This window comes from Nicotiana tabacum, chromosome 4 (assembly GCF_000715075.1).
Source record: "Nicotiana tabacum cultivar K326 chromosome 4, ASM71507v2, whole genome shotgun sequence".
NCBI lineage: Eukaryota > Viridiplantae > Streptophyta > Magnoliopsida > Solanales > Solanaceae > Nicotiana > Nicotiana tabacum.
The window spans coordinates 29,843,993-29,916,081 of NC_134083.1; the positions used below are offsets into that span (position 1 = coordinate 29,843,993).

Below are 72,089 nucleotides of genomic sequence, written 5' to 3' on the forward strand. Positions count from 1 at the left end.
GAGGGGACAATCGTTCTTCTACATGAACGCGAGCACAGGCTCAGGAACGCGGATGCCGGGGGGACAGCCTTCGCGAGCGCGAAGGGGAACTCGCAAACGCAAAAGCCATTTGGGCTGCTGCACATCGCGAACGCGGTTGGCCCTTCGCGAACGCGAAGAAGGCCTGACGCCCAGACCTTAAAACATTTCAAAAACGGGATTTTACCCATTTTTCATAAACTCTCCATTAGAGCTCGGTCTAGGTGCGATTTTGAAGGGAAAACTCAACACCAATTCATAGGTTTGTACTATTTAACTCATTTTTTTCCATTTCTATCATCACCCATTAAATTCCTAGCCCTAATCTTTGTTCTTTCATGGTAGAAAACTAGGGATTTAGGAAGAATTGGGGGTTTTTGCAAATTGGGGATTTAGACCTCAATTTGGGGTCGAATTCCGAAACTAATTATATAATCGGGCTCGGGGGTGAACGGGTAAATGGATTTTGGTCCGAACCTCGGGTTTTGACCAAGCAAGCCTGTGGTCGATTTTTGACTTTTGGGGGGAACGTTTGGGGAATCTAAATTTATGCATTGTAATTTATTACTTTTGCAATATTTCATATTATTGAGTCGTTTGTGGATAGATACGAGTGGTTTGGAGGTGGATTCTAGAGGAAAGCAGTAACTGAGCATTTAGTGGCCTTTGGAGCGAGATAAGTATTGTGGTTAACCTTGAATTGAGGGAATAGGACTTGTTTGTCTATTTTCTATATGTTTAAATGTTGGGGGACAACGTATATGTGAGGTGACGAGTACTTATGCGTTATAGTCGGGTTAAAGCATGCGGGTGGGTCTTGGTTTCTTGCAATTATAGCTTTCTTTGTTCATGTTATCCGTGTTTAGACTAGTATTGTTAAATTGATCGTTCTTATCATGTTTACGGATCTTCTGGTGATAACTGAGTACTGATTCCGAAGTTGAGGTTGATATTGTGGAACCAAATGTTGAAGTAAGGCTTGTACTTGTTATTCTATCTCCCTGTTGTTATTTGTTCATTGCATTATGGTAAGGGAGAGTGTTAATGCACGAAGGGTGATGCCGTGCCAGATTGTGAGTGTTAATGCACGAAGGGTGATGTCGTGCCATATTGTGAGTATTAATGAACGAAGGGTGATGTCGTGCCATGTTATGAGAGTTAATGCACGAAGGGTGATGTCGTGCAGTTTCTATTGATTTTATGGTGAGGTTGAGAGTAAAAGCATGAAGGGTGATGCTGTGTATTTTTCCTTTACTGTGTTTACTTGTTCTTATTGGTTCTTAGTATGTTAGTTGTTCAAGTTACCATTATGTTGTAGTTCTCTATCTCGTATTCCCCTCAGCATGTTCCCCCCTCCCGATATTTCTTGTCAAGTTTTTCCTTGCTGTTATTTGTACATATACTGTTAAATTGCACAGGTTTGTTATGTACGTGTCTTGTCATAGCCTCGTCACTACTTCGTCGACCTCTATATTAGAGTAAGTGAGTGGGTTGTGAATAATGCATGGTACTTGTGAGTCAAATCTTGAGGTGAAGATGTTACACTATTGTGCTTAGTCTATTTTAGATATTCTTGGTTTGATGAGTTAGGAGAGTTGCTTAGTAAGGTTGTGTCTATACAAAGTGTGGTTTGATTACTCGAGGACGAGCAATGGTTTAAGTATGGGGTGTTGATGGTAGGCTATAATCTCATGTTTTAGTCGATTATTACATTCCAATTTACTGCACTTTAGTTGAGTTTGAGCTTTAATCGCTAGTGTTTTGCACTAATTGTGTCTTTTATGCCTTGTAGGAGTGATTCCGAGCTATGTAGATGTTATGGAATGAATTCAAGTGATTTGCAGCTTTGACGTCATAGTAAAATCCCAAGGAATTAAGCCGGGATCATGTTCGGGGATCAAAGGATGATAGTGGAACGAAACAAAGAATCGAACACGCATATTGCAGAGTGTCTAGTAAAATGCACATAACGTTTCGCTCGGAACATCGTTCGGGCTCCACAATATATTTTTGGAAGCTAATTTAAAGGGCTACAATGTTCATCTTTTACGTTGTTTCCAATTCCAAACGGAAAAGGGTTAAAGGTGCGCGGCAAGTGCGCGTTCGTGCACTGACCGCGCATACGGGGCAGAAAAGTGTGAAAAGTGCGCGGCCAAGTGCGCAGGCACACTTCCAGGTGTGCGGCCACGCACGTCCAACTCTGGAAAAGTATCCTTTTTCGCGTAGGAGAAGGTGTATTTGTTTGGGCCTGCCCCTACTTGGTATATATGCATAGAAAAACGGTATTTTGAGGACTTTTGATATAATTTAGACCTAAGGAAGCTAAGGAGAAGAGGGAGAAGCAAGAGCACAAGGATTTTACCATTCATCCTCACTCAAGACAAGGGTTTGAATGTTTTATATTATCCTTTGACTTAAACTTTATTGTGATGAATTTTTCCATATCCATGAAGTAATGCTTCCTTAGGGATTGATGGATTTGGTATTTTGAGAATTGTTTGTGGATATTAACTCTAGTTTTATGTATTGAAGCGTTTTGTGTGTTGTTATTGTTGCATATATATTCACTTGTTAATGTAATCGAAAAGGGCATAATTTGTGATGTTTTGCATTATCTTATTGGTTGAATTCATTGATTCTTGTTAGTAATCGAAAGAGGCTAGTTAAATTAATGTTTAGACCTAGTTAGGAGGATAATCGAAAGAGGTTCTCCTAAGTATCAATCCACTATGAATTCTTGCATATCTTCACCGAGCTTAACTTACTTCATATTGTAAGGTTGAGACTTAATCGAGAGAGGAGTTTCTACTGAATGTTTGAACATAATAGAGTGAATTCAAGAGACTCACTTGAACCATAGAAGTGAAGTAAGTAGAGTTAATTCCCCAAACAAGTATCTTACACATATCCAATCTACTCCTATTTTTTCCCTTTGATATTTTCTTGCTTACGCTTGTTGCGATTGGCATTAGCCAATAGTTTAGACTTTTAGTAAATTTTAGTTTTAAATCACACAACTCTAAATTGTTGATCATCTTGGATAGCAATTAAAACTAGAAGCTACGAAAATATTATTTAAATCCAATCCTTGTGGATACGATATTTTCTCTACTATATTTGACTAGCGAGCATAATTTTGTGTTGTGTTTTTAGCCCGTCAAATTTTGGCGTCGTTGCCGGGGATTGGCAATCAACAGTGTTTGAAATAGTTTGTAGTGCTAATTCAGGAATTAGGTTTTAGTTTTTCTTTTCTATTTTATTTTCTTTATTAGTTAACTTCTTTTCAAGATTTGTTTTGTAGTACCTAAAAAGTTGGAGAAGATACAATATTGAACTCTAAATGCTGTGAAGATGGAGTACAATCAGCCTAAGAAAACGGTTGAAGAGTTAGCAGTTATTATCAGTGGTTTGCTATGTGTTTTAAATACGGTGGAAATGATATACGGGTTGAATGTCAAGCAGGTATGTATTCCTCCTATGGTTCGTATTTTGAATAGTCTCACTCTGTTTCTAGTCCGTACAAGTATGAGGATTGATATGGGCACAATCTTGACTCTGGTTGGGATGAATACCATTATTATAATTGGAATGGAAGCGAAGTGAGACAACCACCTCAAGGGGAGAATGATAGTTTGGAAGAGCTTATGTATAAGTTCATAAATAAGCTGGTAGAGAAATTTACACAAGATGATGAAGCCATTAACACCCTAACAATGCAAGTGAGTCAATTGGTAAGTACATTATCAAGAAGCTCATTGCATTGTGATGGTAAATATATGGAGGAGATATCCTGTGAGAATGAGCCTACCCAAGAGGATGAGCATCCACAGAGAGAGCTTTTCACTGTTCAAGATGACTCTGATTCAACCTAGATGATCAAAAATAAGGTTGTGGTTGAATGTGAAGCAACGAAAGAAGAGTTCAAACCCTCATCCACCTTTCCACATCTGCAACATGTAGTAAAAGACAATGAGAAACAAATGGTCTTGGACATACCAGAGGAATATTCACTTGACCTTTCATCCTTGTTTTCTTATTCTAACCTTGATCATGTAAATTTTATTTTTGGGGATTTACAGGAATATGTATTGATTGATCCTGTGAAAGAATGCAGGAACAAGTTGAGGATAATCATGAACGAGTAATTCACCGCTCAAGATGAGGATAAGAAAGAAATAAAGAAAAGAGCGGGTCTTGTAGGTATCCTTAGAAGAATTGGGCTTAATGAGCTCCATAAAGAATCCCAAGGAGCGAAAATGAGGAATGAATTCAGAATTAGAGGTAGAGTTCATAAGTTCTCGGAAAAGAAGAAAATTCAGGGAAGTCTTCTTTACCGTATATTTTTTAATTATGTGTTATGGGGACATGCCACAACGTAAAGTGTGGGGTGTGGGATATGTTGTATGTATGTATATATGTATGTATGTATGTATGTATGTATGTATGTATGTATGTATGTATGTATATTAGTTTTAGTTTTCTTTTGTTAGTTTGAGTAGTAGAGATAGAAAAAAATTGAAAAAAAAAACATAAAATTTTAAAATCCACGACTTTTTCCGACGATGGATATCATTCGACATGTTTCTTGAGGGATTAAAGTCGAAAGAAAAATGCAAAAAGATTTTCTTTTGTAGTTAGTGTAATAATTCCTCCTTGGTTTTTCTTTGTGCACGGTTCTTTTCCAAGGATTTTGTTTGAACCAAGTGTAGTTAGATTTTTGTTTTAGAAGTAGAGAACTTTGTGCTATGATTTGAAATGAAAGCAATATCTCTTGACTTTGTTATGCCTTGAGAATAGTGAGTTCTTTAGTTGTGACGCTTAGGCTCAATTTTTAACTCTTGTATGAGTGCCTTAAATTGTGTGATCTTAACTTTGCTTAACTGCTTTGACTAGAGTGTCTTGATGAATCCAATCTTGAGTGAACTATGTGCCATGTGTGTGAGGTTTGTGTATTCTGTGCATTGCATTTGATGACTATAACTTGCGTCGTGTGTTTGCAAAGCGAAATAGTAGCTTTGTTCAGTCTTGAAAGTGATTTAGGCGTTTCTTTGTTGAGCCAGTTATATTCTATTACCTACCTAATTGTTATGTATCGTAGTTAACCCCTTTGAGCCTGTAATCCTATTTTCTTTGGCAATCACATTACAAGCCTTACCCAATTATTTGAATTGACAATCTATTTGAACCTTGTACCTCTCGTGAGCACTTGAAATTGTTATGAACTTTGTAAAAGATGAAGTATTGGGTGGTTGGTTTGGATTTTGAGTGGAACTATTGAAATAAGTAGGAAGGTGCATTATTTTGAAAAAGTAAGCGCCACTTGAATTGAAAGAGAAAGAAAAATATGTTATATTGTTGTGAAAAATATTCTTTGATAGTGGTGACTCTTGATGTAAATGTACTTAAATAATTCGGGAGTTAATGTGTGTTGATGTGAAGGTGGAGTATGGTTTGACATAAGTGTGGGGTTTTGAATGTTAAAGTGTATGTATTAAAGTGCTTAGGGAGGTGTAGTCACTCTTATATCTAAATGTATCATACTCGTCCCGTAGCCTATATTATAACCAGTTAAAAGTCCTACTTGATCCTTGAATGAATGAGTTTAATTAGTAGAGTAGTACACTACGGAAAAGCCTATGGTTCATTTTTTGTGGCATATGAATGTTATTTCTAAGAGTGAACGAATTCTTTCTATCTTAAATTCTTAATTATTATTAAATTCTATGGTGTGAGGAAATACTCTCTATTGTGTGTGAGGGCACTTAATTAATGAAGGAAAGGTAATATCGTTGACCTCTATGTTAGAGTAAGTAAGCGAGTTGTGAATAATGCATGGTACTTGTGAGTCAAATCTTGAGGTGAAGATATTACATTATTTTGCTTAGTCTATTTTAAATATTCTTGGTGTGATGAGTTAGGAGAGTTGTTTAGTAAGGTTGTGTCTATATAAAATATGGTTTGATTGCTCGAGGACGAGCAATGGTTTAAGTGTGGGGTGTTGATGGTAGGCTATAATCTCATGTTTTAGTCGATTATTACATTCCAATTTACTGCACTTTAATTGAGCTTGAGCTTTAATCGCTAGTATTTTGCACTAATTATGTATTTTATGTCTTGTAGGAGTGATTCTGAGCTATGTAGATGTTATGGAATGAATTCAAGTGATTTGGAGATTTGAGGTCATAGTAAAATCCCAAGGAATTAAGCCGGGATCGTGTTCGGGGATCAACGGATGATAGTGGAACGAAACGAAGAATCGAGCAGGCATATTGCGTAGTGTCTAGTAAAATGCACATAACATTTCGCTCGGAACTTTGTTCGGGTCCACAATATATTATTGGAAAGCTAATTCAAAGGGCTATAACATTCATGTTTTACATGTTTTCCAATTCCCAACATAACAGGGTGAAAAGCGTGCAGTCGCGCATTGACCGCGCATATGGGGCAGAACAGTGTGAAAAGTGTGCAACCAAGTGCGCGGGCACACTTCCAAGTGCGTGGCCGCGCACGTCCAACTCTGGAAAAGTGTCCTTTTTCGCGTAGAAGAATGTGTATTTGTTTGGGCCCGACCCTACTTGGTATATATACATAGAAAAATGGTATTTTAAGGATTTTTGACATAATTTAGGCCTAAGGAAGCTAAGGAGAAGAGGGAGAAGCAAGAGCACAAGGATTTCACCATTCATCCTCACTCAAGACAAGGGTTTGGATATTTTATGTTTTTCTTTGACTTAAACAATTGTGATGAATTTCTACATATCCATGAAGTAATTCTTCCTTAGGGATTTATGAATTTGGTGTTTTGAGAATTGTTTATGAATATTAACTCTAGTTTTATATATTGAAGTGTTTTGGGTTTTTTTATTGTTGTATATATATATATTCACTCGTTTATGTAATCGAAAGAGGCATAATTTGTGATGTTTTGCATTATCTTATTGGTTGAATTTATTGATTCTTGTTACTAATCGAAAGAGGCTAGTTGAATTAATGTTTAGACCTAGCTAGGAGGATAATCGAGAGAGATTCTCCTAAGGATCAATCCACTACTAATTCTTACATATCTTCCCCGAGCTTAACTTAGTTCATATCGTAAGGTTGAGATTTAATCGAGAGAGGAGTTTCTACTAAATGTTTGAACATAATAGAGTGAATTCGAGAGATTCACTTGAACCATAGAAGTGAAGTAACTAGAGTTAATTCCCAAACAAGTATCTTACACCTATCCAATCAACTCCTATTTTCTCCCTTTGATATCTTCTTGCTTACTCTTGTTGCGATTGCCAGTAGCCAATAGTTTAGAGTTTTAGTAAATTTTATTTTTAAATCACACAACTCTAAATTGTTGATCATCTTGGATAGCAATTAAAATTAGAAGCTACGAAAATACTGTTTAAATCCAATCCCCGTGGATACAATATTTTCTATACTATATTCGATTAACGAGCATAATTTTGTGTTGTGTTTTTAGCTCGTCAGTGAGCCCTAATTCTTTGTCAATAGAGAATGTAATGGGGTATGTGGGGTTTTAGTTTGGTGGGGTCAAGTGACTTGACAGCTGACATGGAAAAAATTTGAGGGGGTCAACTGCCACGGTGTAGCTCCTTTGGGGTTAGGGGTAATTTTTAAAAGTTGATTAATGGTAGGGGCTAGATTGGACGGATAGTATAATGGGGGACAGAAGTAAATATTATAGTATAATAGAGGGGCAATTTTAGACCTTTTCCCAATTTTTAAATATACAAACTAGAAAAACTTAAAGGATTAATAAATGTCAAATATTCAAAAAAAAGATATTTATGTTTTGATTTTTATATACTAAACTCCTTACTCTATGTGGGTGGTAACTATTACAAATGTCCAACTTATCCTACTGCCAGTGCATTTGTGCAGTTAGAGTAGCAAATCTTGCCAGCTGCAATATTTTGATTTTATTGGATTGAAGTGAAAGGATAAGTTTATAGAACTAGCAAAAAGAAATCCCCAATTATGGTTCATTCAAACATACATTTATTCTGTTGAAATAATGCTTGTTGGGTTAAAGTAATTTTCTTTACGCCACCCACATGATGGATATATCCTTGTGAACTTCCCTTTTTTTTAGGTATATAATTTCCTGCCAAGACTTATTTAGTTCGTTTCAAAGAATGTTATTTTGATGGAATTTGATGCAAATGTCAAGGCTCAGACCTAATCGTTAGCTATAACGATGAAACTCTCACTACCCGAAAATAGGAAAATCGAAAAAAGAAAATAGTGTTTACTCAAGTACTATTGCAGTTGGTCTAAATGCAAGTTTCGCTAAGGATGTTCTAGCTTTAATATATATATATATAAAGTAATTTTTGATTTATATATGCAGTATAATTTTGTATATATACAATATAATTTTTGAATGAAGAGTGTTCAACTTACCACCCTACCTTGTATATGGCTATGCCACTGCACAATACAGTTTTTCAGCGTAAACATAATATCAGATATAATTGTCCTAGTGCTTCTTGATCAAAATACAGAAAAAAATTGATTATCTATTAGTGTACACTCATTAAATCTTCTTTATTCAAACAAACGGGCTTAAAATAGGAGCACCGTTGTAAATGACTATTTTCTTGATTTGAATATAATGTTAAAGTATACATGATTATTTGGAGTAATAATATATCTTGCAGATGTGTAGAATCTTCTCTATCTTTGTCAAGTTTCCATATTTTATTCATTTAGATGGCCGTGCCTATCAGGTTAAGAAAACTAAAAAGAATTATTGCTTAACTACATGTAGAAATGTTTTACCATTGACGTTGAACTTTCAACTTCTTCCGCTAGATTGGTTTACTACGGAACAGTAATTGAAACTATAGTTTGTGGAAATGTTTAATGTTTGGTTAATTCAAAGAAGATATATCTCTAGTCTATTGATAATATCAATTTTCAGAGAAAACTTTATGGTCAACTTTGCAAAAAGGCAAGAGTCTCCAAGTCATTCTTATTTTAATTTTTAATTAGTTGCAGGATTTAAAAATGAATGAATTAGGCGTTTGGGCACACATTATATATGTTATTTGCAAATATTAATTTGGTGCAAATCAAGGTTGAAAAACTTGTTTTAGGAGCATTTTTAGTGAAATCGGGGATTTTTCATTATTTCACTAAAAAATTATTATTTTTTAAAGTGAAATTCATGTTCAAACAAAAAACATAATCAAATTCATATTATTTTTTTCAACTTCAATCAAATTTTGCTCAAATAAATATATTTTAATGATATCTCTTGGTATCTCACATATAATGCATGTGCGTTCAACTCTCACTATCAATAATCTATCTTCCTTCAACTTCACTAATCCCTCGATGTAATAGAAATATTTTTTTGAATAGGAATGTTTTTCTTTAGTTATGTATTATGTACGTTACTACGTACAATCGCAAAATACCCCCTCTTGCCCAAAAGCTATAAATAAGAACAAACACACGAGACATCTTTAATTTGTAACCCTCGCGTAAGGCTGAATTTGCCTTCAATTCTTGCATTACTTGACCGAGAAATGCAACGTTACTGGTCTGTCTGAGCTTTCAGCCAGCAGACAAAACAACCTCCCCCACCCCCCCCCCCCCAAAAAAAAAAAAAAAAAAAAGACCAATGGCGTCTATCCTTGTTACAGCAAACACTTTCAAAACCCAAACAGCATGAGAAGTATCAAGTGTGTATACTTCCAATAACTCTGGCTCCTACTTCATGCTTTTCTTCCCTATTCAACTCACTCCCCCTTTTAATTAGTATCGAAAATTCAAAATCATGTTTGTTTGTACGTCCTTATCTCAACCTCCTCTTTAACTCATCAGATCAGACTCTCTATGCTCACGGATTCTGTATGAAAGTTGTAATCTTTTGATAACCAAATCTTGAGTAATTGGGAATTAAGAAGTGAACATTGGTTTCTGGAATTTGGGTGTTTGATAAATTAAAAAAAAAAAGACTATGGTAATGGAAATTGTGGTCTCCGTAGTGTTGCTGTTAGTGGGAATAGCTGTTTTGGTATTCATTCATGTTTGTATTGTTGGAAGAGCATTTAGGAGCAGAAATGGTATAAATGGTGTCATTTTTAATCCAAGAAATGTGAACAAAAGCATGTCAAAGGAAGATATAAAGAAGCTGCCCTGTTTTGATTACAGTGTGGAAATAAAAGGAAGTAGTAGCCCTGTGGATTGTGCTGTGTGTTTGGAGAATTTTAAGGCTGGTGAAAAGTGCAGGCTTTTACCAAAGTGTAACCATAATTTTCATGCTCAATGCATTGATTCATGGCTACAGAAAACAGCTGCTTGTCCAATTTGCAGAGCCAGTGCTAAATCGCCATTGAAAACAGAGCAAGAAAACAACAATTCTAGTGAAGTTGGACTTGAAATGACTTAAAGGTAACAATTGTTTATTCTGATCTTTTTTTTTTCTTGGGAGTGGGTAGTAGTTTGAAATTTGATTCCTTGCTTCTGTTGGAGGAGAGAGCTAAATACGTGGCTGACTTACGTTATAAATTGTGGGGAAAAAGAAAAGGATGAGTAGTTTATTTCATATATTTATTGCGCTTGATTCCTTTCCATAGCCATGTATTCTTTTTCTTTTTTTTAATTTCTTTCAGCAATTGTAAGCTTTGTTTTATTGAAATTAATGCTATAATGCTGTCAAATATACAATTGCTCGTGTTCTTCTCCTTCTATCTTTTAAATTTGAATTTATGGAGAAGGAAATAAAAAGAGAGGGCCCGGAGAAAGCGATCTTGCCAAGGAAAATACTAATCGGTTAGCCCAATAAATAAGCGATATGTGTCTTTTTGATATATACTTTATTACTAATAATATTTAATTAATGTATTTACCCTAAATTTCTCACTTAAACATTATAATGGACACAGTTTGATCAGATCCCTAGTCCAATTAGTTTTGTTAAAGATGAGATCGAATAAAATATTGGGACTAATACGCCAAGTTATTATCAGATTTGTAGGTGGTTGGGTGGGGAGCTTAATATCTATCGTCTAATCATAGTTTTTGTTGATCTTACAACGGGGCCTCAATTATCATAACTTTCGGTTTAAGTGTGTCTAGCAGACTAACAGTAGACAATAATTATTACTTGGATTAATAAATACTTAATTTCAGATCAGTTTTTTATGTATTTACACTGCGCGTGTTTTCTTTTAGGACAAATGTCCAAATATGTCCTAGTACTATACGAAATTGAGCACATTTGTCATTCGTTAATACTTTAGCTCAAATATGCCATTACGGTTACATAGTTGATTCATATATGCCCTTAGAGTTACACGGTTGGCCCATATATATCCTTTTCGAACGGAATTCACCCAAACTAATTAGCTCTTTCGTTAATTGTATTAAAGTGTATTACAAACACTATTTTCTTTTTATTAATACTTTGTTTTCTTTACCTTTCTCTTTTCTTTCTTCTTTTTTCTTTTCTTCTCTTTTTTTTTTCCTTTTTCTTTATCCCTTATCCGATTTCCTTCATTACTGATGTCTTCTCCATTTTTGTCACCAATTTCACTTGATAAAACTCATGAATTCCAATTATTAAGAAAATTCTCTCATAAGATAATCAAGTTCCAATTTCACTGGCCCTCTAAATAAACGAAATTAAATTGTTCTAAAAATTATAGTTTGAACTTTAAAATAATAAAAACATCTCAACCTTTAACAATATTCAAAAGACCAAAATATTTAAATTATTTTCAGAAAGATACTTTAATAATTAAAAGTCTAGAGTTCAAGTTGTAGTGTTATAAATTTGAGTTGTTAGTGTCACACCTCCTTTTTCCCCCACAAAAGATATATGTGTTATGGATTATTGTGGGTTAAAGAGTTTTTCCAATTAAAGTGACAAATTTGAGTAGGGATTATTTTATTTACAGAGTCGTCACTTGGAATTGATTTTTTGGGTGTTCCAAGTCACCATTTATTTGAATCCCTAGTCAAAGAAAGATTTGACTCTATTATTATTGATCTGCGAAAACAAAGTGTGGGTAAGGAATTCTGTTGACCGGGGATAAGGTGTAAGGCATTCCCCGAGTCCCGCGGTTCTAGCACGGTCACTTTATTGACTACATTTGACTTATATTATTTTTGGATAACCTGTATTTTATTGGTTCTCATATTTTACCTATGTCCGCTTTTATTGCTTGATTAGATTTATGAAAACTATCTTGAAATAAGTCACGCGTACGTGTACTCATTTTTGTTTGGCATCGAGAATCATGTCATGCGTACGTGTACACAATCAAACACATTTATTATTATTCGAAGTTGATTGGTCAAGTCATGTGAACGCGCACTTGTATTATTTTTCTAAACTAATTTGAAATTATTGTAAGACCAAGAGTTTATGGATAGAAAATTATTTGAAAGTCGGGAAATATATTAGTTATTTAAAGTATTGAAAAGTCATCCACACTTAGAAATATTTACAACTTATTACTCTATCTTTGAAATTAGGAGACATTTATCCATTATGGAAGAATGAACTAATTATTAGTCTAGTGACAAAATTATTGGGCCTGACAGATTTATACTCAATCTAACCCATGTCTAATTCTTTCTTTCCTATTAAATGTGGTAACTCATTTCTGGTTCACTTACTTGAACTCCAACGCATGGCCCATTAATATGGCAAGATCTTCATTCTTAATTCTAAATAGCAAATCTCATTAAGATGAAATCCTATTCAAATAATCTGTTGATAAATCACTTGAAACATGTAAAAAAAAAAACTACAACATGATAATGTGTATAAATAAAACAATACAAAAAATTATCACATGAACCTCTATAAGAACATCACACAAAACAATGAAATAATTAACAAAGGGAGGATAAACAATGAACCTTTAAGCAAAAACTTTCCTTCAGAACTTGATTTATGCAAAAACAATTACGAGTCGAGCAAATACACCAAACCAAGGGTAAATCGGCAGATGAACAGAAAATTTAACGACGAACCTTCTAAATTTCGAGCCCGGATCGAAACTCGACTATACCTCGTGAGGCTGCTGGTTTTTGGCGTGAGAAAAGTGACTATCAATGAAGCTTCACAAGGTATTTTTAGGCTTGAATTTGAGGCATTTTTGGGTCTTAAACAGGGTGATGAATTGCTTAAATTTTCGAAAGAAATATTGAAACGAGTAGAAATTCACTTAGCGCAGAAGAAGAATTTTTTTTCTCTCAATTCTCTCCTATATTTTTCCTTCCTTCTCTTTTTCTCCTCACATTTCTCTTCTATTTATAGGAAAAAAATTCGGAATTGTTTCAGATTTATTTTTTTTATTTTATTATTTTTAATTAAAAAAAAATTTCACTTCCCATTTTTCTTATTTTTTTAAAAAAAAATAATTTCCCACTTTCCTTTACTTTTATTTTTTAATTTTTCACTTTTTTTACTTTACTTTTTTTTATTTTTCACTTATTTTACTTTTCTTTTTTAAATTTTCACTTATTTTACTTTTCTTTTTTAAATTTTCACTTTCTTTTACTTTTTTTAAAAAAAATTCAGCTACTTTTACTTTTATTTTTTAATTTCATCTTTCTTTTACTTTTTATTTTTTTAAATTTTCACATTCTTTTACTTTTATTTTTTTAATTTTCCACTTTCTTTTACTTTTTAAAAAAAACTAATTTCCACATACTTTTACTTTTAATTTTTTATTTCATACTTTTAATTTTTCTATTATTTTATTCCCAGCCGAAAATTAAAAAAAAATTAATTTGTCGGTTTTTTTTAATTTATTTTATTTTAAAATAAAGATAAAAAATAAAAATAATACTAATAGTAATAATTTGACCTTTTAATTTATTTTTAATTCTTACCCTATATTAAAAAAATATAACAAAGCTAAAAATATATATATTAAATTTCTAAAAATATTCTCATCCCTGGTAAAAATTCAAATATAGTCAAAAATTAGGTGCTCAAAGTTGCCCCTCTTTGCTTGGAAACATGAAGAGTTTTCACGCAAATACTAGGTGAGCCATGTGACTAATTTTTGACCAAACCATTATTCAAAAGGAAAAGAAATAAAAGATAGGGTGCAACCGAGTCCTGCTTTTGGACAGCCTACATATCCCGGGTTATAGGGGAATCAGGTCACGCGTAGTTCAAGGAGAATGGTGGAATGATGAGTTGAGGAGTCGAGTGAGGTTCCGTCGAGGCTCCGATCTGCGGTCCTGCTATTATAAAAAAGAAACTAAACGAGCCTATCAGCTATGAGTTACAAGATTCCTATCTATGAGTCTTCTGAAACTTGATCTTGAGTCTTGACTGGTTCTTCATGCAGACTCTGATTTAAACCTTGATGCTTGCTAGTTGTAGCTTGTAGGTGCTAGTTTCATTTCTATAACTTCTTCTAATCAAAACAGGACCCCAATGCTCGCGGCTTCAGTCATGTCTTGAGCATTCCACATCTTTTCAACTGCTTTTGCATTTTGGATTCACCTATTTTTTCTTTTCTTTTATTCTATATTGAGACTTCTTCTTTTGGTCATCTCGAACCCTGTGCCTCAAGGTAAAACCTACTCAGATACCAAAACAAACAAACAAACGAAATTTTTCTGCCATAATTTATACTAGGAAAATTTCGTGAGTTATTGTAACAAAATTCTAAACTACTTCTTTATTGAAAGTAATAAAAGGCCGAAAATAGTGTACCCCAAAAAACAAAATAGAGACTAGGGAATTGAGACCCTATATCTAAAATGAAAGAAACTAAGGAGTGGAGACCCTATATTAAAAAAGCAACTAGGGATTGGTGTACCCTGATACTGGTAAGGAAATGTAACCAGGGGTTGGTGCCCTATATTACGAAAAAAGAATGTAATCAGGGATTGGTACCCTGTATTACTAAAAAGAATGTAGTCATGGGATGGCGTCATGTATTACTGAAAGGAAATGTAATCATGGGATGGCACCCTGTATTACGGAAAAAAAATATAACCAGGGGTTGGTGCCATGTATTATTGAAATGAAAATGAATCTCCTAGGCAAAAAGTTATACCTAGGTTAAACTGTGAAAAGCGAGTCTGGGCGAAGAGTACTTCTACCCGGAATATGAGCTGGATCCCCCTAGGCAAAAAGGTTCTACCTGGAAAAAGCTATGTAAAACATCCTGAGTGAAGAGTACTTCTACCCGAAACTATGAGCTGGATCCCCCTAGGCGAAACGGTTCTACCTGGGTTAGGCTACGAAAAATAGCTTGGGCGAAGAGTACTTCTACTCGGAACTATGAGCTGGATCCCCCTAGGCGAAAGGTTCTACTTGGGTTAAGTTACGAAAAATAGCCTGAGCGAAAAGTACTTCTACCCGAAACTATGAGCTGGATCCCCCTAGGCGAAAAGGTTCTACCTGGGTTAAGCTACGAAAAACAGCTTGGGCGAAGGGTACTTTTACCCGAAATTATGGGCTGGATCCCCCTAGGCGAAAAGGTTCTACCTGGGTTAAGTTACAAAAAATAGCATAGGCAAAGAGTACTTCTACCCAGAACAATTAGCTGGATCCCCCTGGGCAAAAAGGTTCTACCTGGATTGAGCTATGAAAAACAGCCTGGGCGAAGAGTACTTTTACCAGGAACTATAGGCTGGATCCCCCTAGGCGAAAAGGTTCTACCTGGGTTAAGCTACGAAAAACAGCCTGGGCGAAGAGTACTTCTACCCGGAACTATGAGATGGATCCCCATAGGCGAAAAGGTTCTACCTGGGTTAAGCTACGAAAAACAGTCTGGGCGAAGAGTACTATTACCCGGAACTATGAGTTGGATCCCCTAAGCAAAAATACATGGATATGTATGCTTCAAATAAGTATTTAAGTTACATATGCCAATATTGTAAGGCTTTTTTACACCATCAATTAAATTTAATCGGTAATAGCAGGTCATTACGTCATTTTAATGTTACAATATTAAGCTTATTATAATTTTTTTTAGGTATTCTGTAGATTAATTTAATCTAACGGTGTGAAAAAATTGCGCTAAACTCATTAAATAATTAATCTGTACATCTCAAGTAATTACGTATCAAAAGTGAATAATTAGCTTTTCTTTGGTCGTTAGAAAGGATATTAGGATAAGGAGATCACGATTTTTTCCTGCTCGAATTAGGAATTCCCAGATTTCCAACGATCTGTCAATACCTTTTCTAAATAATCAGATCAATATTTTGCCAAAAATTTACATACAAGGCCTGCTTTATTTTGTTGACTCTATGTCTTGTGGGAGTTTGATAATTTCTGCAGTGTTTGACAAGGCGGGATATATATATATATATATATATATATATATATATATATATATATATATATATATATATATATATATATATATATATAAAATTTTAAAAGCTTTGAACATTTATGTGAAGTTGCGGCTGTTGCCACAAATATAATTATTTTTAGCTGACCGACCAAATGTGTAACTTGCCCCCCCAAAAAAAAGAAAAACTGCAATAAGGCCGTTGCAGAAAAATATATACTTTTAGTATATTAAGGCATAATATATGTATAATATACATATTTCTTGTATATTTGGCTAGCGATATAATTATTTTTGGTTGACTAGCCAAATGTGTAACTTGAAAATAATAATAATAATAATAATAATAATAATAATAATAATAATAATAATAATAATAATAAAAAAAAAAAAAAAAAACCCGGGAAAGCTGCTACAAATAGCCCACAAGAGTTTTGGACCTTGTATTCAGCCCATTCTAGGCCCTTCAGAGACATTAGCCAACCTCAAAGTTCCTATGCAGAAAACTGACCATTTATACAAATAGCTGTCAAAATTAAATATTTACTTTTGATAGCCAGTATACACTGATTATACATAATTATACATATATTATAAATAAATTATATATATATTATACAGATTCCGGCTATTTTAATTTAAATAATTAGATGAGCGGTTATTTGAGTTAATTCTTGAAAGAGTAAATCAGATAAACTGAAAATGAAACCGGCCCAACAAAAATAAGGGGGTAGCTCCGTTTGTCAATAGATGGAGGTCATTAGCGCTCCATAGAATCATGCTACCAAGGACCAAGTATGGATAAAATAACCAAAGTGTTTTTACGGAGGCTTAATTAAGTGGCGAAGTTAGGAATTTCTCCAAGGGTGTTCAAATTTAAAAGAAGTGAAAAATATTTCCGACAAAGAGTGTTCAATATGTGTTATATACATCTAAAACGTAATATTTTATCTATGTACACAGTGTAATTTTTCGATGAAGGGTGGTCAGTTGACCACCCTTATGACCATGTGGCTTCGCCACTGTTTATTACATACCCATGGTTTAGGAAATAAGGAATATGTATTTTTCACTTCAAATGTAGCATCTAATCATTGTAAAGTAATGTGATTTGATGTAAACATCGAAGGTTAAAAATTATATTTCCAAGCTCTACAGTAGAGTCTTTCTTCCTATATCTTAAGTGTGCTGCTGTTTTAGTCATCACTTCTCTCTCCTGAGTTTAAAATACAATTGTTAAGAATTCTTATATACTCAAATAACATTGCAATGAGTCAGAGAGAAATACCACATAGGCCCTTAACTAGTCAAATTCTGGCAACTCCATTAACAAAATTTTGTGGCAATAGCTTCTACGCATACTATTTAATACGAATAACTACTCCTACTAATTGCTCTTTGAGTCTAGCCGTCTAGGGGAGTAGACCATATGACCTGCACATAGTAAGGACCATAGATATTAAGTCAATAAACATGGTTGAGAAGCTACATAATCACAATTTTACTCTCTGTTAAAACATGAAATATATATTTTTGCCTTGGATTAAAATGTCTTCTAGGCATATGGTTGCATAACAGGACATATTAAATACGTGGTCTAAGAGATGTCCTGTCACAAGACTGAGATGGACTTTCTAATTAAAGATGTATCAATTGATTTGCAGACTATCATTTTCTGAAGAAACTAGTAATATTGACGTAAGACAAAGATAGATTTTTTAAAATTAAAATTTCTTTAATAATTAATCTGTGGCCCGATTTTTCTCTGACTTTGAACGTTATTTGGATTTTTTCCCTTTTGGGGTTAGACAAGGGAAGGGCCGAAGGGGCAACCACAACTATTACTCTTTCTTGACTGCAATAATTGAATTTTTGGCTATTTTCATACCGATTAAAAAATTCAATTTTTAACATTAATTAACAATGAAACTGATATATTTACTATCTATTCACATAAACACTCCTAGAACATACTCTAACACTATTTACTCCAAGAACAATGTAGAAAATTAATTCATTCTTGAAATCTGAAAAAATCACTTATTTTTTATCACAAAAAAAAGCCAAAAAATCACTTATTGTGGACCAAAGGGAGTATGCTTTAGAGAAGTCTATTTCTACTATTCGAAAGTACTTTAATTCATCTTTTGGTCTTTTTTATGATTTACAATATTTAATTTTTTCAGATATCAATAAGGAATTAATTTCTTTTTTTCCAAAATTACCCTTAGAGTGAAAAGAGTCTATGTCAGTATTTGTTATATTTTCAATGAACAAATTAAAGTTAATATTGTTAATTTAATTATTAATTAATGCTAAAAGGTGAATTTCTTAATATGCGTGAAAACAATCCAAAAATTAATTAAACTGGATCGGACGGAGTATTATGTAACAAGATCTTGACTTTGGGATTAGCGTCATAAGTTTGACTATTCATCGCTTAGAATAAAGACCATCCTTATTTCTTTTTACTATTTTTATTCAGTATTTACTCGAGGTAAAATGGACCTTCTAAAATTTCTAGACCTCATGGCTTGTGATGTGAAGTGCAACGAAAAAAGAGAAAGGTGTCTTCTATTAAAACTTACTTCTCGTGATGAAACGCTACTTGATTATACAAATTTAGCAGAGGTCATTCTCAATTAATTTTAAATAGATCGACATTGTGATTGCTTAGGGCCCGTTTGGCCACAAAAAAAATTCACTTTTTATTTTTTTTATTTTTTTCGAAATCAGTGTTTGGTCATATGTATACGGTCAAAATCGAGTTTGCCCTTCGTATGACTAATCGAGACTAGAACATGATAGACCAAGGTTCAACCTCGTGTAAAATCAAGTCATGATGCGAAGTTAGGTAGCCGAGCTCATGACCCAGAGACCGATCAAGATCAAGATCGGCCAAGATCGAGATCGAGCAAAATAGAGACCGATCAAGATCGAGATCAGCCAAAATAGAGACCGATAAAGATCGAGATCGGCCAAGATCGAGACCGACCAAAATAGAGATCGAGCGAGACCGAGGAAAGCTTATCCAGCCAAAAAATAGAAAAGCCAGAATATCCGCAATTGGGCGAGAATCTCGGCGAAAATTCCGACGCATATCAAGGAAAGGCCAATTAATTAATCTATCATGGGATTCCTTACTGTATTTAGGATTATATTGAGAGTAAGATTTCCCTACTATATAAAGGGGGTCTCATCATTTGTAGAAGAGAGATCCTTTTCATGCAATACAAAGCAATACATTGTCTTCTTTCAGCTACATTATTTTGTTACCCTGTTCATATACTAGCGGAATCTTCATTTGGTTCGAGGGCGATCGAACTTGAGGGTCAAGGCTAATTGATTCATTTGTTGATTTCAATATTAATATATATATTTTCTCAATTTGTGCCAAGTTATACCACGTATCCTTAGAGCCGCATATAAATTCAATTGTTATCTATTTTTCGGGTAAACAGTTTAGCGCTCACCGTGGGGATAAGGATGATAGTGGTTATTTGATACAAATCTCTATAAAACACACAATTTTACACTTGCTCTTTGAAGTGTCTTTGATTTTAGGCTAAAGATGACAAACTCTTAATTACTGCCCCTGCATATCGACAACGGATCTGGCCATCAAGGTGAGAATAAAAACGTGGTGCCCGGTGATGTAAGACCACCCGCTGACCCCGTTGGGACTCGGGCCTTGGATCCGATTGACGTTAATTCACATGTGGCCATCGACGCGAACCAGCATACTGGTCCCAAAAATAGCGTCCATGGTGGAACCCGATCTGCAGCTCGAAATACCCAAAATATCGGAGAAGACGGGATCAGCCTACGTATGATTTTCGAAATGATGCAAGCTTAACAGGTGGCGATAGCTCAGTTGCAGAACCAAACTCAGACACCAAGCAGGGCTGAGCCCGGTCCATCCCAAGAAGTCACCCACAGAACGGGGCAAGCCGTGGTAAGGTCAAACGAACAAAAATCGGGGACTAACCCCGAAATTATAAAAATGCTCGAGGAACTGGCGAAGCAGATAGAGTCAGGGGAAAAGAAGATCGAAGCAAACGACAAGAAGGTAGAAACTTATAACTCCAGGGTTGATCCAGGAGGCCTCACTAATATTGAAGGGTTTGGATTCCAAAAAGTTCGTACAAAAGCCTTCTCCCCCCCCCCGAGCGCGTCTCCCAAACCGATCCCCAAGAAGTTTTGCATGCCCGAGATTCCTAAGTATAATAGAATGACCGACCCCACAACGAGCATGTCACCTATTACATATGTGGGATTAAAGGAAATGATCGAGAGGACGACGAGATCGAATCCGTGTTGCTAAAGAAATTCCGGAAAACCCTGTCGAATGGAGCAATGATATAGTACCATAATTTACCACCTAACTCTATTAATTCTTTTGCCATGCTTGCATATTCTTTTGTAAAAGCACATGCCGGGGCCGTAAAGGTCGAGAATAGGAAGTCGGACCTTTTCAAGGTAAAGCAGAAAGATAACGAGATTCTCAGAGAGTTTATGTGTCGGTTCAAAATGGAACAGATGGATCTGCCACCGGTCGCCAATGATTGGGTCGTTCAAGCTTTCACTCAGGGACTAAATGAACGAAACTTAGTGGCTTCACAATAGTTGAAGCAGAACTTGATTGAGTACCCTGCTGTTACCTGGGCCGATGTACATAATCGATATCAATCGAAGATTAAAGTCGAAGACGACCAGGTGGGGGCTCCTTCCGGGTCCGTTTATCCTATCAGGCCCGTTAACAGAACCAAAAGGGACACTGATCAAGAACCAAGGATGAATAGGGATTGATACCAGCCGTATAATGAAGATCGTAGGAGCAACAAGTCGGGGTGCAACCCTTTACGAGATGAAAGGAGAAATAATCGAGGCCAAAATTCTCGAAGGATCATGAGCAAGAATGGTTTCAACAAGCATACCAGACCTAAAGAAGCACCACGATTGTCGGAATATAACTTCAATGTTGATGCATCTGCCATCGTATCGGCTATCGGACACATCAAAGATACTAAATGGCCTTGACCTCTACAGACCGATCCATCCCAGAGAAATCCCAATCAAATATGCAAATATCATGGCACCCATGGTCACAGAACGGAAGATTGCAGACAACTGAGATAAGAAGTAGCCCGGTTATTCGACGACGGGCACCTTCGGGAGTTTCTAAGTGATCGAGCCAAGAATCATTTCAAAAATAGAGAATCCAACAGACAAATTGATCAAGAAGAACCGCAACACATTATTCACATGGTTATCGGAGGGGTTGATGTTCCCCAAGGGCCAGTATTAAAACTCACTAAGGTGTCGATCACAATGGAGAAGCGAACTCGGGATTACATACCATAAGGAAACTTGTCCTTCAACGACAAGGATGCAGAAGGGATCATGCAGCCCCATAACGATGCTCTGGTAATATTTGTACTCATGAATAAGACTCAAGTTAAGCGTGTGCTAATTGATCCAGGTAGCTCGGCCAACATCATTCGATCGAGGGTCATAGAACAACTCGGCCTACAGGACAAAGTTGTGCCAGCGGCCATAGTGCTAAACGGATTCAACATGGCATGTGAAACTACTAAGGGTGAGATAACCTTGCTAGTAAACGTGGACGGGACCATCCAAAAGACGAAGTTCCATGTGATCGAGGGCGAAATGAGGTATAACGCCCTGTTCGGGAGACCATGGATCCACAACATGAGAGCAGTGCCCTCGACCCTTCACCAGGTTCTAAAATTCCCAACACTAGAGGGAATCAAAACAATCTATGGGGAGCAACCCACCGCAAAGGAAATGTTTTCCGTTGACGAAGAGATTCCGATATCAACATTCTCATCGACTAAGGGTTCAAATTCAAAGGGAAAATAGGAGGCCAAATAGCAATCACAAACGCCGGCCTCGACCCAACTAGAAAAGCAAGGGACTGACGAAGATGATGATTATAGAGTCCCTCGATCCTTCATAGTCCCCGATGACTCCGACGCTACCCAATCAACAGTCGAAGAGCTGGAGCAAATCATACTTATCGAACATCTGCCTGAACGAAAGGTATACTTGGGGACGGGGTTAAATTCTGAGCTTAGGAAAAAGCTTATTCAATTTCTTATAGCTAACATAGATTGTTTCACTTTGTCCCATCTCGACATGACATGGATCCCACCGGAAATCACCACCCATAAACTAAGCTTGAACCTGAAGTTTCATCCGGTAAAGCAAAAAAGAAGACCCCAGTCCGAGGTCAAGCATACCTTCGTCAAAGACGAGGTAACCAAGCTTCTTAAAATAGGGTCCATCTGTGAAGTAAAATACCCTGAATGGTTAGCAAACGTAGTAGTATTCCCTAAGAAAGGAAACAAACTCAGAATGTGTGTAGATTACAAAGATCTAAATAAAGCATGCCCCAAGGATTCTTTTTCTTTTGCCTATTATCGATCGCATGATCGATGCCACGGCCTGCCATGAGATCCTCAGTTTTCTCGATGTTTATTCCGGGTACAACCAAATACAGATGAACCCGGATGATCAGGAAAAGACTCCGTTCATCACTAAATATGGTACCTACTGCTATAATGTAATGCCATTTGGATTTAAAAATGCTGGTACCACTTATCAACGCCTAGTAAATCGGATGTTCGAAGAACAAATAGGGAAATCAGTGGAAGTTTACATTGATGACATGCTAGTTAAGTCCCTGCAAGCAGAGCACCATTTGAAGCACTTATAGATTACTCTCAGTATATTGAAAAAATACAACATGAAGCTGAACCCGAAAAAATGCGCATTCGGGGTCAGGTCAGGAAAATTTCTCGGATTCATGGTATCCAACCGAAGAATCGAGATTAAACCCGAAATGATCGAAGTTATCAATGGCATTACGGTAGTAGACAGCATAAAGGTCGTACAGAGGTTAACCGGACGCATGGCTGCCCTAGGGCGATTCATCTCAAGGTCCTCCGATAAGGGCCACCAATTTTTCTCATTGCTAAAGAAGAAAAATAACTTCACATGGACCACGAAATGCCAGCAGGCCTTGGAAGAGCTTAAACAATACTTATCGAGCCCGCCGCTGCTTCACACGCCAAGGGAAAATGAACAGCTTTACTTGTATTTGGCAGTATCGGAGGTAGCGGTAAGTGGAGTCCTAGTCCGAAAAGAACGAGGTACGCAATTTCCTATTTATTATGTTAGCCGGACCTTAGGTGAGGCCGAAACTAGATATCCCCAGCTAGAAAAATTGGCGCTCGCTTTGATAAGCTCTACTAGAAAACTAAAACCATACTTTCAATGTCACCACATATGTGTTGTAACAACTTATCCACTTCGAAATATTTTGCATAAACCCGATCTTTCGGGACGGTTGGCCAAATGGGACGTAGAATTCAGCGGGTATGATATTGAATACCGACCCCGAACATCAATTAAGTCTCAAATTTTGGCAGACTTCGTAGCTGACTTCACGTCGACCCTAGTACCCGAGGTCAAAAGAGAACTGTTGATAAACTCGGGTACGTCTTCGGGAATCTGGACCCTCTTCACGGACGGTGCCTCGAACGTAAAAGGGTCCGGACTCGGCATTGTACTAAAACCACCCACAGGCAACGTGGTTAGACTAGCTATTAGAACTGTGAAATTGACTAACAAGGAGGACGAATATGAGGCTATGATTGCAGGTCTCGAACTAGCCAAAGGCTTGGGAGCAGAGGTGATCGAAGCCAAATGCGTCTCCCTCCTCGTGATGAATCAGTGTCATGACCCAGAGGTCGTGATGGCACCTGGTCTCTAAGACTAGGTAAGCCTATCAATGCAGAATAATAATAGATATCTGAAATAAATAAACTACAATTCAAATAATTACAACTCCCAAAACCCGGTAGAAATAAGTCATAAGCTTCTAAGAATTTATCCTCAATGTCTCTATATATCAAGGTTTAAAGAAATTAAAGAAGCAACATGATAATGATAGAAGGGGACTCCGGAGTCTGCGGACGCTGGAAGATATACCTCGAAGTCTCCATACACAGGTAACTCACTGATGTCTGGGTTGGTAAGATGTACTTGGATCTGCACAAAAAGATGTGCAGAAGCGTAGTATGAGTACACCACAGCGGTACCCAGTAAGTGCCAAGCCTAACCTCGGTAGAGTAGTGACGAGGTCAGGTCAAGCCCTACTGGAATAATAAAAGACAAGGTGAAATGTTTAACAATATAATAAAAATTAAATGACAATGAAAATGAATTAAGTAAGTAGCATGTCACCAATTATCTACGCAAAATAGTGGCAAATAATACCTCATGGAAACAAAACAAAATTCTTTTCAACTTTAAGAAAATCACAATAATAATCAAAGGCAACTGTGGCCATAAATCAATATCAACATGGGCACTCCCGAGGTACCGCCTCGTAGTCCCAAATCATAAATAAATTCATAATATCTCATTTTTCTTATATCACCGCGGGAGCCTTCACAATTTATTTTAAAGAAAATATTTTTCCCGAAATAACACCCCGTGTTTTAGCCACCCTTATCACACTGCATGACTTCTAGTAGTTCCCCTACTATCCACGCGTATCAAGCCACTCTTATCTCACCGCATGCGTTTCAACACCCAGACCTTATACCACCGCATGCGTATCAATATCACAATATATCACAATATGCACCTCAAGTGCTCAAATATTTCAATTTGCCAAAATAAACAATATCAACAATATTTTTCCACGACAGGGAGCTCACGACTCAATCATAATGAGTACAAACAATCTCACAAAAATATTCGGGAATAAATAACTCAACAAAATAATATTTCAAAATTTTTAATACGTTGCTTCAATACCAAATTTAAAATATCTAATACTTCATATTAATAATATTTTAATTAAAGAAAGTCAACTTTCAAATAATGCACAGAATAAAAGAAATTAAGTTTCAACTAAACATGTAAAACAATTAGCAGGAAAGGTCAAGTAAATTTAAAATATAAAAATTAAATCAATGATGAAGAATATAACAAGGTAAAATTATTTAAATTAATATGCAACAGTGATCTACACAATTTAAAGACATAATCTTTCACATTTAGCCCGTGTACACACTCGTCAACTCGTGTACACGACTTTCATCACATTACAATTATCACATCAATACCAATCCTAGGGGAAATTTCTCTCACACAAGGTTAGACAACTCACTAACCTTGACTTGCTCCAATTTAATCAAGTAGTATGCCTTTTCCTCGATTTTACGACTCCGATCGACTCGAATCTAGTCATAATTAATTCGATACAATCAACAAAAATTATAGAATCAATTCCATAAAAAATACTATATTTTTCAATAAAAATCCGAAATTAACTCAAAAATTGCCTGTGGGGTCCACGTCTCGAAATCCGGCGAAAGTTACGAAATATGAATGCTCGTTCAACCACAAATCTAACCATACAAAAATTACTAAATTACGATAAAAATTCGACCCTCAAATCCTCAAATCTATCCAAGAGGATTTTCAAATTTTTCCAACTTAAATCACCAATTAAATGTTAAAAACAGTGATGGATTCGGGTAATCAAACCAAAATTGAGTTAAGAACACTTACCCCGATGTTTTCTCTGAAAATCTCCCAAAATTCGCCTCAATCCGAGCTCCAAATCGTTAAAATGGATTTCAGAACTTAAACTTTATGTCCAGACCTCTCTTCTTCGCGAGCGCGACCGTCATCTCGCGTTCGCGTAGACCAACTCAGACTGCCTCTCAACTTAACTCATCACGAACATGACCAATGCTTCGCGAACGCGAAGCTTTGCAAACTCAGACCTTCGCGAACGCGTCCCCTACCTCACGAACGCGTAGAACAAAATACTGGGGTCCCCAGCTGCCTCACTCCCATTCGCGAACGCGAGGCCACTCACGTGTTCGCGATGCGCACACTGCCCTACCCTTCGCGTTCACGTCCTCTCCTCTGCGAACGCATATAAAACAAATCTCACCAGCTCAGAACACTCTTTGCGAACGCGAGGCTCCTCTCGCGAGAGTGTAAGAGGAAACCCGAAAAATTGCAGCAACAGATATTAGTTATCTTACCAAGGCAAACAATGATCTGTTAACCATTCGGAACACGCCCGAGCCCCTCGGGACCTCAACCAAATATACCAACAAGTCCTAATAAATCATACGAAGTTAGTCGAGTCTTCAAATCACATCCAACAACACTAAAAACACGAATCACACCCCAATTCAAGCTTAATAAAGTTTAAGAATTTCCAACTTCTACATTCGATGCTGAAACCTATCAAATCTAGTCTGATTGACCTCAAATTTTGCGCACAAGTCATAAATGACATAATGGAGCTATGAAAATTTTCGGAACTGGATTCCGACCCCGATATCAAAAAGTTAACTCCCCGGTCAAACTTCCAAACTTAAATTCCTTTTTTAGCCATTTCAAGAATAATTTAACTACGGACTTCCAAATAAAATTCCGAACACGCTCCTAAGTCCAAAAGCACCATACTGAGCTGGTGGAATCATCAAAATTCTATTCCGGGGTCGTTTACACATAGGTTGACATCCAGCCAACCTTTTCAACTTAAGTTTTAAACTTTGGAACTAAGTGTTTCAATTCATTCTAAAATATCTCCGGACCCGAACCGATTACCCCGGCAAGTTACATAACGGTTATAAAGCACAGAATGAGCATTAAATAGGGGAATGGGGCTACAACTTTTAAAATAACTGGTCGGATCGTTATATCCTCCCCCTCTTAAACAAACGTTCGTCCTCGAACGGGTTTAGAATCATACCTGGAGTGGTGAAAAGATAAGGATAATAGCTGCGCATATCATGCTCAGTCTCCCAAGTCGCCTCCTCGATCGGATGACCCCTCCACTAAACCTTCACGGAAGCAATGTTCTTTGACCCCATCTTTCAAACCTGCCTGTCCAAAATAGCCATTGGTTCCTCAACATAAGATAGATCCTTGTCCAACTGAACCGAACTAAAGTCTAATACATGAGATGGATCGTCGTGATACTTCCGGAGCATAGAAACATGAAACACTAGATGAACTGCAGAGAGACTAGGTGGTAGTGCAAGTCTGTAAGCCACCTCTCCAACTCTTTCAAGAATCTCAAAAGGCCCAATATACCTAGGGCTCAACTTGCCCTTCTTCCCGAACCTCATAACACCCTTCATAGGCGAAACCCGGAGCAAGAACCGCTCACCAACCATGAATGCAACATCATGAACCTTCTAATCCACATAACTCTTTTGTCTAGATTGGGATGTACGAAGTCGATCCTGAATCAATTTAACCTTTTCCAAGGCATCCTAAACCAAGTCTGTTCCCAATAGTCTAGCTTCGCCCGTCTCGAACCAACCCACTGGAGACCATCACCGCCTACCATACAAGGCCTCATACGGAGCCATCTGAATGCTCGACTGGTAGCTGTTGTTGTAAGCAAACTCCGCAAGTGGTAAGAACTGATCCCAAGCACCCCCAAAATCTATCACACACGCACAAAGCATATCCTCCAATATCTGAATAGTGCGTTCGGACTGCCCGTCTGTCTGAGGGTGAAATGTTGTACTCAACTCCACACGAGTACCCAACTCTCGATGTACAGCCCTCCAAAACCGTGAGGTAAACTGTGTACCCGGTTAGAGATGATAAATACCGGTACGCCTGAAGTCTGACAATCTCGCGAATATAGACTTGAGCCAACTGCTCGAAAGAATAGATAGTCATCACAGGAATGAAATGAGCTGGCTTGGTCATCCTATCCACAATCACCCAAACTGCATCAAATTTCCACTAAGTCCGTGGAAGTCCAATAACGAAATCCATAGTGATTCGCTCCCATTTCCACTCCGGAATTTCTAACTTCTGAAGCAACCCATGTGGCCGCTGATGCTCATACTTCACCTGCTAACAATTTAGGCACCGAGCTACATATTCCACTATGTATTTCTTCATCCGACTCCACTAATAGTGTTGTCTCAAGTCCCGATACATCTTCGCGGCACCTGGATGAATGGAGTACCGCGAACTGTGAGCCTCATGGAGAATCAACTCACATAAGCCATCTATATTGGGTACACATAGCCTGCCCTGCATCCGTAATACACCGTCATCTCCAATAGTGACTTCCTTGGCATCACCATGCTGAATTGTATCCTTAAGGACAAGAAGATGAGGGTCATCATTCTGACGCTCCCTGATACGATCATAAAGAGATGACTGAGAAACCACACAAGCCAAAACTCGTCTCGGCTCGGAAATATCCAATCTAACAAACTGATTGGCCAAGGCCTGAACATCCAAGGCTAAAGGCCTTTCTGCTACCGATAAATATGCTAAGCTGCCCAAACTCTTTGTCTTATGACTCAAGGCATCGGGATGATAGAGAATGGTGATATCATAATCCTTAAGCAACTCCAACCATCTCCGCTACCGCAAATTAAGATCCTTCTGTTTAAACAGATGGTGTAATCTCCGATGATCGGTGTAAACCTCACAATGGACATCGTACAAATAATGCCGCCAAATCTTTAAGGCATGAACAATAGCTGCTAACTCAAGGTCATGGACCAGATAATTCTTCTCATGTACCTTTAACTGCCTAGACGCATAGGCAATCACCCTACCGTCTTGGATCAATATTGCGCTGAGATCAATACGCGACGCATCACAATACACGGTATAAGACCCTGAACCTGTAGGTAGTACCAATACTGGGGATGTACTCAAAGCTGTCTTGAGATTTTAGAAGCTCTCCTCACATTCCTCGGTCCACTTCAACGGAGCACCCTTCTAGGTCAATTTGGTCATAGATGCAGCAATAGAAGAGAAACCCTCTACAAATCGGCGATAATACCCTGCCAAACTAAGGAAACTCTGGATTTCTGTAGTTGAGGACGGTCTGGACCAACTATGCACTGCTTCAATCTTCTTCGGATCTACCTTGATCCCCTCGCACAAAACTATCTGACCCAAAAATCCCACTGAATCAATCCAGAATTCACACTTTGAAAATTTTGCATATAACTTCTTTTCTCTCAAAGTCTGAAGCACAGTCCTCGGGTGTTGTTCATGATCTTCCCGACTCCGGGAATACACCAAAATGTCATAAATAAACACAATGATGAAAGAATCAAGATAGGGCTGAAATGCACTACTCATTAAGTGCATAAATACTGCTGGGGCATTGGTCATCCCAAAAGACATCACAAGGAACTCGTAATGACCGTACCAAGTCCTGAAAGCAGTCTTTGGGATATCTGGCTCCCGAATCTTCAACTGATGATAGCCTGAACGTAAGTTGATCTTAGAGAACACTCTGGCACCCTGAAGCTGATCAAATAGGTCATCAATACATGGTAATGGATACCTGCTCTTCATTGTAACCTTGTTCAGCTGGCGCTAATCAATACACATCCGCATAGAACCATCCTTCTTCTTTACAAAGAAGATAGGAGCACTCCAAGGCGATACACTAGGCTGAATGAAGCCCTTATCAAGAAACTCTTGTAACAGTTATTTTAATTCTTTCAACTCTACTGGGGCTATGCGATATGGTGGAATAGAAATGGGCTGAGTGCCTGGTAACAAATCAATGCCAAAGTCAATATCCCTGTCGGGTGGCATACCCAGAAGATGCTCTAGAAATATATCAGGAAAATCCCTTACTACAGGAACTGACTCCACGATAGGAGTATCAATACTAACATCTCTCACATAGGCTAGATACGCATCACACCCCTTCTCAACCATTCTTTGAGCTTTAAGAAATGAAACAACCCTACTAGGAACATGATCCAAGGTACCCCTCCACTTTAGCCGCGGTAGACCTGGCTTAGCCAACGTCACCGTCTTGGCATAACAATCAAGAATAGCGTGATAGGGCGACAACCAGTCCATGCCCAAAACCACTGATAACAATTAAACACGACCAATACACGCGGTCCACAATAATAGATTCACCAACGGGTGTAGATACATAAATAGAAGAACTCAAGGAATTACGGGATACGCCCAAATACGGGGCAAAATAAGATGACACATAAGAATAAGTGGAGCCTGTATCAAATAAGACAGATGTATCTCTATGACAGACAGGAATAATACTTGTGATAATAGAATCGGATGCAACATCCTCCGTCCTAGCAGGAATGGCATAATATCTTGCCTGGCCTCCCCCTCTAGGGAGATTTCTACCTGTCCGACCTCCACCTCTGGCTGGCTATGCAGGTGGAGTGGCAACTGGTGCAGTAATCATGGCCTGAGAAGCCTGGGGGCCCTATGGAATGGGTGGGGCCTGAGAAATCTGTGGAGGTGCACCCCTCATAAATCTGGGGCAATTCCTCACTATATGACGAGTGTCACCACACTCAAAATAAGCCCTCGGAGGATGTGGCTGCTCGGACTGGCTCGGGCCTGATCGATTAGACTGCCCGCTGAAAGCACCCCGTACAGGAGATACAGTAGACACTGGCAGTGCATAATATAAAACTTGAGGTCTGGGAGTAGCCGGAATACCACTAGAAGCTGGAAGTGCTGAATAAATAGGACGTCTCACATAGCCTCTACCATGATGGGCAGTAGCTGGGGCACGAGAATTATTATATGTGCCAGAATCTCAGGGTCTCTTAGCTTCCCTCTATTCCCTCTCTTGAGTCCGCATACCTTCCAATCTCCTAGCAATTGACACCACCTGTTGGTATGTGATGTCCATCTCTAGCTCTCGGACCACACTGAATCTGATACTAGGGTGGAGACCCTCAATATATCTGCGAACCCGCTCTCGAACAATAGTAACTAAGGCTGGTGCATGCCTAGCCAAATCGCTGAATCGAATCGCATATTCTAACATGGCATAGAACCCTGGCGCAGCTGCTCAAACTCTGCACGCCATACATCTCTAAGACTATGAGGAACATACTCCCTTAAGAACATATCTAAAAATTGAGTCCAAGTGAGTGAAGCTGCCTCAGCCGGACTGTCCAACTCATATGCCCGTCACTACTGGTAGGATGCTCTTCTAAACTGGAATGTTGTGAAAGAAAATCCACTGGAATCCACAATACCCATAGTACGAAGGATACAATGACATTCCTCAAGAAAACCCTGAGCATCCTCTGAAGTAAACCGCTGAACGTGGGAGAGTGGTACTTCTTGTACCTCTCAAGCCTAAGTTGCTCCCCCTCTGAAACTGCTGTCCTAACCTCAGGCCAAACTGGGACAACTGGATGCACTGGTATAACCTCTGGGGCATGGTTAACTTGGGCCCGTGGCTCTGGAGTACGGGCGGTGGGAGTCTGTGCTCCTCCTTCGTCCTGAGATGTGGCAGGAGCAAGTGGAATTAACCCTATCTGATCTAGAGTGCCAAACATGCTCAAAACCTGTGCAAGAGTCTCCTGAAGTGCAGGAATAGTAACAGGCATCTCAGGTGCCTGTTCTTCAACTGGAGCTACTTGTGGTTCCTCTGCAGCAACTCGTGCGAGTGCTCTGGCTGCACCACGTGGTCTTCCTCAGCTTCTGGCTCGGCCTATGCCCCGGCCCCGACCTCTTGCGTCTCCAACAATGGGCACTGGTGTCTGATCATCGGATCTAGTTGTGCGTGTCCTCACCATCTGTGAGAGAATAGAAATACAATGGTTTAAATTTTTGAAGTCATTAAATGCGCACGATAAGGAATCAAAGAAGCGAATATTTTCCTAAGAGTTCCATAGCCTCTCGAAGATAAGTATAGACGTCTCCGTACCGATCCGCGAGACTCTACTAAATCTGCTTGTGACTCATAACACCTATAAACCTAGAGCTCTGATACCAACTTGTCACGACCCCAAATTCCCTCCGTAGGAGGTCGTGATGGCACCTAGTCTCTAAGACTAGGTAAGCCTATCAATGCGGAATAATAATAGATATCTGAAATAAATAAACTACAATTAAAATAATTACAACTCCCAAAACCCGGTAGAAATAAGTCACAAGCTTCTAAGAATTTATCCTTAATGTCTCTATATATCAAGGTTTAAAGAAAATAAAGAAGCAACATGATAATGATAAAAGAGGACTTCGGAGTTTGCGGATGCTGGCAGATATACCTCGAAGTCTCCGTACACAGGTAACTCACCGATGTCTGGGCTGGTAAGATGTACATCGATCTGCACAAAAAGATGTGCAGAAGCATAGTATGAGTACACCACAACGGTACCCAGTAAGTGCTAAGCCTAACCTCGGTAGAGTAGTGACGAGGTCAGGTCAGGCCCTACTGGAATAATAAAAGACAAGGTGAAATGTTTAACAATATAATAAAAATGAAATGACAATGGAAATGAATCAAGTAAGTAGTATGTCACCAATTAACTATGCAAAATAGTGGCAAATAATACCTCGTGGAAACAAAATAGAATTCGTTTCAACTTCAAAAAAATCACAACAATAATCAAAGGCAACTACGGCCCAAATCATAAATAAATTCATAGTATCTCATTTTTCTTATATCACCGTGGGAGCCTTCACAATTTATTTTAAAGAAAATATTTTTCCCGAAATAGCATCCCGTGTTTTAACCACCCTTATCACACCGCATGACTTCTAGTAGTTTTCCTACTAGCCACGCATATCAAGTCACCATTATCTCACCACATGCGTTTCAACACCCAGACCTTATATCACCGCATGCGTATCAATATCACAATATATCACAATATGCACCTCAAGTGCTCAAATATTTCAATTTGCCAAATTAAACAATATCAACAATATTTTTCCACAATAGGGAGCTCACGGCTCAATGACAATGAGTACAAACAATCTCACAAAAATATTCGTGAATAAATAACTCAAGAAAAATAATATTTTAAAATTTTTAATTCGTTGCTTCAATACCTAATTTAAAATGTCAAATACTTCATATTAATAATATTTAAATTAATTAAAATCAACCTTAAAATAATGCACAGAATAAAAGAAACCAAGTTACAACTAAGTATGTAAAACAATTAACAGGAAAGGTCAAATAAATTTAAAATATAAAAATTAAATTAATGATGAAGAATATAACAAGATAAAATTATTTAATTAGTATGCAACAGTGATCTATACAATTTAAAGACATAATCTTTCACATTTAGCCTGTGTACACACTCGTCACCTCGTGTACACGACTTTCATCACATTACAATTATCACATCAATAACAATCCTAGGGGAAATTTCTCTCACACAAGGTTAGACAAGTCACTAACCTCGACTTGCTCCAATTTAATCAAGTAGTATGCCTTTTCCTTGATTTTACGACTCCGATCGACTCGAATCTAGTCATAATTAATTCGATACAATCAACAAAAATTATAGAATCAATTCCATAAAAAATACTATATTTTTCAATAAAAATCCGAAATTAACTCAAAAATTGCCTGTGTGGCCCACGTCTCGAAATCCGGCAAAAGTTACAAAATATGAACGCTCGTTCAACCACAAATCTAACCATACAAAATTACTAAATTACGATAACAATTCGACCCTCAAATCCTCAAATCTATCCAAGAGGGTTTTCAAATTTTTCCAACTTAAATCACCAATTAAATGTTAAAAACAGTGATGGATTCGGGTAATCTAACCAAAATTGAGTTAAGAACACTTACCCCGATGTTTTATCTGAAAATATCCCAAAGATTACCTCAATACGAGCTCCAAATCGTTAAAAATGGAAAATGGGACGAAATCCCATTTTCAGAACTTAAACTTTCTGTCCAGACCTCTCTTCTTCGCGAACGCGACCGTCCTCTCGTGTTCGCGTAGACTAACTCAGACTGCCTCTCAACTTAACTCATCACGAGCGCGACCAATTCTTCGCGAATGCGAAGCTTAGCAAACTCAGACCTTCGCGAACACATCCCTTACCTCGCGAATGCGTAGAACAAAAGACTAGGGTCCCCAACTGCCTCACTCCCCTTCGCAAACGCAAGGCCACTCACGCGTTCGCGATGCGCACACTGCCCTACCCTTCGCGTTCGCATCCTCTCCTCTGTGAACGAGTAGAAAAAAAATCTCACCATCTCAGAACACTCTTCGGGAATGCTAGTCTCCTCTCGCAAACGCGTAAGAGGAAACCCGAAAAATTGCAACAGCAGATATCAGCTATCTCACCAAGGTCAAAAATGATCCGTTAACCATCCGGAACACGCCCGAGCCCCTCGGGACCTCAACCAAATATACCAACAAGTGCTAATACATCATATAAACTTAGTCGAGTCTTCAAAATCACATCCAACAACACTAAAAACACGAATCACACCCCAATTCAAGCTTAATGAAATTTAAGAATTTCTAATTTCTACACCCGATGCCGAAACCTATCAAATCAAGTCCGATTGACCTCGAATTTTGCGCACAAGCCATAAATGACATAATGGAGCTGAAAATTTTCGGAACTGGATTCCGACCCCGATATAAAAAGTCAACTCCCCGGTCAAACTTTCAAACTTAAATTCCTATTTTAACCATTTCAAGCCTAATTTAACTATGGACTTCCAAATACAATTCCCAACACGCTCCTAAGTCCAAAATCACCATACGGAAATGTTGGAATCATCAAAATTCTATTCCGGGGTCGTTTACATATAGGTCGACATCCAGCCAACCTTTTCAACTTAAGTTTTAAACTTTGGAACTAAGTGTTCCAATTCATTCTAAAATCTCCCCGAACCCGAACCGACTATCCCGACAAGTTACATAACAGTTATAAAGCACAAAATGAGCATTAAATAAGGGAACGAGGGTAAAACTTTTAAAATGACTGGCTGGGTCGTTACAGTCAGGTTAACAAAACCTTTGAAGTTAGGGAAGAACAAATGCAAAGATACCTAGATAAGTTACAAGTAACTTTGCACCGATTTAAGGAGTGGACTTTACAACATGTTCCTTGAGATTAGAATAGTGAGCTCGATTCCCTTGCAAATTTATGGTCATCGGTCGAGGACAACGTGCTTAATTCGGGGGCTGTCGTGCAACTCATGAGGTCATTAGTCGAAGAAGGCCACGCCGAGATAATTTCCACAAGCTTGACTTGGGATTGGAGAAATAAATACATAGAGTATTTGAAAGCCGGAAAGCTTCCTTCAGATCCGAAAGAATCGAGGACCCTGCGCATGAATGCAACACGATTCACCTTGTCGGAAGATGGAACCTTGTTCAGAAGAATGTTCGACGGTCCATTAGAAATATGTCTGGGACCAGGAGACACCGAGTATGTTCTGAGGGAAGTTCACGAGGGCACTTGTGGAAATCACTCCGGTGCCGAATCATTGTTTCAAAAGGTAATCAGAGCCAGTTACGTGGAAAAATATGCAAAAGCGTTTGTCCGAAAATATGACAAATGTCAATGGCATGCAGCAATGATTCACCAACCCAGGGAACTGCTCCATTCGGTCTTGTCACCATGACCATTTATGAAGTGGGGAATGGACATCGTTGGCCCACTTCCATGGGCACCAGGTAAAGCTCAATTTATTTTATTTATGACTGATTATTTTTCTAAGTGAGTTGAAGCACAGGCCTTCGAGAAAGTTAGGAAAAAGGAAGTCATCGACTTCATTTGGGATCACATCATATGTCGATTCGGTATGCCATCTGAAATTGTGTGTGATAACGGAAAACAGTTCATCGGCAGCAAAGTAACCAAATTTCTCGAGGATCACACGATCAAAAGAATCCTATCAACACCTTATCATCCCAGCGGGAAAGGGCAAGCCGAATCGATCAACAAAACCATCATCCAAAATCTTAAGAAGAGGCTAACTGACGCCAAAGGAAACTGGAAGGAAATTCTGCCCGAAGTTCCCTGGGCATATCGCACAACCTCGAAATCTAAGTACCGGGGCTACCCCATTCTCATTAGTTTATGGCACCGAAGCTCTAATACCGGTTGAAGACGGAGAGCCAAGTATCCGGTCCCGATATACAACAAAGGAATCAAATAACGAGGCCATGAATATGAGCCTAGAACTATTGGATGAAAGGCGCGAAATAGCCCTCATCCAACTTGTCACCCTAAAGAAACGGATCGAGAGATACTACAATCGAAGAACCAATCTTCGATATTTTAACGTCGGGAACTTAGTGCTAAGAAAAGTCACCCTCAACACCTGAAATCCCAATGAAGGGAAATTGAGTACGAACTGGGAAGGACCATACCAAATTCTCGATGTCACCGGAAAAGGGTCCTACAAGCTCGGAATGATGAATGGGGAACAACTACCGAGCAATTGGAACATATCTCACCTAAAATGGTACTACTGCTAAGGTACGCCACATTTTTATTCCTTTCTATTTCAGATTAACACTTGTAGGTGGTCGACAAGAAATGACGATGGATTTTTCAGCATATGGCACGAAGTCTTTAGGTCTGAAAGTACGTGCTGCACTCTTTTTCCCTCAGACCGATTTTGTCCCAAATGGGTTTTTTCTGTGAGGTTTTTTACAAGGCAACAATGAATCATGCTAACTTAGAATCAAGCCCGATTACGAATCGACATCGAATATCCATTCAACAATATCTGAGGTTCCTTTGCAATCAACCTCGAATACTGGGGGCTACCCACATATAAGTGTTATCTTCGAATATCAACTCTAGCGAGGAAAATACTTCATAAAGGGAGGGTCTTAATAGATAGGATTTATTGTAAGGGTCAAACGGTTAAAACGAATCGTGCCCACGTAGATTGCTCGAGCCCTGTTTCGATCGAGAATAAAGAAAAGTACCTTCCTTACAAACATCTTATGCTTTAAATTTTTTTATCTTCTCTCTTTACATCTCTTAAAGAGCTTTGTACTTCCGAAAATAACGAGCCCAACGGAAATACTTAACCAGAATACGAACGATCTCTCCCTCACTCGGGGACTGCCGTTTGACTTAAACAGCTCATCGGGCCTCGGGAGCAAAAGACCTAATAGGCAACGCCCCGACTTCTAAAACTCACGGCTACCCCACTCGGGGACAATTATCTCGGGCAAGACCAGATAAAACGGAAAAACAAGCCCAATGGATAGTTCCTAAACTAAAAGGCTACGATCAATTTAACACGGCTCGGAGACGCCCGAAATCCGTTACAAAAATACGCCTTCAAAAAAGAAAAATCTTTCACAACCGGTTCTAAATACTACCCTCGGCAAAGTCTCAAATTTAATATATTTTCGGAGAAAAACTTTGGTAACATCGAACCCCAATAACGCCTTAACCCAAAAAGGCAGTAAAGGCAAGGTTTGTTTGAAACCTCGAACATAACCTTATTGTTGCATGATAAGGTATTTCAATCTTTGTAAATACAAATAACAAAGCAAAGGAAAAATATGAGAGCCGAAAGTGAAATAAAAGCCTTATATTTATATACAGTGGTTTTTTACAAAGACCAAATCGGCCTAACACAAAAATTTACAGCGGCCAAAAACGGCCTCAGAAAAAATGTAAAAGATAAACAAAAAGTCCTAAGTGGCTTGGTCTTCATCGGAGGTTGCATCTCCATCCTCGGGATTTTCTCCATTTTCGGATTCACTTGAGCTTTTGGAGTCTTCCTCAGGGAAGGCCAGCCTCCGGGCCTTGGCTTCCTCTACTTTGGCATTTTCGATCTCAGCCATAATATCGAAACCCTGGGCATGAACTCCTTCGAAGGCTTCCCTTAGAGCTTGCTATTTTGCATGATCCTCCATGCCCTTGGCCTTGACCTGGATGGCCTCGACGTCGACATAAACTGGGCCACTTTAGCATCAGCTTTTGTATTGGCAACGGTCACCTCAGATCTGGCCACGACCACCTCAGATCTGGCCACTTCGAGTTCATTGGCCAAGCTTGCTTTATCAGAAACGGCCAACTCCAATTGAGACTGAAGCTCCTTGATCTTCTTGACCTACATCGAGGCTTTCTATTTTGCAGCTTGGAGTTGGGTCTCGGCCGACTCCAATTGCGCTTGAACAGTTTCCTTTCTCGAGGCTAAGATGTCCATGTTCCTTTTGAATTCTCCCGCCTCGGTGTGTATCACATCTACATGCGTCTGGAGCCATCTGATTTGTTCGAGCCTCTGTCGGACCTGCAGAATCGAATAATTAGTAGTTATCTTCAATTCATCTTCACTAACTTGAAGAACTCAGAATACATGCTCAGCCATCTCGGCATGCTCATCCCGAGCCATCGCTAAATCGGCCTGAAACTTGTCACTAAGAAGCTTGTAAGTTGATTTTTTCTCAGTAAGATCCCAAACCTCAGCCTTGTGCTCCTCCCAGATTCGAAGGAAAGCCTCGTGATGTAACACCGAAGCCTGCAAATAAGAAAGAAGATGTTAGAATTATCTACAACTCCAAAGTTTAAAAGAAATAATGAGAGACCCTCGAAGTTACCCGATTTAGAGCATGTTGGGCCTCATTAAACAAGCAAGCAGCTCCCACCGCGTATATCACGGCTTGATCTTCCTCGGTCAGCAATGATCTAAGGTAGCTAGGAATCCCCGCGGGAAGAGAGAAAACCCGAGCATCCTCCGGGATAGAAAGCACTATATTCCGCCTGCGGTTGGGGTTAGCACCTGGGGCCGGGAATTGATCCACCAGTTTTGGGCTCGATGAAATAATGGCAGATGATGGTATTTTCTTCTGTACCGATAAACCACCAAACCCGGTGACATCCTCCGAGGCAGCGGACTCAAACCCATCCAAGAAGCCATGGATACCAGTCGCCCCCTGAAGACCATCATAAGAGCGACCTTCCAACATATTGGCCTCACAAATCTTAGCGTCCGAAACCTGAGGGGATCCAGAGATTTTGATCAGTCTGAGCTCGTCCCTCGGGATAGCTTCCACTGCCCGGGAAGCCTCATCCCCGGCCTCTCTCTCGACCATCTCAACTTGGGATGGAGTGGCCTTAACTCTTTCTGGTTCAAGAATTTTGGCCTCAGCTCCCTCATCAACCTCCACCGATTCAGAGGACTTTTGTATCAAAATATTAGCCCGCATACGGGCCACTAGTTTGGAATTATCTTCCTCTTCTCCTTTTTCAGGCTCATCCCTTAATCGGTGGATCAAGTCCAAAGGAATAGCACCGGTGTCCCCCTTGGGCTTGCGAGACTTCCTCACCGATTTTTTCTTTTCCGAGACCGGGAAACTCAAAGCCCTTTTTATTTTCTTCTCTTTGGCCTGCTTCGGAGCAGCTGGAAGGACTTCTTCGTCACCATATGGGGACCTCATTGCAACATCCTTCCCAAGGCCTACAAAGGAAAAACGTGGAGTAAGCAAGAGAAGAAGATTGAACGATAACCGTTCTAAGAGAGAAACTTACCAGGATTGCGGGCCTCCCATCGACCCTTTGATAACTCTGTCCAAGCACGCTCGGAGTATGGTCTATGCGACACCAGACCCTCGACCCATTGCTTGAGTTTCGGAATCGGTTCCGGCATCTGGGCCACAGCTAATCACAAAAAAAAGAGTAGATAAGGAAAGAAAATGAAAAGTAAAATAGCAAAATTGGACGTTTAAAGGGAAATACTACTCACGATTCATGTTCCATTTCTCAGGAAATGATATGTCTTCAGCAAGGATCAGGTCCGAAGTCCTTATTCGGAAAAATCGGCCCATCCAACATCGGTCATGAGTCTTGTCTATGCTCGAGAATGGGGCTTTGTTGGCTCGGCGAGCAAGCTTGATCAACCCTCCTCGATAGAGTCGGGGACTGTAAAGGCGCATAAGGTGATCGAGGGTGAAAAGACTCCCCTCGACTTTGCTTGTAAAGAATCGGAGGAGAATCATTATTCTCTAAAAAGAAGGATGGATCTGGCCGAGGGTAACGTCGTATCTCTTGCAGAATGCGGCGATGACAAGGTCTAAGGGACCCAACATGAAGGGGTAAGTGTAAACACTTAGGTACCCCTCCACGTAGGTAGTAATCAATTCCTCGGGCGATGGGACTACCACATGCTTTTTGCCACCGTTGCATTCCTTTTTCACTTTGTCGAGGATTTTCTCGGTGATTGAGCACATGTACCTCGAGATCGGCTCACATCGGCCCGGTACCGAGGAGGATTTTTTGACCTTAAAGTCGATGACAGTTGGGCACCCTACCAGAACGAATTCCTCAGGGTGGGGCTCTGCCACATCCTCACCACCGGCGGGTCGTGATGAAGAAGCGACCTCTTTTTACGGCATCATTTTGGAGGTTTTCGCCATTGATGAACAAGGGAAAAGAGAATTATGATAGTATGCAGTTTAATTAGAGCTCTAGAAATTTGGGTGTGAAAATTATGAAGCAAAGGGATATTCTGAAGAAGAAGCAAGAGTAGAAAGAGCTTTGAGTGTAAAGTTTGAAAGAGAAAAGATAAGGTTCTTATAGGTTGCTAGCGACGGTTCGGAACCAGTAATGGCCGACCAGCAACTAACAAGCATTTAATGCCTTGGTAACTGGACCGACGGGACGTTCCATCACATATGTCATAATCGGGCTCGTCGCTGACATCATTACCCATCGAGTCAGAGTTCAAAAATTTATATCGTTTTTCGCCATCTTCTTTATGAGAAACGAGGTGTAACGACGATGTAACGACCCGACCGGTTGTTTTGAAAGTTGTTGCCCCGATCCCCTATTAACTTCTTCACCCATATCTATTTCTGCTATCGGTATTTGCCGGGAGGTTTCGTTTTGGTTTTTGGAGTGATTTGGGATATTTAGTCCCTAAACGAAAGCTTAAGTCTTAGGGTTTTGACTGTAATCGGAACTGTATAAAGACGACTTCAGAATAAAGTTTTATCGATTTCGTTAGCTCCGATGAGTGATTTTAGACTTAGGAGCGTGTCCAGATTGTGTTTTGGAGGTCCGTATCTTATTTAGGCTTGAAATGGCGAAAGCCAATTTTTGGAGATTTGGACCGGTAGTGGAAATTTTGATATCGGGGTCAGATTCCAATTCTGGAAGTTGTAGTAGGTCCGTAGTGTTGAATATGACTTGTGTGCAAAATTTGAAGTCATTCGGATGATATTTGTTCTATTTCGACGTCATTTGTAGAATTTAAAAATTTCAAAGTTTATTAGACTAGAATCCATGCATAATCCGTATTTTTGATGTTGTTCGACGTGATTTGAAGGCTCGACTAAGTTCGTATGGTGTTTGAGGATTGGTTGGTATGTTTGGTTGAGGTCCCGTGGGCCTCGGGCGTATTTCGGATGCTCAACGGGTCATTTTTGAACTTAGGGAGTTGGCAGATTTTCTGGTGTTATTGCAGACTTTTTTCTTCATCGCGTTCGCGAGGGAGATCTCGCGATCGCGTAGGTCATTTGAGAGGTCAGCTAAAATTGATCTTCGCATTCACGAAGATGAAGATGCGATCGCGTAAGGTTATCAGGCAGTGCACCGCGAATGCGTGGGCTAGGTCGCGTTCGCGAAGAAGAAGTGAGGCAGCAGTGGAGTTTGAGTGTTACTCTTCGCAGTCGCGTGAAGACAATTGCGATCATGTAGGTGTGAGCAGCTAGTGCATCGCGTTCGCGTAAGTTTTACGCGTTTGCGTAGAGTAAATTTCTAAGGGAGCGAAGTTGTTCTTCGCGATCGCGATTAAGGGACTACTGGGCAGAATTTAAAGTTCAAAAACGAGGGTTTAAGTTCATATCACAAAATTTGACTGAGAGCTCGGTAGAAGGCGAAATTTGGAGAGATTTTGTGAGAAAGTTATTGGGTAATGATTCCTAACTCCTTTATGATTAAATCCCACTAATCTATGCTTGATTTCATCATTTAATTTCGGGTTTGGGGTGGAAATAGGGGGAAAATTACGAAAAGTTCTTAAGCCGAATTTTGGAATTTTGATCGAGATTTTGGTATCGGATTTGAGTGAATTTGGTATGGTTAGACTTATGAGTGAATCGCTGTTCATAATTTGTGACTTTTACCCAATTCCGAGACGTGGGTCCGGGGAGGCTTTTTGGGCGTTTTTCTAATTTCTTGCCTTAACTTTATTTTGTTAGCTAGATTAGTTTCTTGTAGCTATATTTATGTTATGTAATTGATTTTGGCTATATTTGGGCCACTCGGAGTCGGATATTCGTGGAAAGAGCATTGTGACAGATTGATTTGATCTTGGTTCGAGGTAAGTGGCTTGCCTAACCTTGCGTGGGGGAACCCCCTCCCTCCCTCCCCCCCACCCACCCAGGATTTGGTACTGTTTGATATGTGAGCGTCATATACGTGAGGTGACGAGTACGTACACGGGCTATTTATTGTATAACTCCATTTTTCACTAAGTCAAACTTGTTTTCTCCTTATTTGAAACACACTAGCATATACAACTATCCTGTTTAGACTAGAATAGCATGCCTACATGTTTAACTGCCTATTTGAACTCTGTGCAGCATGTTTAGTGAAATTTCCTGCATTCCTTGACTTGAACTTAGTCTAAACTGTAGGATTTCTTGCTGTAAGTATTATTTCGGTTGGTTGCGCTGCATATTTACTTTAGGACTATAGAACGGTATTCCGGGAGATCCCCCTATACTGCATATTTACTTTGGGACTACAGAACGGTATTCCAGGAGATCCCCGTGTACTACATCTTTACTTTAGGACTACAGAACGGTATTCCGGGAGATCCCCCTGTTCTGCATATTTATTTTGGGACTACGGAACGATGTTCCGAGAGATCCCCCTGCATATTTACATTTGGAACTACGAGACGGTATCTCGGAAGATCCCCTATTGCTATCACTGTATTCTGAGCTGTTGTCTTTCATTGATTCTATTCCTGTTAGATTTTCGTATTTATTTTTCCTGCGATATTTGTTTTAGTCCTATTTCATTATATTTATACCAATAGGGCCCTGGCCTGATCTCGTCACTACTCGACCGAGGTTAGACTTGGCACTTATTGGGTACCGTTGTGGTGTACTCACGCCCTTTCCTGCACATATTTTTCGTGTGCAGATCCAGGTTCATCTTACCAGCCTCATCACTAGTTGCAGTCGCTGCTGCTTATTGGAGACTTCAAGGTACATCTGCTAGCGCCCGCAGATCCTCGGAGTCCCCCTCTATCCCTCTATGTTCATTTTGCCTTCTTTCAGTATAAATGATGTATAGAACGGTTAAGACTTCTTAGTAGCTTGTGACTTACGGTATTTCGAGTTTTAGAAAATTATTTTGTACATTTTCAAAGGTGATAATTGTATATGCCGAGTGGCATTCAGTTGGTTATTAGATTTTTGTTACTGTTAGTAGTTAATGTTCATACTTTAGTTTCATTTTCGCAAAAGTGTTAGGCTTACCTAGTCGTAGAGACTAGGTGCCGTCACGACGGTTCACGGAGGAAGAAATTGGGTCGTGATACGAGGGGACTATCTGTATACAGTCAAAACCGAGCTTGCCCTTCGTATGACTAATCGAGACTCAAACATGATAGACCAAGGTTCAACCTCGTGTAAAATCGAGCCATGATGCGAAGTTAGGTTGCCGAGCTCATGACCAAGAGACCGATCAAGATCAAGATCAAGATCGGCCAAGATCGAGATTGAGCAAAATATAGACCGATCAAGATCGAGATCGGCCAAAATAAAGACCGATCAAGATCGAGATCGGCCAAGATCGAGACCGACCAAAAATAGAGATCAGCGAGACCGAGTAAATCTTATCGAGCCAAAAAATAAAAAAGCTAGAATATCCGTAATTGGGCGAGAATCTCTGCGAAAATCCCAGCGCATATCAAAGAAAGACCAATTAATTAATCTATTATGGAATTCCTTACTGTATTTAGGATTATATTGAGAGTAGGACTTCCCTACTATATAAAGGGGGTCTGATCATTTGTAGAAGGGAGAGATTATTTTCATGCAATACACTGCCTTTTTTCAGCTTCATTATTTTGTTATTCTGTTAATATACTAGCGGAATTTTCATTTGGTTCGAGGGCGATCGAACTTGAGGGCCAAGGCTAATTGATTCATTTGGTAATTTCAATATATATATATATATATATATATATATATATATATATATATATATATATATATATATATATATATATTCTCAATTTGTACCAAGTTATATCACGTATCCTTAGAGTCGCGTATAAATTCAATTGTTATCCATTTTTCGGGTAAACACCATGAAATTTTCAAATTTCACTTGAAGTTTAATTTTTCGAAATTTTGAAAAACTTCAAAAAATTATTTTTAAAATTTTTTATATCAAATCATTCGTTAAAATTCAAAAATAGCTCCAAATTTTATTTATGTCCGAATACAACTCTAATTTTTAAATAGTATTTTTACTTGAATTTCTTTTTTACCTTTTTTCCCGAAATTTCATAATTCTTATGTCCAAGTTCCCACTTAGTCTTAATTTATTTTTGTTAGAAAACTCATTGATCAGTACACCTCCGAGTAGGGCGGGTTATTTGAATTCAGTATTTTGGCGTGAAGTGTATATATAAAGTTTACTAAAATTATAATAAATATTAATGTGAACTTATAATTTTAAAGATACAATGTCCCGAAAAGTCCAAAGTGCAGTCAATTTAACTTCTTGTCGCTAAATGTAGACCAACATGCAAGGTGTCATATATATATATATATATATATATATATATATATATATATATATATATATATATATATAGTACTCACAAATAAATCATCCAGTGGGCAATATGGTTATGGTCCTACTGACAAATATGCTACTGAAAGCATTCCTCCACAGCTGTTAGTTCAATCAATTAAAATAGGGATTTAAGTTATACATGGCTTGAATGTTTACATTACAAGTACAATTTAACTAATTATAATAAATAATAAATATCACATTTATCCTAAATAATTACATATTATCAGTCAAGATAATCGAATAAGTTTATACACTATAAATGCACAAAACTTAAATTCGTAAAAGTACTGAGCACAAGAAAATAGTTTTACTTCATCTGGAAAGATTTATAATGATAAAACCAAAAGGCATCCAGTGAGACTCTACCCCGGTAAAAAGAATTACTCGATGTATACACAAAATTAAGTAAAAATATACATTAATTAATCATAGCAGGTGATTAAAAAGTATGCAAAAGATACATTATGCTTTCGTTAGTTTGGTGTAATTTTACCGCTCACCCTCTTTCCACAATCAATTCAGAATGTCTTTCACAGTTCTTCCTTAACTAGCACGCTAACTTATTTCAATTTTATCGACAGAAATTCTGCGCTGGTCATAAACCCATCTAAAACGCATAATAAATAAATCGCAGAATCGTTTAAACGTTGTGACAGCTAAAGCTTTGCTTAGAAAACTTTGGTTACCCTTTTTGCAATTTCCAACAAGACTACAAAATTCTTCGATCGACTTGGGCCATACCACAATGGAAACACACACACACAAAAAAAAAAAAAAAAAAAAAAAGAACTTCTATGATACGCCATTTTATGATCCACATTAGAATACTGCGCAATCGTCTCTTATTTTTAACTTTTTCTCTTGCTTTGTGGAAATTTCAGTAAAAGTATCATTATATCACTTTTGGAGTAAGAAAATTTGGAGAAGACCAGGATATAGCCTGACTATCAAAAATTGAATTTGGACTGTATGTGTATATTAATCAGTTAATCTCCACAAGATCGTGCGTTGCTCTGCATCTTGAACTCTTTATGGTCTTAACCTTACAATATGTTAAAGTGCTATTTGTACATTAAGCCCATTTATAATTTTAAAATTATGAAAATGATCTTTTTAGATATTTTTTATATAAATATAAATTTTTTATGTGTAAAAGTAAATTTCACATTTGTAAAAAAAAATTTGAATCATAAAACTAAAAACAGATCTGTAAAGAGTCACAAATCCATCTCAAGGACCAGATCCAGTGCAGATCCCTTATATTCAAATCTCATGTTTACATGCATGCTAGCTCTCACATTTTATATGAATGAAAATACTTCTTGAAATATATCTTGGCTTTTCCTTTGCTTTAGTGGGCGTTTGGACATAAGAATTATAAAATTCTAAAACAGGGGGGAAAAGTTTTTTCAAATGAAAATGGTATTTCAAATTTAGAGTTGTGTTTGGACATGAATATAATTTTGGGTTGTTTTTGAAGTTTTGTGAGTGATTTGAGTGAAAATTTTAAAAAAATAGTTTTTTGGAGTTTTTCAAATTTTCGAAAATTTCCAAAATGCATTTTCAAGTAAAAATTAAAAATTTTATGAACAAACGCTGATTTCGAAAAAAAGTGAAATTTTTTGAAAAAGAGAGAAAAATTTCTTATGTCCAAACATGCTCTTAGTATGGGTCTTCGCAATAACTGCCATTTGCCATTATTAAGTACCGTTTGTCCACAAAATAAAAAAAGAAATCCCTTTTTTCGAATTCTGTTTTCAAAAATGTATTTGTCCATGAAATTTTGTAAGTTTTTGAAAAAAATTTGAAAATAATTTTTCCAAAAGACAACTTTTTCAAAATTTTCACTTTTTTTTTCTCCACTCACAAGAATGCAACATAATTTCAAATTCCAAATACCATTTTTCAATTTACCCCAAATACTATTTTTTTTAAAAAAAACATTATAGTAATTTTTATGTCCAAACACCTACTAAGTTATTTGGTATTGACTTTCACACTTAAACTGAGGCTTGAGCGTCAGAATGTTGATTTCACACTTATGTGGGACATTTACCACAAAATTGATTTTTAATCTCCACGAAACTGATTAAATCAGAATGTTGTATGTTTGACTTAAATTATTACTGTAATTTAGAAATGCAAACAACATTTTAAATTATTTTGCAGGATTACCAAAGTTGGAGAATTGAACTATTATTCTAACTTCAAAGAAAGTTCTAATTTGTTTTGGAGGAATAATGTCAATCACTTTCTTATCAAAGTTGGAGATTACTTCCACAAAATTTGTCTCCTTAATTATGATTAAAATCTTGTTAGATCTATTTAATCGATGAGGCCAATCAAGTTTATCCCTGTGCCAAATATAGCCGCCTGCTGACTACAGGTCAAGGCACCGACTGCTATATAGATGAGACCACGTTCTTTGCTAAGATATCAATCAAATCCATAGCACAGACAAATTTCATTTTCCAGAAGAAGAAAACTAAAATGGGCACAGTTCCTTCACCACACTTTGTAATCTTTCCTTTCATGTCTCATGGCCACACTATTCCTCTTCTCCACCTCGCCACCCTTTTGCGCCACCGTTTTGTCGCCGTCACCATTTTCACCACCCCTGCAAACGCCCCCTCCATTCGTGATTTTCTACAAGATGAAACCATCTCAATAATTGAGCTCCCTTTTCCTAAAGACGTAGATGGTATTCCTCCTGGTGTTGAAAATACCGAGAAGCTTCCCTCCATGTCCTCTTTCTATCAATTTGCGAGAGCTGCTAAGCTGATGCAGCCGCTGTTCGAGCAAGCTTTACTAGGTTTGCAACCCGCGACATGTATAATATCTGATGCATTTCTTGGATGGACTCAACAATCTGCTGAAAAATTTGGTATCCCGAGGTACTTTTTCTTTGGTATGAGTATTTTCGCCACGACCCTATACCAAATTCTTGGCATAGAACGTCCTCAGGCTAGAGCTATTTCACCAGACGAGCCTTTCGTATTTTCAACCTTTCCCTGGTTGAAGCTCACTAGAAATGATTTTGAACCTCCTTTTGGAGATCTTGAGCCCAAAGGTCCAGCCGTGGACTTCATGTTAGAGCAAGGTATTTTTGTTGATCATCTCATCTGAAGTTTAAGATCACGTTTACATATGCATATTTATGTCTCAATATGCCTCAATCTTTCACATGTGGATCGGAGTCTTTTTCTTAGGCCAAACATATGAAAATATTTTTTTTCTGTAACGGTGAAATTTGGATGCAGGACTGTGATGATTCCAATGGCGGAACTGTGTATGGTGAAGGGTATTCAATTGAATTCTCTTTGCCGGACAATTGTACTGTGCGTATATAGGGTAAAACAAAATTATGTATAGAACTAACTTGTTGAATCCTTTTCATATAATGAGAACTTTTAGTGTAGTGTTTCTTGAATTCCTTGTTAGAATTTTTGGCTCCATCACTAAATGATTCCACATTAAAATTATTTGCATCTCATTTGCAGAGAGTAAGCTTTTAGTACTTAAATATATTTATGTTTATTTATGTCTAAACAGGTTCTTCCCTAGCAAACAGCCGTGGCATGATCACCAACAGCTTTTACGAACTGGAACCAAGATTTGCAGACTATTGGAACCAACACCTCGGACCAAAGTCCTGGTGTGTTGGGCCTCTTTGCCTAGCCAAGCTGCCCATGACAGCACAGCTATCGCAACCCGACAAAAAATATGAAACATGGATGCAATGGCTCAACAGTAAGTTGGCCGACAGACAACCTGTTCTGTACGTCGCATTTGGTACTCAGGCAGAACTTTCCCCCGAGCAAATACAAGAAATTGCCAGAGGACTAGAATTATCAAACACGAGTTTCTTATGGGTGACAAGACCAAAAGTATTGGAGCATTTGGAGGGGTTTGAAGAGAGGGTAAAAGATAGAGCATTGATAGTGAAAGAATGGGTAGATCAGTGTGAGGTGTTAAGGCACAAAAGCATCAGAGGGTTTTTAAGTCACTGCGGATGGAATTCTGTTTTGGAAAGCATATGTGCCAAAGTGCCGATTTTGGCACTACCCCTTATGGCTGAGCAGCATCTAAATGCACAATTTGTGGTTGAGGAAAGTGGTGTGGGACTAAGGATTATGCCAAGGAATGGATCAACGAGGGGTTTTGTGGAAGCGGAAGAGGTTGAAAAAATGGTGAGAGAGTTAATGGAAGGTGAAAAGGGAAAAAGGGTGAGGAAGAAAGTGAAAGAAATGGGAGAAAATGCATGGGAAGCTATGAAAGAAGGTGGATCATCTTGGTCAACATTATGCCTCCTTATTGATGATGCTTGCGGCGGAAAACAAGTTTTAATTGATGTTTAAAAGCCAGCTTTGGGCATATTTGTGTTCAATAATAGACTGTTTGCTTTAATCATGCTATCAAATAAGGAGTTTGTAGTTTATTTAGTTGTATCCTATGGTTAATAGATTGTTAAGTCTACAACATATAGGTGGGCTTGCAGCTAAGAGTCATTTTGGGCATCTCTCCTGCTATATAAAAATCTCCATAGAAGGGTTCCATCCTTCTATTTCTTTTTCGGCTCCTTTCAATGTTCGGTACTTGCGGTGGGGTCGATTAAATTCTAATTAGCGCGAACAAGTTCCACTACAAGAAATAGCGTATTAAATGGAAATTTTTCTGAGAATTATAAAAGAAAATTTGCAGGTAATTCATTTTGTTGCGGATTTTCCTTCCACAAATAATCCGATGGAAAACCTTCGTAGGTAATTAATACTTGCAGATTTTAAAAATCTCTAGATAAGTTACCTGAAAATTTTAAATTCGCATGAAAATTAGCTGGGGATTTTAGATCCGCACGTAAATTAGTTACGGATTTTTTTGGTGAGAAATACCAAAAAAGCGCATGAAACTTTTGGTAAAAGTTCACGAAAGAAAGGAGTTTATTTGCGGATTTTCCTAGGAAAATATCTGCAAGTACATCCCCATAAATTCCCAAATGAATTCTTTAGAAATATTTAGGCAAAAATTTATATTGTCATAACATTTTTATTTTCAGAATTATTTTCTTATTAAGGCAACCTTCTAAATACATATTTTTGTGTCTTCTGTTAATTATTATTATTACTAAGTAATTTTGGAGACAAGAGTGAGTTGCTCTAGTGGTAAGCACCCTCCACTTCCAACCAAGAGGTTGTGAGTTCGAGTCACCCCAAGAACAAGGTGGGGAGTTCTTGGAGGGATGGAGCCGAGGGTCTATCGGAAACAGCCTCTCTACCCCATGGTAGGGGTAAGGTCTTACATCACATGAAAAGCCCATACTAGGTGTAGTCAACAACTGTTGGACTCTGTGGCATCAGGAGCGAGCAAGACTATCTTTGGTGAATACAATAAGAACTGGGTGCTTTGCCCATGCTGTTATCCGCCGCCGAAGCGCTCAAGGGATTCATGCTTGAATGTCGAGATCAGGGGACTCTATCCAATCCATGCGGCAAATTTGTTTGTGGTGGAAAAAACTCAACAATAAAAAGAAATAAATAGAATATAAAAAATCATTGAATTTATTTGCTCTGATACAAGAGATCGGCCCCGAAGCAAGATATGGTGGGTGCCAGCAACTTGTACACACTACCCTCTCCAGACCCCACTTATGAGATTATACTGGATTATTGTTGTTATACTAAGTAATTTTGGACTCCCGACTTGGAAAGTTACATCACATGAAAAGCCCATACTAGGTGTAATCCATAACTGTTGGACTCTGTGGCATCAGGCTCACACCTGTTAGCCGATGTGGGGATAAGAGGATATTCCAACTATTACTTCTCTTCCCATGGAGTATTTATTAACTAATTTATCCATTTTTTTTAAATAGTGCATTAAATAAAGATTCCATAAATAAATAAAAATATTTTCAAGTAAAAACAAGTGAATAAAATTATGATTACATTTTTAAATTAAATATATTCATAGTTATTTTTTTTCTAAAATTCTATTTATAATCCTGAAATAACACATTAAATGTTTTATAAGAAAATACATTAACTAATAAGAATTAAACATATCGTACATTGATTAAGCAATTGATAAGAATTGTTTTGCTAATTCCAACAACGTAAGCAAGATTACATTATTTCAATAATAATGTTAGAAATTAATCAAGAGATGATGTTAGAAAATAGAATCATAAGATCACTTGATAAATAAATTTCAATACTATATTTTACAAACTAATATCACTTAAGCAACATACCACAATTAAGTTTCATCATACTAACTATACATGTATGTAAGATAAAAAGTTAATAAAATTAGTTATATTTTATAAATATAACTTAATATTTTCTGCTTAGAAATTAAACTTAAATTGTTCAATTATACGCAATTTAGTATATTTTTTATGATATTAGCTTTATCATATCCTTTTATATCAATCATACCATCGTAATTCTTAATATAACTAGATTTATGATAATTATTTTTTTATGAATTTGTTCAAAAAATAATAACCAGTTATATTATGCTCAATAACTTGTAATATTCAATCCAGCATATATCACATAATTAAGTAGAAGTTAATAAAAATTAGTTATATTTTATAAATGTAACTTAATATTTCTCTATTTAGGATTTAACTTAAATTATTCACTTATTCACAATTTAGTGTATGAAGATATTAGATTTATTACATCCCTTTATATTAACCATATCAAAATTTTAATTCTTAAAATAACTACAGATATGATAATTAAACTGCTATTAAATTTGTTCTGAAAACAAAAATATTAAACGACTATATTATGCTCAATGACTTGTAATATTCAACCCAGTTAACCTATCTCACAAAATTAAGTTTTATATAGGATCAATGTTTTAACTATATTTACCTACAAATAAATCGATAATATATAAAATAGATATGATCAATCCTGAAGGATGAATTTTACATATCATGATTTTGTAATGCTTAAAAGAATAAATTTTAAATTAAAAATGACTTTTTCTTATATTTCAAATAATATTTTTAAAGTGTATTGAAAGAATTTCAATGTTAAATATGTGGCTATAAAATCTCACAGAAAAATTTTCAAGTTAATATATATCCAACTAAATCAACAACTATAAAATTTCCATATAAATTTCAAGAACAAATTCCCAATCAAAACCATATCAATGAAATACTGAGGTAAATTCGCAAAAATAAGTTTTCAGCTAAAATCATACAAATAATCTTCAGTTAATTTCTTAGATAATAAATTTTCTAGGTAAATTCCAAAACACTATTTCCAGCTAAACCCACAATAATAAATTTAAGATAATAAAACTCTCGAGTAAATATTTAAGAAATAATTCAAGCTAAAATTGAAGCAACAAAGTTTTTAGGTAATTTTCTAGCTAATAAAATACTCATGTCAATCCTCAAGAATAATTCCCACCTAAAATCGCAGCAATAAAATCTCCAAGTTAATACCTAGTTAATAAATTCTCCAGGTAAATCCCCAAGAAATAATCCCCAACTAAAATCACAATAAAATATTCCTAGGTAATTCCCTAGGTAATATAATCCACATGTAAATCTCCAAGAAATAATCCCTAACTAAAACCGCAAGTAACAGTACTTGCGGAAGTTCCTACGAAATCACAATGAAAATAATACTTTTATAATTTTTTATTATTTATCTGCGAAATTACCCACAAAAATGATATTTGGGGATTATTTTCCCAGGTAATATTTTGGCGCTAAATGGCGCCAAATTTATTTACGGATTTACTTGGGAAAATCGAATTGGCAGGTAAATATTCGAGAATCTAGGAATTATTAGATTTTCGCATGGTAATTTGCAGGAATTATCTGCGGAAAAAATTCTCAGGTAAAATCTCCAAGTAATTTAAGGTTTTCTTGTAGTGTTCCACATTGGTGGTAAAATATTTCCCAACAAATACGACTCTAGATATATACCCGGAGTTCAAAACCAAGACTCTAAATTGAGAATGAAATAGTACTTATCGATGTTTGAACCAAAAACATAAATCTTGGTTCAAACGACTAATTTCGGTTAAATATAGGTTAATCCTAGTTAAAAATAATATTTCTAGATATGAGTTCCGAAAACGTGACTAATGTCAAACAGATTATGTGGTAGATTGATAGCAACATGCAATAACTATTCCAAAAAGTATGAATAATAATGTAGCACTTAATAGCAATAAATAACAAAAATAGTATTTAAATAAATAGGAGAAATGATTCACCCAATAAAGGATGAACTAGGTGGTTGTTCCTTCTGACAATGATGAGTGACAGACAAATCTTAGAATGTATTATTCTCGGATCTGATGGGAAAGTATGAAATAATATGAACGAGAATCTTGATTAAAAGATAGAGTTTGTATTTTAGTAAGAGCGAGATAGAGAGAGAATCTTTATCAAAATTCTGTTCTTGTCAAATGAATGTCACATGCCCCATACCATTGTACCTTTTTCTATTTATATGAGACATATTCCTAATAAACCATAATAGTACAAGTGTAGAGAATATCCACTCGAATATTCTCTTTAATATCCTATTTAAAAAATTAGCCGTTACAACTTCATCAATGGTGCTCGACCTCGATCAATGTTGACATCTTGACCACGAATCTCGCTGCTTCCTAGTTGACCTCGACTGATGACGACTCGAGGACTCTTTTCTTCAGTGTTGTCTTATCTTAAATATTCTAGGGCAGATTTTAACCCTTACAGTTAGTCCATCTGCTTATTGAGGTCGGGCCCAGGCAGGCTTGATGAGCGGATTCTATTAACTGCGGTCGAAACGATTGGACGACCTGACCGGGTCATGATGATTGGGACGAGCTGGCAGCGTGGCCCTTTGTGAACCGCAAACTCTAGAGTTGTGCGGTCCATGAATCAAGGTGACGTCATGACGTCATGCGTCATTATAATGCATTTTTCCGATGTGTTGCTTCATTTCGCGTGCATCTTTTGATTGAATCTGCTGCTCCGGTTATGGTGCAAGGTAATTATGAATCAATTTCTCGGTTTTGATGCTAGAAATTTTTATAAATAGGGGTGTGTGGGTATAATTTCAACCTTTACAAAATCCTTGCACCAAAATTCTGTACCTTCTTCTTCCTCCTCCATTGTTGTGCATATTTTCTTTCTGTTCCAACGATCCCTATCATGTTTAATTCTCTATTATTTGATACCATCCTTTCTTTTGTTGAAAATACGTCTAACGTACCTTCTGGGCCCAGCGAGTAAAGGGACCCGGCCCCTCTGGCGATTCTTCTTCTTCCACATGTGGAGAATGTTCCCACTGCCGCAGAGGATGGAAGTTTCCCGACTGTGGAGGATATAGTTCCTCATAATCCCTATGCCATATCTTATTTATCAAAACTGCCTAAAGGCGAACCCAGAACCATTAATTCAGCGATGAAAGAGGCTGATTTGTTAGAGCTTAAGGCGAAGTACGGTCTTCCTGACCACGTCGAATTGATCTTTGTCGGGTGGGATGTGGTGCATCACCATCGTACTGGGTATTGCGCATTCTACGCTTATCCCTTTCACGTTGCCTACACTTTCCTCTCCTCCCGCTGGTGGAGGAATTATGTCGCTTCTACGGTGTTTGCCTGTCCTAACTCGCACCGTATGTTTACAAGCTCATATAGATGCTCACAAGTTCGCTGAGTTGGCCGGGGTCAAGATCACACTTTGACATCTGATGCACCTGTTCACCCCCAGCTTTTATAGGGGGGCGATGATGAATCTCCGCAACTGAGAAGGCAAATTCCTGGTGGTGAAGATGGACGATAAGGCTAACTGCCAGTTTTGGGTCACCTTTTTCTTTGTTAGAACTTAGGACATGGTAGCCAACGTCGACGGTTTCCCTGAAGCTTGGAATTGTACTCGTAAGCGCCTCACTCCCTTGCATGTAGGTACTTGGTTTATTTTTCTTAGTTGTGGATTTTGACCCCTTGTCTTATTCTTATGCAGCCAATACCTCGCCTCCTCCTTTGGTCGAGGACATTTCTGGTTGGGTCGGTCAACTCCTCCCTCACATCGTGGGAATTCGTGAGTGGCCAGGCTTCTTCAAGAGGTTTAGGCCAGCACCCCGCTCGTCTGGTAAGTTACTCTTGTCTTTGTCTTGTTGGTTATTTCTCTTTTGTGGTTATTTTGGCTAACTCTCGTATCCTTTTGTGCTTCCCTTACTTTCAGCTAGGGGGTCCTCGAGGAGGTCAAGAGCTCCCGCACCTGTATTCCGTAAGAGGAAAGTTTTCACCTCTTCTACAACCGCGGCTGATTCTGGTCATTCCTCGGTCCCGCCTTCTGCTACTTTCGAGTCAACTCCTTCTTTATCTGTGGAGACGTCGTCAACGGAAGCTTCGGCTTCTCCCTTATAACATTTCATAGATAAGGAAGATGAGTTGTTGCCAAGTGATGGGGACCTAATGCCCCGTAAGAGGAGATCGGTGGACGTGGGCGACGGGGTTGCCTGAGCCATTGACTCGGTGATGGATGACTTCACACTTCGTGAGACGGAGACTATTGTCATTGAAGACGATATCGGGTCGCCGTCTGAGTTTTCGAGGTCGGTAGAGGTCGACGAGGGTGTATCTTTCCCTTCTGCGATGATAGAAGCCGAAGGGCTGGCCACTAGGGCTTCTGACACTTTGCGACAAGAGGGACAGTCGACTTTACAGCCGGCTGATGATACTTCATTGCCAGCCGATGAGAGAGGCAAAGGTGATGCCGAAGACGTCTACGAGATGGGTTTAGACATTGATGCTGTAGAATTGAGGATAATGGAGGAAGGGTTTACCCAGCTCGATGTGAGGCTGGAGGGATCTACGCGGACCATTGAGATCCTCATGGATCGTGATCTATAGAAGAACACAGAGAACGTAATCCCTTCCCTCGGCCCTCTTTGCTCCGACGTAGAGTGCGAAACCCTAAAGGAGCTATACCATGTTACCTTGTCGAGGAGCATAGTCGGCCTTACTCTCAGGGTGAGTATTTTAGGGCTTCGTTTTTCTGTTTGTTATGTTTTTTTTTGTTTAGTGCTTTTCCTTTGTTAGCGGGGGCGTTCTCATTTTTAATTTCCTTCTTTTTCATTATTTTTATGACAGTAGACCATGATCTTGGAGATTAAAAGCGTCCGAAGGGAGGAGAAGTGTAAGGCGATATTTTCGAGGTTGCAACGCAAATATTTTGAGTATCGCGGTAAGTACCGGGAGTTTCGTAGGCGGTTTGGGGAGGGCGGCAATTTGTAGGCCCTTCGTGATGAGTTGAAGGAGAAAGATGATGAGCTAGTGAGAGTCATCGAGAAGTGCAGTGTCCTTGAGGGGACGTTGAGAATTAAGGAGGAAGAGCTCGAAGTCAGTAGAGCCGTAGAGGCCCAATGTGGCAACCTCCAGACGCAAGTGATTGAGCTGCGCAGGTAATTGGAAGAGTGCCACCTACAGAAGGAGGTCCTTCATAGCGAAGTCGCCGAGAAACAGAGCGTGCTTGAGAAGGTAGAGTCGTCACGTTTGGAGGCTCGGAGAAAATTGGAGATGTTAGAGTTGGCAAATAGGACTCTCCGGACCGAGCGAGAAATTGACCAATCTGCGGCAAAGGCAAAAGAAGATAGATTGTAGGAGAGGATCAGAGAGTTGGAAAAATACATCTCTCTCCTCCAGGACCGGGTGGTCGCCTTAGAGGTTGAAAAGGCTCAATTTCTTGCGCAAACATCTTCCTCTCGCACCTCAAATTTCCCAAATGTTCCCGGGACCTGTACAAGGAATGGATTCATGTTGAAGCTCAGTTGGACGTGTTTCGAGATTTATATAAGGTGGGGTCTACTTCTGCAGCCGCCCTTGACGATGTTCGTGTTAAGGCCCACGAGGCTCGGGTCGCTTGTGGATATAATCCTACCACGCTTGAGGCTGGTGACGATGAGGGGGACGGGGGCATGGACCAGCTTGAAGAGAACACCTAGTATGATGTTGCATACCCTGAGGGAGATGGTGATGATGAAGAGGAAGGTCGAGATGACCCAGGTGGTCAGAGCGATGGTGTCGAAGGTCCTGATGGTGGCGACTAGTAGTTTTTCTCCTCTTTTATTTATTTTGTTGTAAGCTTGTGTATTTTTGTATGCGTCTTCACGAGCCTTTGTAAAATATGTTTAAGTATGAAATGAAATGCCCATATTTGTAATGACCCAACCGGTCATTTTAACTTTTAGAACCCCGTTCCCTAAAATAAAACTTTCCGTAGGTGCTTGTAATGATTTATGACTTACGGGGATGGTTGGTTCGGGATTTGGAAGTGTTTGGGGTGAAACCGGAACACTTGGTTCCTTAAGTTGGCCTTAAAGTGCTAAATTTGACTTCGGTCAATATTTTGAGAAAACGACCCCGGAATAGAATTTTGATGATTCCAACAGCTCCGTATGGTAATTTTGGACTTAGGAGCATGTTCGGAATTTTATTTGGAAGTGCGTAGTTAAATTAGGCTTGAAATGGCTAAAAACAAGAATTTAAGTTTGGAAGTTTGACCGATGAGTTGACTTTTTGATATCGGAGTCGGAATCCTGTTCCGAAAATTGTCATAGCTCCGTTATGTAATTTATGACTTGTGTGTAAAATTTAAGGTCAATCGGGGTTGATTTGATAGGTTCCGACATCGAACGTAGAAGTGGAAAACTCTTAGTTTCATTAAGCTTGAATTGGGGTATGATTCATGGTTTTAGCGTTGTTTGATGTGATTTATAGGTTCGACTAAGTTCGAATGATGTTTTAGGACTTGTTGGTATATTTGGTTGAGGTCCAGAGGGCCTCGGGTGAGTTTCGGATGGTTAACGGATAAAACGTTGGACTTAAAAAGTGCTGCAATTTTTCCTTCCGTTGTATATTCTGGGCTATGATCGAACCCCAGATCGAGCCCAGATATCGAGCCCACGATCGAACCCAGATATCAAATCCAGGTACGAGGCTCAGTATCGAAGCCACGATCAAAGGCAAGGCTCGAGGGCCATGATCGAAGGCAAGGCTCGAGGGCCAGGATCAAGACCCAAGATCGAACTTGATCGAGGCCATGACCATGTCCCAGGCTTGAGGCGTGATCGAGGCCATGACCAGCTCCAAAGATCGAGCTCCTTTATCGAGCTCCCAAGATCGAGCTCCCTGAGATCGAGCTCCCTGAGATCGAGCTCCCGAGATCGAGCTCCCCTAATCGAGCTCCTTGATCGAACTAGACAGAGCTGTAAGTTATAAAAACAGAGGACATTCGTCCTATTTGCCATTTTTGACGAACTTGAGCTTGAGCAAAGGCGACTTTTGATAGATGTTTCAAGGAAAAAAATATCAGGATAAGTAATTCTAACTTGGATTTGGTCTACATATACAAGTATATCGTTGGTTTCACCATAAATTAGTGTTTTGAGATTTAAATTTGGGAAATTTTTAGAAATCTCATAGAAATGAATTTTTGAGATTTCGGTATCGATTCGGAGTCGGATTTGAGTGAAACTGGTATGATTGGACTCGTAATTGAATGAGTTATCGTATTTCGTAACTTTTGCCGGATTCTGAGATGTGGGCCCCACAGACGAATTTTTAATTAATTTCGGGATTTTTATTAAAAATGTAGTATTTTCTTATAAAATTGATTCCTATAATATTTAGTGATTGTATCGAATTATTTTGGATAGATTCGAGCCAGACAGAGTTGGATAATCGTGGAAAAGGCCTTATAGTGGATTAATTGGAGCAAGACGAGGTAAGTCTCTTGTCTAATCTTGTGAGGGGAAAATTACCCCATAGGGATTAAATTGAATAATTGTGGCTAATTGCGGGGGCTACGTACGCACGAGGTGACGAGAGTCCGTGCGTAGCTACTATTAATGCTAAAGTCCGGGGTAGTTTAAGACTCAAAGCATGAATTACTTGTGTGAATTGTATTCTTTATTAATTAAAATAAAGGATGTATATATTGTGAATTGTTATGAAAGGTAGAAAAATATGAAATTTTCATATGCTTAATTTTTGTTTAAATTAATTAATTGTTTAAAGAAATTATTCTCCTCCCGAATTTATCTTATAATAAATATACTCTTCTTCCGGAGGCACATAAGAAAATGTCCTCCTTTCTTGTGGAGCGGGCCGAACGCCTCGGCATAATAGATGCATCTATGGATCGCGCTGCACGTCCCTCGGCAGTGTACACGACACTCTAGATCGGGCCGTACGTCCTCGGCAAAAATCGTGCTTAATAATAATAATAATTACACGATACTTTAATAATTTATTTCAGCTTGTGAAGCTAATTAATAAATTGGAAAATCCTTGGAATTTAATGAATTATTATTCTTGCTTGTTTAGGAATTAATTGTTACTCCTGTAAATGAGATTTAATTGATAAATTAGAATTTATTTGAATTGAAGGAATTCAATTAATATATTGAGAATTGTTACATTTGAAGGAATTTGGTTATTTCTGCTGATTAAATAAATTATTGTAAGTTCTGTAAATCATGCTGATTTGAATATCCTAGTTTTATTTCAGTTATTATTATTGATCCATAGTGAGTGTCTAAGTCGGCAATCTCGTCTCTACCACTTCGAGATTAGGCTTGATACTTACTGAGTACACGTTGTTTACGTACTCATACTACACTTGCTGCACTTTTTGTGTAGGATCTGAGACAGGTACTAGTGGAGGACCTATCATCACATACCCACGTCATCCCGAGGCATAGTGGTGAGCTGCTTTTCTGAGCCGTTCTGCAGCTACCAGTGTCTCTTCTTATATTTACATTCTATCAGTTTCATTTCAGACAGTATTTGGAGTTTTGTATAATATACTAGATGCTCATTCACTTGTGACACCGGGTCTTGGCACACACATTGGTAGAAGTTGGTATTTTATTATTTTCTTGGAATAAAAGTTTAACCAATGTATGTTTGACTTATTAGTTGGCTTGCCTAGCTGTAGTGTTGGGCGCTATCACGACCTATAGGTGAAATTGGGTCGTGACAATATTGTTTTCTGCATCTATTTCATTTTCTGTGGTTAGTAGTTTTCTATACTTGTGTGTCTTTTGCTTGTGTTTCTTTCGAGCGAGGTCGAACATATTTGAACTTAGTCGTGACCGAGGGACAGTAGATGTTGGTTCGAGCGAGGTCGGATGCATCCTGAGTTTAGTTATGGCCGAGGGCTGGTAGGTGGTAATTCGAGCGAGGTCAAACGTAACCTAAATTTAATTATGGACGAGGGCCAGTAGGTGTTAGTTTGAGTGAGGTCGAACATAACCTAAATTTAATTATGGCCAAGGGCCGGTAGGTGTTAGTTCGAGCAAGGTCGAACATAACCTAACTTTAATTATGGCTGAGGGCCGGTAGGTGTTAACTCGAGCGAGGTCGAACATAACCTGAATTAATTATGGCTGAGGGCCGGTAGGTGTTAGTTCGAGCGAGGTCGAACATAACCTAACTTTAATTATGGTCGAGGGCCGGTAGGTGTTAGTTCGAGCGAGGTCGAACATAACCTGAATTTGATTTCAGCCGAGGGCCGGTAGGTGTTAGTTCGAGCGAGGTCGAACATAACCTAACTTTGAGAGAAAAGCGATGGTAAGTGTAAAGTTTATTGCCTTGACATTGTTGCATTTGTTACACACTTGGAGAAATTTATAGACTTTGGGTGTTGGCTGGCATTCCAGTCCCCGTCCTGGTCTACCTAGTCCATTCATAGGTCGATCTGGAGAGTAGTGAGAGGTCGAGCAATGAAACAGAAATTCGGGCCTTGACTTCGCATACTTCGACTTAGAGTGTTCCCTTCATCCCCTCGTTAAAAACCTCCTTGAGAAAACCCAATTGGGACAAAACTCAAGTGAGGGAAAAAAAGTATGACTTGGGGGCACTCTTTCCTTTAGAAGTTGAAGTACCTGAGGTGGTTGATATTCCTGTTGTTTGGTAGCAGCTTTCCTTCCATTGTTTCTACTTGAAATGATCCTTTATTTGCTTTTGCTGTGATTTTGTATGGACCGTCTCAATTTGTTCCCAGCTTACCTTCCCTGGGATCTTTGCTCGCTTGGGTTTTAGCTTTTAGTACGTAGTCTCCGATTTTGAGCGGTCTGGCCTTTGCTTTCTTGTTATAATAACGCCCTGCTTGCTGTTTTTGGGTGAGCATTCTTATATAAGCCATATCTCTTCCTTCGTCGACTTCATCGAGTTCCTGTCTTCGGCTATCATCCTTGCTTGTGCCGCTCTCATGGAAATACCTTAGACTAGGCTTTTCGACCTCTATTGGTATTACCTCCTCGGTCCCATAGACTAAATAGTAGGGTGTCTCTCCTGTGCTCGTTTTCGGAGTTGTTCGGTATGCCCACAATACTTCTGGTAAGACTTATGGCCACAGTCCCTTGGCATCCTCGAGCTTCTTCTTCATGATGTTTAGTATTGATTTGTTGGAGGATTCTGCTTGCCCATTTACTGCGGGGTGGTATGGGGTTGATAGTTTTCTTTTGATATGCCATTTCTCGAAGCATTCAGCAGTTTTCTTTCCCGTGAATTGGGGTCCATTGTCGCAGTTGATTTTTTTGGGGAGGCCGAAACGACATATTATATTTCTACATATGAAGGTGATTACTTCCTATTCCCGTATTTGGGCGAATGCTCCTACTTCCACCCACAGATAAAAATAGTCAGTTAAAACTAAAAGGAATTGTACTTTACCTAGTCCTACTAGGAGACGGCCTACGATGTCCATTCCTCATTTGATGAACGACAAAGGTGAGGTGACCATGTGGAGGTGATCGCCCACCTTGTGAATCATTGGGGCATACTTTTGGCATTACTCACATCTTTTTACAAAGTGTGGGCCTCCTTTTTCCAGGTGGGCCAGTAGTATCATGCCCTTATGAGGCATCTGATCAGAGCCCGATTGTCGGAGTGAACTCCACAATGGCCCTCGTGGACCTATTCAACGACGCGTCGAGTTTGGTTTGGACCCAAGCATTTTGCTAGAGGTTTGCTGTAAGTTCTCTTATACAGGTCGGTGTGGATGATATTGTATCTGGCCGCTTGCATTCTCAGTTTCTTGGTCTCTTTTTAATCATCTGGGAGTCTACCGTCCTACAAGTATGTAATAATATGATTGCGCCAGTCCAAAGTAAGTTTATGCTTCTTACCTCGACTTGGTCTAGCGACGAATTGAGGAGGTGGACCACACTTCTGTCTCTGGTTGTAATTTTTTTTATGGTTGCGGCTAGCTTAGCGAGGCCATCTGCCTCAGCGTTCTGTGCTTGTGGAATTTGGTCAAGCTGACATTCGTCGAACTCAGGTAGCAGCTTGCAAATTTTGGTCTGATATTTTTGCAATCTTTGTTCCCTAATTTGGAAAGTCCCTATGACTTGGTTGACTACGATTTTGGAATCAAAGCGTAGTTATAATCATTTTGCAGCATACTTGAGTGCTAGCCTCAAACCTGCAATTACGACCTCATACTTGGCCTCGTTGTTAGTCATGTCCGGGCACCTTATGGACTGGCGAATTACTTCGCCGGTTGGGATTTCGAGTACGAGTCCCAGTCCGGACCCTGACGCGTTGGATGCGCCATCGGTGTATAGGACCCATCGGTCTTGTGTTTGGGGGGAAGTTTTGGCGGCTTCTCTTTCAACTTCGGGCGTTACTTTTGCGCTGAAGTCGACGATGAAGTCAGCGAGTACTTGTGACTTTATCACTATTCGCGGCTGGTACGTGATATCGTGCTCGCTCAGCTCGATGGCCCATTTGGCTAGCCTTCCCAATAGCTCGAGTTTATGCAAAATGCTTCTTAGGGGGAAAGTCATGACAAAATTGTGGGTGACATACAACAATTGTGAGTAGAAAGTAAGGGGCATACCTCGGTCGTTCCGATGGGTTACCGTCCTGGGTCTTGATGGACCTTCGATCCTTTCTTGACTTCGCTTGTACTGAGGTTAGCCGGTGGGTTGGCCCATTGAGGTCGTCCTCATCCGCACGGACTTCGGCACAATAAGCTTTGTGGATCTCATCCCAAGTGGTCGGAGGATACTTCATCAATCGGCTTAACAATTTCCTCGTTGCTCTGAAACATCCGTGCTCAACCCGTTCTGAAAGGCTGCGACTGGCATCCCTTCGGACACGTTTGGCAAAGTCATCCTTACTCGGTTGAAACGGTCGAGGAAGTCCCTCAATCCCTCTCCCAGAGATTGTTTGATGGCAAATATGTCGTTCACTCTGGCCTCGGCCTTTATGGCTCCTGCATGGGCCATTACGAACTTGTCGGCCTTTTCTTCAATGGTTTCGATGGAGCCTGCTGGTAGCTGCGAATACCATGTTAATGCTCCTCCAGTGAGGGTTTCGCCGAACTTTTTTAGCAAAATGGAAGACACATGTTCCTTGGCGAGGTCGTTTCCTTTTACGGCAGTGACGCAATGAGTCACATGATCTTCGGGGTCGGTTGTGCCGTCATATATCCTGAGGTAGGGTGGCATTTTAAAGGTTTTTGGTATAGCATGTAGGGCTGCATCATCATTGTACGGTTGTTCAACAAACCGGTCGGCACCTCTCTTTGGCAACAACTTGGGGGCACCCGATATTTTATCAACCCTTTCCTGGTGTTCTTTCATTTGATCTCGGAGTGCCTTGTTCTCATTCTCCATTTCTTCCATACTTTTCAAAATGGTTGCGAGGGCATTATCACCTACATTATTAATGATATTGTGAGTAATACCTGTCATTGGAGGGAGTTAGTTGCACTGCTCATCTATCAGTTGTTTAGTGCAAGTCCTTACGTTTTCTATAGTCGCGTCCCGGGCGGACTTGTTGAGGACGCTGGTTAGCATGTCAGTTAGCCATGCTTCGAGGAGCTTTTTTACAGCTGGGGGCGTCTCCTCCCCCAAAGATGTGGAGGCTCCCTTACCAAGAGATTTTGTGAAGCTGCAGTAAGGAGGCGGCGACCCATCTCACCTGTGGGAGGCATTGGGCTTTGTGTCTTCATATGCCGCTTCACATCTTTAGTTGATGACGTTCATGAGGTTAGTTGGGAGGTCACTTATTATTCTCGTCCTTTCGTCTCGGTTACCTGCCATGTTGGGATTTGTACGTACAAAGCAAGGAGTGCCTTTTTTTTTTTTTTACGTTAGTGACCCGTGTTGGCTACAGATCTAGAAGAAACTAAAATCATAACTAAGAAATTCCCACAGACAACGCCAAATTGTTTGACCCAAAAACGTAAAACTTGGTTCAAACGACTAATTTCGGTTAAATATAGGTTAATCCTAGTTAAAAATAATATTTCTAGACATGAGTTCCGAAAACGTGACTAATGTCAAACAGATCAGGTGGTAGATTGATAGCAGCGTGCAATAACTATTCCAAAAAGTATGAGCAATAATGTAGCACTTAATAGCAATAAATAAAAATAAATGATATTTAAGTAAATAGGAGAAGTGATTCACCCAATAAAGGATGGATTAGGTGGTTGTTCCTCCTGATAATGATGAGTGACAGACAAATCTTAGAATGTATTATTCTCGAATCTGATGGAAAAATATGGAATAATATGAACGAGAATCTTGATGAAAAGATAGGGTTTGTATTTTAGTGAGAGAGATAGAGAGAGAACCTTTATCAAAAGTTTGTTCTTGTCAAATGAATGTCACATGCCCCATACCATTGTCCATTTTTCTATTTATATGAGACATATTCCTAATAAATCCTAATAGTACAAGTGTAGAGAATATTCATTAGAATATTTTCTTTAATATCCTATTTCAAAAACTAGCTGTTACAGTTTCATCAACGGTGCTCGACCTCGACCATTATTGACATCTTAATTACGAATCTCGCTGCTTCATAGTCGACCTCGACTAACGACGACTCGAAAATTCTTTTTTTTAGTGTTGTCTTTATCTTAAATATTATGGGACAGATTTTAACCCATACAATCGCTCCACTAAAAACTTTGTTGTTCAGCATTCTCCTATTGGTGGCATGGAAGGTCGATATCTTAAGTAGTCTATTTTTCATCTGTTTTCTTTTTATTTTTTAAATAACTCAAGAGCAGACTTTTTTGAAAGTTTCAAGGGAGTCGTGAATGTTGCCACTTGATCATTCAGAAGCGCCAAAGCGATTAAAGTGGCCGCAAACATGAAGTTGACGAACTGCAAGTTGCTTTCCAATAATTAATAGCGTTTCCTAAAGAGATATTTTTGGATACTACTAATAAGGTAATATATTAACGGCCAAAAAACCAAAGTTCGGTTCTTTTTTACTCAAAGAAATTAAAATATGTGGGGAAAAAATTTGGGGATCATAATATATATATAGCGCGGTGCAATACCACACTAATAATATATTTGTCCATTAAGGTATAGCGCGGTGTATTACCGTACTATATTTAAACTTTAAATGGGTGGAAAGTTATAGCGCATATATACCGTGCTATACCTAGATAAAAAAGTATGTAAGCCTACTTCCCAACACACGAGAATCAGAACACACACACACCCTTTTCCAGCGGTCCCCCCACCATTTTTAACCAAAACAAACTCGGTTAGAGCCCACCGGTCCCACAAAAGTGTAGATTCTCGGTCCCACATCGTGTATAAGGCGTTATCCTGTAGTGGGTTGCTCGTTTCGGCTCAAAATTACCAAATCTTTAACTTTTCAAAAAATTAAAATCGAGGTATTCCGACTCATTTTTTGTTAAAACTCATGTATAAAAAATGCCTATTAGTTATGTTTTACTGTGTTCTATGTTATTTCGTGATTATTTTGCGATTTAATTAATTTGCTATTTTTTATCCGGATTATATTATTATCCGGATTATATTATTAGCATGATAAAGAAATTAGTAAAATAGAAAAATTGTTATTAGTTAATTTTTACTTTGTTATATATTTTTTTGTGATTGTTTTGTAATTAAATTAATTTGTTATTTTTATCCGGTTTAGATTAGTTATTTGCTAAAATATTAGTAAAATAGATAAATTATTATTTTAGGAATAATTAATCTTATTTAGATGTTATTGTTGTACATATATGAATATGTGACTTTAGTTTCTCTGTAGTGGTATCGTGTGCCCGTAATTTTAATGTAGTGCTCGTATTTATAATTTAGTGCCCTTTTAGCGTAGTAAAATGTAGTGCCCTTTAGCGTTAGTATCTTTGTAGATATTGAAATTAATCATTTAATTATCTGTTAAACTCAAAAATATCTGAAAAAAGTTGATAATTCAAACACAAACTCTGTCGAATTCTAGTCAACAAATGTAAGAAAATAACATTAGAAAACAACAATATTTTTCAAACTAAGTTTACTTGGCCTGGCTTTATATGTATTGTGTTTACTCACGATTCCTGTTTTTACTTAATAGTTCATATGGAGGCCATACAACGACGAGTTAATAGCTGGTTTGCCCGATTATTGCGCGAGCACCGACTTATGTGGAGCTCTTCCGTCCCATTTATGTGTCTCGATATTGTCGAGCATCATCTCACCGAGCGAGTCGCCAGTTTGGTCGACCGCAGCTTGTACCTACTCCGCCCGCTTGGCTTAGGACACATTACTAGTGAGATGATCGTTCCAGGGTTAACCAGACATACGTGGCATGGCTAGAGGCACAGATTGAGATTTGGGACCGTCGGCATGACCTGATTCCGCCACCCCCTCCACCTGAGCGTACGGATGGTGAGCATGAGTATATGGGCTGGTACCGCAATGTTACCCAACTTTTCGTCGGGAATTCTGTTCATTGCGCTGGTGGTCAGTACATTCCATACGCCGGGAGGCATGAGGCACGGGTATGTTATCTGTTATACTTACTTATAACATTAACCTGGCTTTCCGTAAATAATATTTTACATGTTGGGCAGGCTATTGGCTTACATCTGTTCTACCAGTTGGGGCTGCAGATGCAGTAGCATACCGGTGAGGGAGCTACAGCTTTGCACGAGTATGGCCGCCAGGTTACAGATCTGGCTTCCCATACATTGAGGCGATCCCGAGATGACGAGCGCTTAGGATATGAGGCTGATTATCTGCCGCCGGAGCAATACCATCGTGGGCCAGTAGTGGAGCCTGAACGTGATCGACGTGGCAGGCGTGCCCAGAGAGGAAGAGGTGTCCCACGAGGTCGTGGGGGTCGGCGATGATGTGGTCCCCAGCAAGGGGGCGTTGAGCCACCTGTTCAGGATTTTAGAGTTTATCAGTCGGGTGACCACCTTGAGCCAGACGATGCTCCTCATGATATGCCGTCATTTAGCCTTCAGCTAATGCCAGGGACTTCGCAGGTGACCCCTCCAGCTCCATTGTTGATCGCGGGCACGTCCATTACGCGACATGAGTGGGATCAGTATTTTCTTGGTCCCCTAGAGCCATCGACGGTTGCTGATGATCGTCCGACACGAGATGTGCATAGTGAACGCCGACTGAGTTAAGGGTCATCATCGAGGGATACTGAGGATCTTTCACAAACCGATCAATGGCTGGTTTAAATGCCTAGAACACATATCTGAATATGTATTCTGGTATTCTCGGACTCCGTTCAAGCTTCCATTCAACAACAGTCCTGGAGTTAAAGTGTTGCAATGCGGCCATGTACCTGGGTAGAGATGCAAAGGACTTATACCAGTTACCATAAACAATTTCAAATGCACGTTTACGCCCGAGAAATGTCTTTCTTTTGGTAATGGTATACCCATATACCTGGTGGACAGATGTTATACACTCTTTGATCTTGTACCTTATGGACGCTTCAATGTGTGGAATCAAGACAAGAGAAATCAAGTCAACATTCAAGTTAAAATGATTCCCACTAAATGTGTCCATTTCACAATTGTGGGTGCCAATTTATTTTCAGCTTCCTCGCACTGAGCATCCAATTACAACCTGTAAACCATCTACGACAAATAACATTTTATACATCCGGAGATGACTCATGAACCACGATCTTACGATACTCTTTTATGTTGTACATTCGCACCGCCCTGCTTAGGCGCGCTTTATCATCAAAAAGTATGTCCTTTGACAACACCGTTTCTCTAGATTCATCCCACATTGTTGTCCGAATTTCATTAAGATACCTTGTGAGGGTATCCACATCCGGCATACTTGGAAAATGATCAAGGTAGGGAATCTCTCTTGAATGAAACGGCGCGTGGGACTTTTACACTCTTGATCTAACGGGAGGTGGAGCATGCTCCCTCGTTAAATCAGGTTCAGCATTCTCTTCCTCCTCATCATCACCCTCATCAGGGAAGGGTGTGTCATCTCTAGACTCATCAGCATTGTTGTCATATTCACTATTCTCTTCCTGACTCTGCGCATCTGCCAGATCCAGATTAAATATGTCATCTTCGGGCAATTGAGTAAGGATAGGACCTTCAAGTTGCTCGTTTTCACTGCACAACCAATAAAATAATGAGTTTCTCAAATTGATCCAAACATTACATATAGATTTATTACTTCACTTACAAATCATAATGTGTTGATATACTATGATGGACATTATCCTGTTGATGATGATTCACGGATGGACCACCATGATCCAACATACCAAAACTAGGCATATTCCAACTAGGCATTGGTTCATAACTTGTAAAATTCATATATGGCTTGTACCCCCTGTGTAATATATGAGTGTTAATAAAAATTCATTACATGAAAATAAATATCGTAACACAAAGGAAAATTGAAGTTTACCACTCGGCTTGTAGATTATGTAAACTAGGGGAGAAATTATTTCCTCGCTCCTCACTCGCCCGTGGAGATAAGTTTAGATCACGCCAAAACTCTTTCACCCGGAACCTGTTCGGCTAAAACTGCTCCAAAATAACTACCCGGTGATTAAGGGATATCTCTACTTTGCGAAACTTCATTATTGCGAACGTCTTCAGCCTTAACGTACATTTCCAACATTTTTATCACAAGATATTCCCGATGTTCATCCGGAGTCCTCAAAAAATCTCTCAGATTTTTATCGTCTTCGATGTTAAACTCAGCATAACAAGCAACCCCTTGCGGAGTAATAGAATACAGATATCTTCCGGTTACTTTAAGATTCACCGAACATTTGCTCACACTCATTTTTTTTTACATAACAACGATACCAATGTATCGTACTCCATTGTAAGTTGCAACTTAACATGACATTGTGGAGAACTATAGTGTACTGAGTTATTCTCCAGCACAATCTCACCCCCCCTCTCCCCTCCCCCTCCAAATATAATGAAACCCTAATTCTTCGCTTTTCAAACATTATGACAAAATACAAAATAACTTAATGAACAAATATTTAACGAACAAATATTTTGGAAAACTTGAAGGATTCTGAATGAATTTTTACAAAATCCTCCTGAAACCCTTTAAATAAGGAAAAAATTGATGTAATGTGCCCAATAATTAATTATAGCATGGTATTGCACTGCGCTATACTTTAACGGACAAACATATCGTTAAGGTATAGCGCGGTGAAATAACGCGCTATACATATTATGGTCCCCAAAATTATTTTCCATATATTTTGGTTCTTTAAGTCTAAAAAAATCACATTTTGATTCCGGACTCATATATTAACCGCGTAACTCTCTCAATTAATGCAGTTTCCCTTTCCCGCAAGATCCAATTGACTAAACGAATTCTGGAAACATTTCCCCATGTATGTGCATAACAATAGTTGTAGTACTAGGAGATACAGTTACTTTACCACGTTTAATGTCTGCAAGTTTATGTTAGGCACCACTGAGAATGACAAGACCGTGTGGATATGCCTTCTGAAGAGTGAAATCTTTCTAGACCATATAGATCCATTCATACTTCGGACAAAATATTTTCTGCACGGAACAATGTATTGTAAGTCTGTCTGAATCATCGGACCAATATAAAATAATTAAATCTGGGCAACGTTGTCATATTGTACTATATAGGCGGATCTAGGATTTTAAAAAGATAGGTATAGACGACGAGATTGAGACGAGTCATGGATGCGGAATACTGAGCTAGTATGTAGTTCAAACAATTGCTAAGCTAAGATTTGAGAGTAGTAAATGATGAGATAGGGAGCTAGACAAGAGATATTGGAGGATAACGAATTTTTTAACGAGATTAGTGATTAACTATATAACAAATGTGAAAATATTTTTTCTCTATAAGTCAATTACCGATAATTATATGTAGCATAACAAACGATTGACATAAATGACAAATTACAATAGATAAAAGTTCTTTACACTTAATATGCTAGAACATATATAATCTAAATATTTAATAAAAGGGAATAGCAAATTTGAAAAAATAAAAAAATAAAAAAATAAGAGGGAAACTTGAAAAATGACAAAAATAAAAGAAAGAAAAGAGAATAGTAGGTGGGGAAAAGGGGGAAAACGGAAGAAAGAAAAGAACAAGCATGAATAGCAAATTTTGAAAAAACCAAGAAAGAAAGGAAAGAGATAAAAACAAAATGAACACATAATGCTCATATCTGAATATAATAACCGCTTCGTTCTTTAAATAAAGTGCACCTAAACACTTTTATTTTGATGGGTTCCAAAGTAGACATTATGTCAAGTTTTTAGCATATTAACACTATAATTTACAGCTTGGGGAGGAGAGCACGGGGTCCTGTCAAAAATTTTAAGGTATCTACTATCATGGGCGGATGTAGTGTATTACTATCTGGTTTAATTGAATCTATAGCTTTCGACGCGGAGCAAAACTTTATATATAAAAATTCATTAAAATTACAAAAATAGTAGATATGAACCTATAACTTTAAAATATAACAATTTAAATGCTAAATCCTTAGAGGTTAACCCATAAAATTTATATTCTGAATCAGCCTCTACCTATTATTATTATTTAAATTTGTACGGACAGAACAAACTGCGGACATGAGTGAGGTGCTAAGATCCATGAAGGGATGATGAATTCTAGTGTCCCCTAGAGTAAGAACAATGTAGTCTCTATTTATTTATCTTTACATGTAGACCCTATAAGTCATAACGTTTTGATTGTGTTAGATCTAAAATTATTTCATTTCATTTGTAATTTCTCCTAAAATGGTTTCTTTACACATGTGACGCAGCTGACATGGCTAAATTGTGTGCAAATCACGCTGCCAAAGTGCGTGGACAATATTATTTTTATTAAAAAATTATGAGAATCAGAATAAAAAGAAAAAAAAAATAGACATTTCCCTTTGCTCTTCTCTTTTCCCCTGCCTCCCACCTCTCCCGTCTTCCCTACCAAACTCCCACCTCCCCTTCCCCCCTCCCCCCTCCTCTATTCTACCACATTAATGAAGTCAAGCATTTTAGTTTTCTTATTCGCCATTTTTTTTTTATATATGCTCCTTCTAATTTTAACAAAGAGAATAAAATTATCAACAATCAAGCTCGAAATATATCACATCGAAGTGTAAATTTGGGCATAATTTTCGCCAGCCAAACACTAAAAAAGGCAGAAGGGATAGCGATTTTCATTGCATTAATGGGGTCCAATCATACCCATTATTTTTGGTTTTACAAAAGGTTAGACAATGCTTTGAATAGGAGAAGAGTAATTTTTCTTGAAGTTGTATTGATTTTTCTTTTATTTTGACATTGGGTTTCAAATTTGGACTCTGAATTTTTTTCTTTCTTCTTGGAATTTTTTCGATTCTGATTTTTTCAACATTGTGAAGTCCCACTTTGAATGGATCAGATTTGAACTTTTACCATTAGAAATGGTGGTTGGGCTGGGGGAAGGTTCTTCTGGCAGGGCTATGGTGAAGAATAAAAGAAGAAAAAGAGAAGATAAAATAAAAATTTAATAAATTGATTTTGGAAAAAGATATGCCCCACAAATTACAGCTGTCAAATAATAAATGGTATGAGAATATGACGTGGTATTCATGTCGAGCAATTGAGATACACGCTCTAAGAGAGGAGCTTATCATAAATATTTTTATCGAGTTGAGGTGCCAAATTGAAAAAAATAAGAGTTTTAATATCGACTTTAAAATCTGATGCAAGTTTAGGTGGCCCAAAGACTATTCCCCTTTATTTATCTTTACATGTAGACCCCATAAGTCATAACGTTTTGATTGTGTTAAGTCTGTTAAATCTAAAATTATTTCATTTCATTTCATTTCATTTGTAATTTC

General features: G+C 38.5%; 2 protein-coding genes across 2 annotated transcripts; both read left to right on the forward strand.

Moving 5' to 3' along the window:
- The first annotated feature begins 9,997 nt into the window (after nucleotides 1-9,997).
- Nucleotides 9,998-10,429, forward strand: LOC107776161 (RING-H2 finger protein ATL77-like). Its single transcript, XM_016596012.1, has one exon. It carries the CDS (start codon nucleotides 9,998-10,000, stop codon nucleotides 10,427-10,429), a length of 432 nt encoding a protein of 143 aa, XP_016451498.1.
- Nucleotides 10,430-47,314: 36,885 nt separating this feature from the next.
- On the forward strand, nucleotides 47,315-49,521 carry LOC107785624 (UDP-glycosyltransferase 90A1). The gene is made up of 2 exons (XM_016606965.2): nucleotides 47,315-48,048; nucleotides 48,501-49,521. The coding sequence occupies exons 1-2, from the start codon at nucleotides 47,439-47,441 to the stop codon at nucleotides 49,304-49,306; spliced, it is 1,416 nt and encodes a 471-aa protein (XP_016462451.1). The 5' UTR covers nucleotides 47,315-47,438; the 3' UTR covers nucleotides 49,307-49,521.
- The last annotated feature ends 22,568 nt before the right edge of the window (nucleotides 49,522-72,089 follow it).

Excerpts from the sequence above, each read along its gene's own strand:
- LOC107776161 (XM_016596012.1), top strand. The coding sequence starts at position 9,998 with ATGGTAATGGAAATTGTGGTCTCCGTAGTGTTGCTGTTAGTGGGAATA.
- LOC107785624 (XM_016606965.2), top strand. The coding sequence starts at position 47,439 with ATGGGCACAGTTCCTTCACCACACTTTGTAATCTTTCCTTTCATGTCT. Across the intron at positions 48,049-48,500 it reads GGACTTCATGTTAGAGCAAG|GTTCTTCCCTAGCAAACAGC; the intron begins GTATTTTTGTTG and ends ATGTCTAAACAG.